Below are 54,559 nucleotides of genomic sequence, written 5' to 3'. Positions count from 1 at the left end.
GGTCAAGTTGGTTAGAGCAGTGTGCACCCCTGCACTCAAGTTCGAATTCTTCTAGTAATTTAAATGAATTTAGTGTAGAATAACACTTGTATTGGGAAAAAATAGCTTCAACAATACCAACTAAACAAAATAAAACAAAACAAAACAAATATTGTTTCCCTCTCCTAGTTAAAGAAGGTAAAATTACACATAGGACATGTGGGTGTATTGCAAAGGATAATGCTTGTGGCTCATATGAGGAGAACTTACTTGTCCCTCCACTTACAATTAATAAATTTTTATCGTTCAAACATCATAATCAGCACCATTCATTCTATTCACCATCATCTAAGATCATATATGCAAAAATGTCATTCCATTTGGAGATTGTTTAGTCATCTATACGTGTTAAACCAATCAACGGTTTTGATAACAAGTAACATCTTCATAATGAACAGTCCATTTGTTTTATGCATATGAATGGCAAAAAAGGTCTTCAAATTAAAACTTTCTTTTTGCATATATGATCTTTATATGATGATAAAGAGAATGAACGATTCCAATTATGAGGTTTGGACAGTGAAGGTTTGTTAATCGTAAGTGGGCCGGAGGACAAGTAAGTTCACCCATAAGAGAACACAAACATTATCCTATTGAAAATGTATATTAACTAAAAACAACAAAGCTTTACATTCCCTTTCCATATTTAGAATTTTAACAATACTCTTAATTGATTATAAGCAAGGAATAGAAACCACAAAGTACAATGTATTTGAAATAATTAGGTTCAATCAATCAATTAAGATCCTTACGTTTTTTCCATTTCTTTCAACACACAATTGTGAACATGATAATCAAGCATTTAATTGTACAATCCATATTGTAACCCCAAAGGGATGCATGGAGCCTCAGTCTATTCTAACCGCATTGCTGTCTCCTCATCCTAAAGCAGATAAAGTTACAAATTTGGTAAACGAGTAATGCTATTCATATCATGTTTTTGTACCACATTTTCATATCATTTTAGGTGGCATTTGATGTGAGCAACCATATTATTTGAATTAATCAGATTTTTAAATTTAGTTCATTATTTAATAAACTAATAATTAAGAAAAACTAGTTAATTAAATGATGATTGTGGTATATGAGGAGTTTTTCTCATTTCTTTCCTTGGGTTTTGCAAATTTTACAAATGATGTAGCTATCCACATCAGATGCCACCTAAGATGGTATAAAAATATGATATAAAACCATGGTATAAATAACAATACTCTTTGGTGAACATACTTTGGCCAATTAGTACAGTTTATTTACCCTTTGTCCAAAAAGAAAAAGAAAAATATGATCCGTGTAAAACATGACTGGCATGCAATGCATGCATGTTAACTTGGCCTTAACTATTTAGGTTTCTTGATGTTACGAGAAATGGAGGCAATCCAAGACAAATTAAACTCTTGTTGTCCCTTGATTGCGATTTGCAAAACCCTATTCGAAAATCTTCTAGCTATGTGTTTATTAGTATGAGTATGTATATATGTGTGTGTGTACACTAGCGGAGCCACACTAGGGTCACTGAGCTCACATGACCCCAATAACCCAATGTGTTCCCTCTTTCTTTTCTTTTTTTTCTTTTTTTTTTTTTTTTTTGTCTTGACCCCTATCAGTTTGGGAAATAAATGGTTTGTAGGTTAGCTTTTTGTTTCTCAACGGTCTCCTCTTTACTGTTGTTGCTTCAATTTTCTTCTTTCTTTCCTCTATCTTCTTCTTTGGTGGTGCATCTTCTTCTTAATTCAAATTTTCTCTGTCCCATACAATGTGCTTAACTCAAATTCTTATTAATTGACCAAAAAAAACTTGTGTTCTAATTTTCACTTATGTCATGTATTGACTTCTTGATTCATGGCTTATTGTCATGTGTGGTGTTTGATGTTTTCTTTTACTTTTTGTTAACGCTTTACATATAAACAAAAAATACAATATTACTACGTGGACAAACTATAAACAAAAATATGCTTAATTTTACACTTACTTATCATGATTCTATTGTTATATAATTTTGGCTCTGCAATTGTGCGCGCGCGCGCACACACACATAATTTTTTTGCAGAAAAGGTAATTAATATTCATGACATTCCACGGATAACCGTCCTCTTTAATTGCTCCCTACAGGAAGCCACTAGCATTAATTTTCCATGGACTTTGATAATGACTGGAATCTTAAAACAGTAGTTCCTTGTCATTGCTTCATGATGAAAGATAACAGATCGTATGTTAAATTTTTTTTTTTTTCAAGATAAATTACAGTTTGATACATACATAAATTTTTTGGTGTTTTTAATTAATAATATGGATGCAAATTTCTGTTTTCTCCTACTTGAACAAAATTATTCTTACAAAACAAATCACACCTTTGGTCAAGGCCAAAAAGCCTCACGCGCCCATGATGAATGGGGGGCTTTGGCCGAAAAACCTCTGATGCCAAAGTTAGAATTTTGAGATAAGAGTGTTTGGAGAATTTTGTAGAGTTTTGCAAGAGACTTGGAAGCAGTTTTTTGAGAGAATGAAGAGCTATTTATAGGGATATGGCCGGCCCTATTAGGAGAATAGGGACGGGCCATTTGTGGTATTTTTTGGGTGTAATTTGTAGTTAATTAGCCATTAATAGATTAATTAGGTAATAAATCTATTAATTGACTAATTAACATAATTTAAAAGAAATGTTTTGGGGGTTATGTAATGATTACCTTGTGGAGAATATAGGATGAGAGTGGATGAAATAGTTTTGAATTTGTTACATATTTTGGGCACTTTTGACTTGGTTGAGGGATGATTGCCCGCTGCTCACGCGTAGGAATCCCGGTATGCCTCAAGGGTATTTTTATCCTCTTCTATCCAAAAATCTATGTGTTGCCTTATAATTATTTTTGGCTCCACAAATAATTTATGTATGTGTATGTTAGACACTAATGTACAGATAGTGAATAGAAATTGCATTATACATCAGGAATCAAATAGTGTTATTATTAGAGTATGAAACATATAACAGTCCCTAGACACATTACCTGATTTACGATCATTTCCAAACTTACAGGGGTTAGAATATGCCTACAAGATTAGTTTCTTAACTTTGTGTTAATTGGTTTTAACCTTTTTGGTATTGAACTTGCATATGATTAACAAACTTACAAGCAGCTTTTCTCTCCTTCGTCAACGTTATTCTCTTTTCGTGAGAGTTCTTTTCACCTGGTGGGAACTTGTTATCAAATTCTTGATCCATCCCTTCTCCGCGCCGACTCTGGCTGAGGCCAGGGTCGGTGGCAGTCCCCTGCTTCTCCTTTTCTTCCTTTCTTTTCTATTTTCTACTTTTCCCTGCGTTTTTGTCACCTGCTATTCATCTCGATCTACCCCATCCTAATGTATGTGGCAAACCGTCTTTGTATAAACAGGCAAGTGATGAACATTTTCATTTTTTTTAGTGGGATGTTAATTAAACCTAGAGAGAGTCAGAAATGGGGAGGGAATAATCAATAGTCTTGGGGGCAGATGAACGGCAATAGCGGCATCCAGTTCATCGTTTCTAATATTCTCATGATCTCTAACCTTCCAGATCAGATCGTCTTCGAGGTCCTCCTTGATCTCTGTGGCTGGGGCTGACTGGAGACACATTTTGTTTGTATGTAACACTTTTACGTATTGAATTAAATTATGCATTATAATATGAGTGATCGAAAATTTGTACGCGGTTTAGGATATATAGCATTGGTAAAAACAAATTTGTTCTATCATCGACCGATTATTACCGGTCGGCGCAGAGATTGCATGGAGATCACATCCGGCTACGTACCTTTTTTTTATATATTTCAAAATGCATGGGGAAGAAAGAGGAATGTAACATCCCATATCGTCAAGGGAGTGAATCTTGTAAGCCTTATATGTATATTCTTATCTCTACCTAGCATGAGACCTTTTGGGAGCTCACTGACTTCAGGTTTCATCGGAACTCTAAAGTTAAGCGAGTAGTGCGCTAGAGCAATTTCATGGTGGGTGACCCATTGGGAAGTTCTCGTGTGAGTTTCCAGAAATAAAATCGTGAGGGCATGGTCGGGGCCCAAAACGAACAATATTGTGCTATGGTGGAGTCGAGCCCAGAATGTGGTGGGGGCCCGGGCAGGGATGTGACAATTTGGTATCAGAGCCAATCCCTGGCCGGATGTGTGCCGACGAGGATGTCGGGCTTCTAAGGGGGGTGGATTGTAACATCCCACATCGCCCGGGGGAGTGGATCATGTAAGCCTTATATGTATATTCTCATCTTTACCTAGTACGAGGTTTTTTAGAAGCTCCCTAGATGTGGTGGGGGGCCGGACCAGAATGTGACAAAGAACTCTTGATTTTTAAAACTTTATAAATTCACACGTACACGTTGTGAGTTTGAATTCAATCGTTGCCCTATTGACATATACAAACTGAAATTTACTTGGAATCTGGGCAAAAGAAATATTCACAAATTTTATTTTGGTCGGGTGCATGTGGAACTCTGAAGGAAATAAGGTGGATTTCCGAGTGAATCTCATTGAGACAATAATTATGCTGCAATGTACAATTACAAAGTACGAGCAAAAGTGGGAATATATAGTCTATAGACCTATCAAAATTTGGCACGATAAAGCACAGGACATGAGTAGGGCATATATGAGTGCAAGTTTTCAATCATTTTAAAAGGATACACGAAAGATTCTCTTTCGAAATGGGAATGAGGAAAGGACCTGTATGTCCTTTCAGTAGTATATGTGACTAGTGTAGAACTTCTTTCTTGTTCCAGGGGCGACCGTCCGTTGATCTAGCAAATAAAAAAAGGGTAAACCAATGCCATCATGACATTGTAGGAGTTTCTTGACATGTGAAATCAAACAATGAATAGCTTGACAAATAAATAAGCAATCAAACAATGGTGCAATCTGTCACCTCCGTTCTTTTAATATATGTAATGGGTTACAATTTTCACAGTTCGATTTTGTAGAGTTAATATTCACTGTTCATTCTCGGGCTACTCGGTACTCACAAATATTGAAGAAAAATTGTGTATAATATAATTCAAATATCATAGAAATAAAAGATTTTCATTTTTCTTGTAAGATGATTATTCTATTACCATCAAATGATAAATTGAAGGTCATAGGTAACCATTTCGTTTTTAATTTTTATTTTAAAAAAAAAAACCAAAAATCCGGTTTGGCAACGACTTCAATTTTTTGTTTTCAAAAAATTAAAAATTAAAAATGAAAATAAAAAAGTGAAAATTATTTTTCTTGAGTTTTCAAATTTGGCTTTTAGTTTTCAGCTTTTTGAAAACGAAAAGCAGCTACCAAATGGGTTTTCAGTTTTCAACTAAAAACAAAATGATAATCAAATGGTCCAACCAATTAGCAACATAAGAAGTATCACAGTTTCTTATATGCACATGAAATATTTCCTTAATTCTCCCGATTTGTTATTCACTCTCTTAACATTTTTCAGGGGCGTTTTCAGCATTTCAAAACCTTTAGCACTTGGATGTGAATTGCAATTATTAAAGCTCGTGAGCACAAAAGAACCAAATCAAGTTTGCACAAGTATGTTGTGCCAACGAGCTTTAGTGAGCACAAAATACCCTAAATCAAAGGGCCCACGTTTGCGACATGTAATCCTTTCCAAGGATAAAGCTAGTGTAGGCCTGGGGGGACAAATGACCCCACTCATTTAAAAAAAAAAAAAGTATGTTTGCGTTCCAATTCTCATTAACCAACCGTAATTAAACTACAATTAAAAAAATTGGTAGGCAACTAAACTAGTCTACCGTTTTGGATCCCCAATGCCCTACCTAATGACAATTTAATTAACAATTAATTTAATTGTGCCTCCTCGTTTTTCTAATCCTAGGTCGTTAATCCACACAAAACTTATCCTACCATGTACAGCAAAGCAATTCCAGTCCTCAACTTCTCCAAATTTTTCCTCCCCTTTCATTCAACGAAAACTCAATTGAATTTGGAGTGTTATAGACAGTTGGAGTTCAAGTAATCAATTATCAAAATTCAAAACAAGAATTTACTCCACAAGGTATTTTATACAACTTTACTTCATTAATTTATTTTTGGCATTTCAATTTAGAATTTAGTTTTCTAATTTAGAAATCAATGGATGAATGATAACATGATTATTTTTAGATAAAGAGATATTTAATGGTATTGATAATGATATTGTCATGCAACGCTTTCAAAACATGAAAACGATTTGAGGAATACTGTAATATGTTGCATGAAAAACTTTATGGATTAATATATTAGTGTTTTGTTCGATAAATTCTTAAGATTTTTAATTGTGACTTTGTTGTTTGAGGATGTCCCCATTCATACAAATCTCTAACTTCGTCCCTGATCCTTTCTGATGAAAACTAACGGATGTGACACATTCACGCTAGCTAAAAGTAGAATTCAAGTGGTAAATTGTTTCAAAGCTTTCTTCGATAGTATTGTATAAACCATATGTAGTGTTTGCACAACATTAGTTACCATCTAATTTACAATACACTAACTAGATATGTACAAACTACGAGGAGTGCCTTAACACAGAATGTAGTTCCCACGTTTTGTGAACTACACCTGCAACCCTGACCACATGTTATTCAGCTCTTAGGGCTGTAGACGGAGCTTAAGTTGTTAGTGCTGTCGACTTCTCCCGACAGAAGTCGAATATACGCACCTGAATGATGTCCAAATCAAAACGGCCGAGTGACTGGTGTATGCCTCTACAGATGCAATATATCTTGTGTTGGTCGTGGTCTCTCTCTCTGTTGGTCTCCGTCGCTTTCACATTTCCCATGCCCAACAATTGAAATACAAGGCTACGAACATTTGCTTGCTCCAAAGTCTCCCCGCACAATGTTACGGGTTTGTTTGGTTTTTTATGGCAGGTTTGGCAGCCTGTCTAAGTGGCAATCATGCATGGGACGAACGTCACTGAAAGGCACAAAGTGTACAACCTCCAGACGTGTCAAGTTCTTCGACTCCCTGTTTTTTTCAGAGTTGGGGAGGTGTTCGACACTGATTGGAGTTTTGAGACAGAGAAATCCTAGTGAATATATATACACTTAGGATGGTCAGTAATATAGGGGCAGGTGTCTGTTTCTGCTGCCCAAATTTACCATTAATCCCACCATGCATAACACCACAAATGTACGATTAAGCTTTAAAGCTTTCAAAGGCATTAATACTTGATTAGGCAGTGGTAGTAGTACTACTTATGTTCATGCTTTGAAGAAATTAGAAAAAAAAACAAACTTACTGTAAGCATTCTAAGAACAAGTTTGGTGGAGAAATGGTGGTGGTGCCAATCTAATCAACTTGGACGGGTGCTTTAATCTGGTATGGAATATTGTAGAGAGTACACTCCAAACAACAACAACCACCAAGTCTTATCCAATTAAGTGAGGTCGGTTATATGAATTCTAAAAAGTTATTGCGCACGATTTTGCGCCAAGTCTTCCATTTGCCATAGAGATTATACTTCACCTTAACTAATTGTAAGGTTAGTCATGATTTGATGCATTAGTGCGCTTTCTGGCTGAAAATTCAAAATCCAAATTTGAGCATCTCTTGGAGGTGCCGTAAAACAATCAAAATTCTATTTTAAAGAGTCAAATGAAAAAAAATACATCTCCACCGGACTGTATAAAAGATTCTTTAACATAGCAAGATGAACAGTTACTCTGATTTTACAAAGCAATAGTTCATCAGCTAAATATTAAAAATATAATAAAACTCAGAGGTGAACCCTTGAGCAAGAAGAAAGGAAAGAGAAAAGTTTGTTTTAGAAAATCAGTGGGTTGAGTTTAAATTGTTAATAATAAAATATTGAAAGTTTGTTACAATAGGGAGTGCAGTGTTGGAGATGAAAAGTTTATCTAAGTAACCAAAATAGTTTTTTCACAACATTATTTAAAGCTTTTCTTGGAGAGACTCTTAAAGGCTACGTATAGATATGTTTGGATAATGCTATCTTGTCTTCTTATGTTGTCAAACTATGAACAATACACATTTGAAACATAATTGATGAAAAAGTAAAAAATCAATCTTAGCATTTTATCAGATTCATATTCTAACAATTTAAACATCTTACACTATCAAACAATCTAACAAAATAACATCGTGGATGAGAAAGGAAATGTTGAGTACTTGTTAGATTGATGGACTAGCTAGCTAGCTACTGCCCCATTACCACGTACATGTGCAATTAGGAATCAACTTTTTGGAGAGTTATCTTCATGGTTGCCAAGACTGGTTTTAGTGGGGAACAATGTTTGTAACACTCAGCAATATCACGTATTAGATGGTGCTCGAAGAAGGTGCGACGCACACATATATGCAACACACCCATGGGGCGGATGGAAATAGCGACTAACTAGAATCACTCAAGTCTAAAAAATATACATACGAAGATCTTTCGAATATTTGGAACGGATTTCTTTTGTGTTTATTTGATGTAATGAATGATAGGCATATGTCAACATGTTGTGTCGATAACACTTGACAAATCTTTCTATATCATTTATCATATTGTTTTTGCATATGCCAATATCTATTAACATGTGCACAACAAGTCCACCAAGTGATTAAACAGATGTTTTTTTTACACACTTTGCATTTTGTTCCTACCTAAAAACTTGTATTTAACATTGGGATCCCCCAAGGTTCAGATCCTAGACACGCCACATAGGTATTTAGTTAGCTCACACACATGTAGGTATATATGCACACCACTACTTGACCTAAACTGTAAATCCTAAATGAACAAATTAAGTTGAGGTTTCACAATAAAATTAGTTGACAAATATATGAAAAGTAGTTCAACTCCTTATAGGCACATATAAGGTCTTTTTTTTCTTTTTTTTTCTTCCTATGATTCATATACCATGCACCGGCACGAAACACTAAATGTACTGTATAGAAGGAATTAAATAGGTATTTCAATTTTCATGCATAAAGATCGAGCGTAATATCTCGGCTTGGACTCATTTATTTAGAAGCATAATCATGAGGCTGGTCATGATATAGATTGTGTGAGATCTAGTCGAGTCCAAAGTAAATCCAGTAGAAAAATATACTGGGAGATATTAGGTCTGAAGTTCATAGGAGGTATTATATATATTATGATGTAAGATGAGCAAAGTTGCGGCTATAGATATCGACTATAGATTTGCCCTAATGCATGCAAAACTCCAGAAAACAGATCAAATAAAGAGGAAGATTTGTGCTCGGATTGTCATCATAATATATTTCTGTCACTCGGTCACTTCTTGGTTTGCGATATGCAATGCATGCCTGGAGAGAGAGAGAGAGAGAGAGAGAGAGATGAGTCAGGTTACTGGTGGTGTCGTTTGATAGCCGCCCCAAAGATTCACACACAAAATGCAGCTCCCTTTACAGATAACAAAAGAGACGAAGGCCATATGATATCTCACCTAGACCTAGCTAGCTATAATATGATATTCATATAACATATCCAAAGTTTGGGTATTATTATTTAAGAAATTCTGCAGTACTCTTCACAGAAAAATGCGATTTCTATTCATTTTAATAAAATAAAAAGAGTAATTTAGACCATTGATTAAATTGAATGAATTATCTTGTTCATTAGATACATTTGAATTAACTAAGATCATTGATTAAGGTTTAGTTATTTATCTTGAACGTTATAAAAGTATATTAAAATCATATATCATGACAGTCTTTTTATAGCATAGATGTAAGCTGTTATTAGTGTACATGTGAAATTACCAATCAACATTATTCAATTTTGGGCCCAAAACCTTCACATTTAACTGTCTTACAACATGATGTTTAAGTTTGAACGTGATTCAAGTTGAATAATATTTTATTTTTAATTAAAATTTCACGTTGGATAATGAGAAAATATGATATAAATGTATTTTTATTGCATAAAAACTTAAACTACCGTCTTACAAAAATATAAATAATATAAAAATCAAATAATATGTCATACTAATTAAGTCGGGTTGGATTATTATTATTTCGAATCAGCCTTGTTCCATAATCCATTTATAATCGGATTATTCGGATAATCGGTTTGGAAGTAACGATCCATATCCTATTAACTGCATAAATTTAGATCCAAATCCAATCCATTGACAAGTGTTATTTGTGTACTAGAGACAAGGAGAACAAGATATGCACTTTGTGCGTCATTTTAAATTAGGTCTCATACGCTTTTATGTATCTTAAAATTTTCATCAGTCCTCATATATTCTTGATTAGAAAAAAGAAAAAAAAAACTCTTATTCTCGTAAATCTAACTTGATGCACCTTAAATTCAAGTTATTGTGAAAAAATCATATTAATTAAAGTACTAAATTCGGAATGCCTCATTTCATTTTCAATGTAGGCATCAATTTGCATTGAGACAACTACCAAATCCGAAATCCCTAAAGCACATGTATGTTTTGACACAATGTTATAAATAGTACATGTGGTTTACCATGCACGTTAAATTTACTATGTGATTTTAAAGATGTTGAAATGAGTCAAGCTGAACGTCGACGTTAAATTAGTTAGAGAATATATTTTGTTTTTGTAACTAAGTTTAGATATTTCTTCCAACAATTCAAATTATTTAGTTAAAATATGAGGATTGTATATTCGGCTCGTAAAAACTACTGCATGAACCAGCCGTATATCTTTCGTTGCCTTTAGATTAATAAAGAAAAAGTCGACACCTACAAAATTTTGCCAAATGCAATTCTTCATATTCTCTACTAGTGTTTATTCAATTTAGAGGCCGTTTAGTCACTCATGTAGAATAAATAGATAGTTATAGTTATAGTAATAAGCATTATTCTTATAATGAACTTTTAATTTCTTTGATTTATACGAGCACCTTCCTCCTTCCCGGGAAGGAGGAACAATTCTACCCATAAGTATGTGTAATCTCGTTGTAATGATGTAGCAGATAACATGTTTCATCCTCCGTACTCAACTACAAGTGATCTTTAGACTTTAATTAAATCAAGTGATTAGACTAATTGAACGAACGAAACAATGATTATATCCAAAACTAAATGTATCCAATATCTCCATAACCCCTCTTTGGCAAGAACTGAGTTCTGCCGCCATCAATCAGTCGTTGATCGAGAAGATCAAAGATATTCCATATAGCCAGCTGTGGTCTTACTTCCATGTAATCCAATAAATTTGCCCTTTTGGGGTCGTTTGATGAAATATTTGTGATATAGCTATCCCCAATTAGTTATTAAAGAAATTTTTTGATCAAGCTGCTTGATTACGTGACATATTGACTATTTAATTTCAACAAGCTTATTGTTAAGTCACTGCTATCAATGGTTGATGTCTGAGTAAAAGATAAATGACAAATATATTGATGTGTGATTGAGTGATCAGACAATACAGGTGCTTAGGGCAACTGAAGCAAGATATTCTATATAGGCAGCTGTGTTCTTGAGGCTTCCTTGTTCAATGTTTGTTGTTATTTAAAGAATAGTAGGTTAATTAGTTTGTCTGACTACTTTAATGTTCTGCAACTCAATTGACAAGTTATTAACTATAAACAAGTCGTATACGATTAATATTTTTGATACTTCAAATACATAGTTATCGATAAGATATCTTACTATTGAAAGCCTAAATGAAAAGTAAATGATAATATTTTTGATACTTCAAATACATAGTTATCGATAAGATATCTTACTATTGAAAGCCTAAATGAAAAGTAAATGACGATTTGATAACATCTTATTGGTTGTTTGGATAAGATACAAGGTAGCTTTTGCCTAGAACAAGATTTTCCTTGGCGATTGTTCTTCAATCCAACTACAAGACGATCCTAGTAGGATCCAAATCAAAAGTTTTAACGTGCCACATCACAGTTCCTGCTGGCAATTCTCCAAAGATGTTTGAATTAAAGGGTTATTTTTTTGTGGTATCTAAGAATCTACAGTGCCCTCAAATGGGCTGCTAGACCGTCACAACTCTTTACAAATTATTCTCATGAAAATTGGTGGATCAAATTATTCTCGAACCTGACAAAACCAAATGTCGGTCACAAGAATGTCCAGATTTCTTAGGTCCCCAATTGCTTCAGATCATTAGGGTTAGTAGTTTTTCTTTGATCCTTTTCGAGAGTCAAGATCAAGGATGGCTTTGCTTACATTTCACCATAGCTTGCATTTGTATTTGATTGAATGAGTGCCGTGGAAACGTACTAAAGACGGCTACAAAAACCGTACCATATCCCATCTAAAACCAATTTTAGTGTAAAATCAATTTGGTACGGTTGGTAATCGGGACAAAAATATACAATCCTCTAAGCTATAGGTGAGCATCTGAACCGGAGAAAAAGAACCCGTAAACTTTTATGGCTTGAACCGATTTGGTTTCCGGTTTTAGTGTTAAAATACCGAACCGGACCGGTTATCAGTGTACATGTAAGAAATACTTTCACAAGAAAATCTTGGATGAATTTCATGATCAGATCTTCAAGCGAAAAGGAGAACATGAGACATGATTGAGATTTTACTGCCCAGGTTTCGATCAATATTGACCCATATACTTTCCTGACCTGCTTTTCAATAACCTATGTTTGAAATTTTGTGTTATGCATGGCTTCAGAGGTGAACCGATCTGAACCGAACCGTTCACCTCTGAAGCCATGCATAACACAAAATTTCAAACGAGTCAACATCCCATTCCTAACGCTTATGAGGGCCAACAACCCATTTTGATAGTCCTCTAAGTTTATCTTCATCTGTTCTGCCACCCTCCATTACTGCCATCGTCTCCTCAGTCGCATTTTAGTTCAATAATTGTTGGATCCGTGTTGGTTTTTTCGCAAATACGATTTCAATACACAATCATGAATCGATTCAAAGAAATGAACTATAGATTGAAGTCACCATTGGAGGTACATGACAGAAATTTATGACCAGATATGTTTAATCATGAACCAAGGAAACAATAACGTCGACGACGGAACCTATTTAAGAATGCAAATGTAGTCCTATTGAACTGAATACTAGTCTAGAGATGCTGCTGTGATGTTAAACTTCATTCTATTGAGCACATGTAAGGAACAAACATTAAAAAAAAATCCATTGAACGATTAAGTGTAAATTGGGTTATAACAGAAGAAATCCTCCGCCGCCCAGTGGCTTAGGGCACTGACGTATGATCAAAAGATCAATGAGCCTCTCGGCATGGGGGACTGTTAAACTGAATTCGATCATATTGCAGACTGCACTCCACAGAAGCTCGTCCAATGCCTTGTTTAATGGGGAAAAATGTCAAACCTCATGCCCCTTGTCCATACGAGTTTTCAAGAACTCGAACTCCTGGTCCATATATCAAACGGCATCGCTCATTAAATGAACCAACAAGCTTAGAGACGACCTCCTTAAAGAATACCGATGCCACCTGGGACAAAAATCATTGCCACATCACAATTCTTAATCTACAGTTCACCATGATTTAAATTCCAATCTTCAAACTTCAGACAATGAAGGATTCAGGATAAAACGGTTACTGAATAACTGCCGCGGGAGAAAGTTTAATACTGAATAAGGAACCTTACCTGTCGGTAAAGTGGCGACTGGAACTTAAAATCCACCAAGAAATAAAGGCTGCAAGATCCTGGAACTGGCCCCGGATTGAATTCCCAGATGTTTATGAGATGATCGAAAAGGGAACTATTTGACACAGTGGTCTAGAATTAAAAAACAGAAATAGAGACTATTAGAACAGAAATTCCAAAAATGAAACCAAAAGCAAAGAAACAATTTCAGGGTATATTCAGTAAGAACCACTTAAAACTCTAGATAGAAAAATATCATCAACTATCCAACGACTCATAAAAGTGACTGTGAGATTTTTCTTTTCAACCATCAGCAGCAATCTATTGTTGCTTTTATTTGTCAATGTTTAAATCAAAACTCACAAACATACTTAAGATTACTTCAAAACTCCAAATGTGTACAGTGGGTACATTACTCTTTGCTCACAAACTCACTAACACAAAAACCCACGTCTCCAAGCTCCTAAGTGCTACAGCAACATAATATATATAAATTAACTTCAAAACCAGTGTACTAAAACCCAAGCCGAACTCCTTCAACAGGAGAAGTGAAAACCAGAGAATATTACCAGGCAACTACTACAACAGCTTATTCAGATATTCTATGATAGTTAACTTATACGTCTCAGGTATTTTGTTTCACAAAGTTAACAAACCAGAGTATATTCCCATGGAACAACTACAATACTATTGATTATCTATCAGCAAGTGGAAAAGTAAACAAACCAATGGTAATGAAAAACTTAAAGAAAGAATCATAGCAAGCTTGAAGAAAACTGATTGCCTTTATACGCTTCGGTCTCTCTAATTCGACATGTGAGATGTAACTTTCAACAAGAAATTTAAACCCAATCTCGAGCTCAGCATCAAATGATCCATCAGGATAGTTTTTAATTATGGCAGACCGCTGACACCAGGGAACGAAACCATCATACAAGTCTACCGCAGCAACCACATCGTATAACTGCTCTGGAGAATACCTAGATTCCAAAAATGCATCAGCCCATGTCTATCTCACATTGTTATCAAATGAGGGAAACATCAAAACGATACAAAACTGAAATTCAGCATTCAAGTCTTTCATGGTTGACAATCAATTGGGTCATTAAGTAAGGCAATGTCAAACATTGTAACGCCACAGAACATATCAAGAACTCCGTTGCTATGGAATTCAACAGAAATTCTAAATACAGGTAAAATCGTACAAAGCAGCTGAAATTGGGGACGATCAGAAAATTGTGAAATTGATGAAGGATTACCCCAATACGCGCCTCTCCTCATAGACTTTGGATAATACGCCGCCTTCCTCGCCGTCACCACAGCCGAGAAATTGCCTCCGTGACCTGTAATTGAAATCCAGCTGGGAATCGGCGGTCCATTTGCGGACCGATGACGAAGGGGTTTCTATGCCTGCAATGCTACTAAAGCATCGAATTTGGTCAAATTTCCGGCCGGAGCGGACCAGATACCTGGCACCAATTTTCCGGGAGAGCAAGGACCTCACCGCCTTAGAGGTCGTGCTCGACCAGAACGGCGGCATTGTGAGTTTCGGTGATCAGGAAACCCTAATTACGATGGGATGGGATCGAATTGACAGGAGATTGAAAGCCCCAAATGTTTGGAAAGCTTGAGACGGAAAAGCTTGAGATTCGGAATCCGACTAAGGGCCAGGGATTTACGTGAGAGAAGGAGAATTATTTACCGCGTAAATCTCAGACGCCGAGGGATTAGATTTGACGGTGCACCAAAAATCGGATGATACGCATGCGTTTTTGGCTTTCCATTGGTGTGACGTGTCTATATTTTAAACTATTTTAATTTACAACGAGATGGTACAACTCGAGTAGAAAGAGACGGATATGATGTCATATCCAAACACGTAATCCACACGTTCTGAATTCAATTTTTGAAGCTAGTAAATGAAATATTTAATCCAATGAATCTAGCACTACATAATCATTACTCTCGAAAAAAGAACCTGCTTGTCTTTTCACCAAAAAATAAAAAGTAGGTCGTTGTTCATACTCCATCCCGGAAGTAGTTGGAACAGCCAACTTAGCAATAACAATCTGAAAGATCGCTAACAAGAAGGGTGACACTATCCCTCTATTATCCCTCTATTAGACAGTTATCATGCGATATCACCTGTTATGAGAGAGAATCTCTCCCACTAGCGATCAACAAGTCAAAAGATGGCGTTTACCTTGTTTTCGTAGAAATCCCCGACTTTCAAGCAATACATGAAGTTGGATTGTCTACTCTTCCATTTCTATACTCTTCCCATACTCTCATGTTTGTGTAATTACGGTTAGACCAAGTTAACATTTTATATTCCTATTACGATTTGTTTTATTATTTCTATAAAAAAATTAATATAAAATATTAGCGTAACTTAACCGTGACCACACATCACAGGAACGCATGAGGATAATATGAAAATTGGAGGACAGACAATCCCCCTCCGCAATACATACGTTGCCTAAAGAAATGCTTTTACTTTATTTCAGGCTTGGTACAACAGTCATTGCGCTGCAGAAGGCTCGGCCGCAGTAGACAATAAGCTGTCTAAACTGCCGGTTTCCGCCTCACCCGAAAAAATGAGATACTACATTCAATCAGTACAGTATTAGTAATTGGCAATGGTACTAACAACAAGATCAACAAAATCTGTACGGGCATAATAACGGCACATTCTGGCACCCGATTCCTTCTCCTGCCGCCGTTCTGATGCCACTTGTACTCGTGTTCAAAACATACGAACATATGCCTTGATTAAATTTTATCTACCTCCTCTCATTGAGATACACATTAAAGTGTGCGTGTACACAACAGCACCTTAAACTCGGTGTCTACAGTCTATCTGCAGTCTCCAATATCCATCCATTATTTCATAGGATAGAAAATAATCGTCCAATGCATCCGTTTTTCTCTTACCCGGGTTACGTCGTCAGGAATCAGCAGGCTTGCGGAGTGGAACAACCTAAAGTTGCAGAAAGCAAACAACAAATTTAGGATTCCATTGCTATATGACATGATAACATGGTCATAACATAATGCATTGAAGCCATAATTACCTGATCGTTACTTGAGGCATTAAGTATAAGCATTTTTATACTCTTACCGTCACATGAACGGACTTCCTTTTCTTCTTTAATATCTTCATCGACAAAGTTCTGATCTGTGACCTCTGCAAGAATTAACAAAGTATGAGTCAACACTTTCTGGCAGGTAGATGATAGAAATAGAAGTCTTGTTTCAGGCAATTGTAGAGAGAGAGTACAGATTATGATCTATTCGACCTTGATGGAGTAACATCCATCCTTACTTTGCAACACTGAAAATGAACATTGTCTAAAAACAGTGCATGAAAGAAGTCCAACCATATTACGAAATTCCATTATTCTTATTTCTATGTCCGGGCCATCTAAATCGCAACTACTTCACAGTGACTATAACTGAGTTCAAGTGAGACATGGTTTTTGAGATCTGTTTGCCACTGTTGTGAGGTCACTTTAAGCACGCCCTAAGCTACTTGGGTTGGTAGGGCGCCCCACTCACTGTGAGCGAGTAGCAAACAAACAAACTATAACTGAGGTCAAACCCAAAAAGGTAAAAAATCCAAGACTGAATTAATGAGGCACAATAATTGACTAATCAATTTAAGATTTTGAATCTCCCATTCAGTCAAAAACTATGGCAGGTGGGACTGTTTGTTTCTTCTGTGGAGTGATCATCGAGTAAACAGATGGCACAAAATGAAGACATGAACAGCAAAACACATAAAATCAATACCAGCACAGCAAATAAACAATGCGAGACACAGTTAGGCAAATATCTTCCAGCAAACACACCAAAATTTAGCTGAGAGCACCTGTATTCCCTCCAACCAATTCCTGATGGCGCAACTGAGAGTGAGATGCATGAAACTGCTTTGAGCATGTCGCTGGTGAACCCGTCATTTCCTTCTTCCTACTTGAATCGACTTCTTCACATTGTGATGCAGCCAGTTCTTGAACATCGGGATATTCAAACTCTTTGGGCTTGCCGGCAGATCTAAAGTGCACGACCCACGGATTTGCCAGGAGATCTTCATCTGCCTTATTTGCTTCAGCTTCAGCTCTTACAAAATTGATCTTCTGCCAACAGCCACCTCGAAGTACCTTAAACTGCAATAAACAATAAACTCCAAATGAATTAACCATAATCATACAATACAACATGAAAATCCATTTAAAGTAACAGATTGAATTCAGACCTGGCCGGAAGAGGCACGAGAGTTAAACTGCGGTTGCTTTGACAATTTATGGTGCAATGAATTCCCCTTTTGCGAGCTCCGACCACGCGAATCCATGGAATTATACAACTGGTTGACAAATGATGCTTCCATGGATTTGAGGTACATGCTGTGCTTCTCATCCGTCCATTCTGTAGACATGGTTTCCGTCAGAACCGGAGTACCCTAACATAAGTTACGCACAATGATCAGAAATCTTCAGGAAACATTCAAACAATTTCATACATCCTGACAATATATTACGCAAATAAAAAGTTCAAAACGATCATTTGAATTTTCTTTTTTGACATTCTTAAATTTCAATTAATATTTACCCAGATGAGCAGTTACAGCAGTAGCATGACAAATATCAGACATTATAAAAAGAAAAAGAAAAATTAAATAAAAACCGATATTTCTAATCAACATAAAAAGGAATTTATATTCTAATTATTTACAAAAATATATTGAATAAGTCAACCCCATCTGGGTGCAATTTCCATAGATCCCAGCTCAAAGATGAAAAATTTCTCATACAAAGTTAAGTTTAATTGGGTTTTTTTACTGCAAAATATGTAATTCTCAAGACTAAGAACTGGGAAACACAGAAAAAGATCAAAGTAACAATTTTGCAGCAGATAGAAAAAAGAGGAAGTACCAAGTTGTCGGAAGGAGGGTCCTCCGCCGCCGCAGCAACCCCGCCCCGCCGCTCACCGTTCTGCATAGAAGCCTTCAACTCTCTCCCCATGAAATTATTCATAATTACCCAAAAAAAACCCACTTCTCAGAATCTATGAATTTTTTTTTTTTTTTTTGAGTTCTGAAAATTTTCAGATGATTCGAGAAGAAGAAGAAATGGTTGGAGGAATGGGAATGTGAGGAAATGTGGAGGGGGGGGGGGGTTTGGGGGAGGTGATGGGAACAAAAAGATCGGTACAGTTGTCACGCTTTTTACACGTGTCGTGGGGCCATAGCGTTGCCACGTCACTCTGGGTTCGAGGGGGCAGCCCAGATATTTATTGGGGGAGCGCCCAAAATATCTTTTGTTGATTGATTTTCGATCTTTCTAGATTTCGTGGCGCCCACGCTTTTAACTGTCAACCCGCAAAAGCTTCTACGCGCGCGCTCTCTTTTGCTTTCGGGTCGGGTCGTTGGTCCAACCGTTTTCGTCTTGATATTTGTTTGGTTTCTTCCTTTCAACTTCTAGGTAAAAGATATTTGACATAGCACTTCCTGAATATATTTGACCAAAATTTAAACTATTAATAAAATTATTTTTGTCAATCAAAAGAAAATTTTATCATAAAATAAAATTATAGACAGTAACATAATTTTTCATAAACTAAATGTGTTGTTGTTTTTCAAACCTTGCATATGTTATCATAGCATATCTAAATTGTAAAAATTAAGAAAAACTTAGATTGTTTTTCGCTTTCTCTTTTCCTCTCTTACATATACACACGCACACACAAGTAGTCTGCGGGCTTCATCTAATATATTTTAATCAAATATTATTTTTTTAAAGGAAACAATTTGGCAATGACATTTAAGCTCATAAGTCGTAACCTTCTCTCAAATTTTTCAAGGATAAAGATATTTTTCAAATGTCAATTATTGAAATAATTCATTTTTCAATATGTTGTTAACATCTCATTTTTTACTACCAATATATATATGATTAATATGTCATCGATATTTAAGCAGTATGTTGTCAATTGTTTTTTTTTTTTTAACAATTTGTTTTAAAAAAAAATAATGAAAAGAGATTTTAAAAAAATTTTACCAATAAGATGGATAATAAAATATTAAAAAAAACAAGCAAGTGCAGGTCCCCATCCTCAATAAGTTATTTTTATTTATGAGAAGGATAATGTGCGGGTCCTTGGTCAGCTATTTTTATTTTATTTTTTTATCAAATGATATTATTTACACTAAAGAGTTGGGGGTGGGGTCTACGCTAAGTTTAGGGCAAGCAATAATGTGGTTCAAGTTTGTCTTTGGCAAGAATCAAACTTAAAACCTCACACTTACCATTGAAGATGAATATCATTCAACTGTAGTACTAAGTAGCCTAAATCAACTATATCTTTCTTTTTCACACGTTATTTCTCACTCTTCTTTCCTTTTCCCCTTCTCTTTCTATCTTCTCTCTCTTTAAGAGCACTTCCAACGTGATAATATCCCTTGCCCCACCAAAATCTCCTCCAACCCTCTTAAGTCCACTGGGCTATGAGGAGCTTAGTTAGTCCATCTCCAGCCGACCCCGTCAAATGGCTATAGTGCTAAAAATAGATCGGAATGACACGAAAACCATCTGTAAGGCCATCTCCAACCGAAGGTTCCAGAGGGCCAAAGGGCCGAAAATAGCCCGAAAACCATCTCTAATCAAGGGCTAGGCTAGAGGGCTCGTGGAATCTGAGAAGGCCCTACAGAATTTGAAAGGGCTGGCCTGAAAACTGATTAATCATGTCGGTTATAACCGACAAGAATTCTTAAAAAGAATTTTGAATCCAACGGCTAGCTGGCGCCAGTTACCGTTGGATTCTTTTTTCTTTTTTTTTTTTTTAATTCTATTTTTTTTTTCTATAAATACCTAAATCATTCCTCACAAAAATTTCACCATTTCAATTCTCATATTTTCCTTCCTCTTTCAAAAATCCATCCTTCAATTTTTTTAATAATTTTGAAATGGCCTTGTCTGCAATGAAAGGTAGGGCTTGTACCCAAAAAGAAGATGAAGCTTTTTGCAAGGCTTATAGATGGGTATCGGAAGATAGTGTCAGGGGGAACTGTCAAACAAATGACGGTGTTTGGACTCGTGTGTCCAAAAAATACTTAAGAGTTCTATGAAAGCACCACTCCAGTGAATATCAAAACTACAAGAGTTGTTCTTCAAGATGGAAGAAACATCTTCAGCCAAATTTGAACAAATGGCATCAAGCATTGTTAGCAGCCGCAAGTAGACATGAAAGCGGCACTAATTACTTACGACGAAGTAAGTCTTTTCACAATTTATTTTAAATATTTAATTATATTACATTTAATTTCATAAATTAATTTCCTTTAATTTTTTTCGAGGTACGCTAAGCAGAGGAATTGTATATGGACAGCAACTCGAAACCCTTTCAGTTTCACAGTTGTTGGGGAATTTGTAAAGGGTGGGTGTTATTTGAAGATCCACCACAGAGAGCTCATACGCCGGTGTTCAGAACTGCATCCTCAGCTGCAGATATGGATGAAGATGGATCTCCAACCATTCAACAAACAAGGGTAAAAAATCCGTCTTCGGTTAAAGGTTTCATACCTAGGGTTATGGGACAAAACAAGGCGTGAAGGTTGAAGGAAAAGGGTAAGGCAAATGATGATTACACTGCTCAACATGAAGTGGCGGCCTCATTGCGATTATTGGCGGAGCAAAATGCCCTTGAGGTGGAAGAAAAAAGTGTAGGCATGAAGAACAGGCCAAACAAATACAAGAAGAGATTGATGATAAGAATATGGAAAAGAACACTTCGAATTACACTCCTATAAGTAAGGCCTATTTTGATAGAAAAAAAGAAAAAGAAATTATGAGCCGACGACAGTTGTTTACCTTTGACTATACTCCTACGATGGCGGATGATAAAGATGATGTTGATTATGGATATTAAATTTAAGTTGTTGTAGTTTTTAAGCTTAAGTTAATGTTGTTTTCAAATTTAATTTGTAGTTTTTAAATTTAATTTGTCGTTTTTAAATTTTAGTTGTAGTTTTTAAATATAAATTGTAGTTTTTAAATTTAAGTTGTTGTTGTTTTTAAATTTAAGTTGTTGTAGTTTTTAAATTTAAATAATAAATTATGTTTAACCCTATGGCCCTTGGTTGGAGACGATTTTTTGTGACAGGGCTAAAACGAGCCCTCTGGCCCTTTGGCCCTCGGTTGGAGACGGAGGCAAATATGGCACTGTACTGTTTATTAAAATATTAATATCTTGGAGGGCCAAAGGGCTAAAACGAGCCCTCTGGCCATCCCTCGATTGGAGATGGCCTAATCGAGGGCTAGGACAAAGGTCTGTGGGCCCCATTGGGCCGAAACTGTCACATCCCGGCCCGGGCCCCCACCAAAACCCGGGCCCAATCCACCACCGTAGCACGATATTGTCCGCTTTGGGCCCCGACCACGCCCTCACGGTTTTGTTTTTGGGAACTCACACGAGAACTTCCCGATGGGTCACCCATCCTGGGAGTGCTCTCGCGCGCTACTCGCTTAACTTCGGAGTTCCCATGGAACCCGAAGCCAGTGAGCTCCCAAAAGGCCTCGTGCTAGGTAGGGATGGGAATATACATTTAAGGATCGCTCCCCTGGGCGATGTGGGATGTCACAGAAACCTCTAAATCAAGACGAACTACAATGGAAGATCAAAACAAGAGAGATGAAGGAGAAAGAGAAGTAATTTGGAAAGTTATTTTAATATAAAGATAAGATATTCGAAGGCTTACTCATTTAACGACAAATGATATTCAAAATATGTCCGAAAATTTTATTTTAATATGGTAGTTTAATTTAATTAACTATATTAATTTAGTTAAAATAATAAATTATTGAGGGGGTTATGTTTGACCTATGGCCGTTTGGCCCCGTCGATTGGAAATGAGTTTTTTGTCAAAGGGCTATGTTTAGCCTATGACCCCTTGAACCCCTAGGTTGGAGAGGGTATAAAATATGGCCTGACATTGTTTATTAAAATATAATTTTTTGCAGGGCTATAGGGCTAAACATGGCTCTTTGGCCTTCTCCAGCCAGCCAACCCTCGGTTGAAGACGGTTTTCGTATTATTCGGAGCTATTTTTAGCCCTATGACCCTTTGGCCGGATCGGTTGGAGTTAGAGATGACCTTAGTGCCCCACGCAATAATTGCCTAGCCTAGCCCCTAAGTTATGTGATGTCATGTGACGTTAGTGACACACCCCGACCGAAATCAAGGCGTGATGGCCGTCACGTGAAGGTAACGCAGCCATGTGCACAGTGCGGAAGCAATATTAATATAAGAAATGCAAATAAATAAAAACCCAACTAACTAGAGCACTAGATAAGATAAGGTGCAAGACAAAATAAGTGTGAATTCACAACCAGAGTATAAGTAGCCTAAGTGCAGTCCAGCATGACAAATACTAATTATACAACACCTAAAGATGACCATACAATGGTGATAATCTGTCAAAGCTACCATGGATTCCTAGCAAGCCACCAAAAAGCACTCCTAACTAGAACCTGGAGGGGCGCAAAACAGAAAGTGTGAGTGGGCAAAAACAAAGTTTTTCAAAACCATTTCAATTATCAAAGATAGTAACCCCTCGCCGTAAAACTTGTATAATTTCCCAGAAAATAGAATACATATCTATACCACAACCATGCTCATAATAGCAAAATCCACATATATGCCATATCAAATATCTCAGCATAAAAAAATATGTAAGCTAGGCGATATAAATCAATGCAAATAATATGTCAGCCGGAGTCACCTAACGTGACCTGTACAGCTCAAATCCACATCTCAACAAATATACCTGCACACGAGTTGGAACCACCTAAAGTGGTCTGTATGATAGGACTGGATGTAAATAAATACGCTCAAGTGCTATGATCACGTGAAGACTGTGCGAATGATTGTGGGTCACCTACGAGTCGGAACCATCTATAGTGGTCTGTACGACAGGACTATGCACCTAACTTGGATCCAAGGTGAGCGTATGGTGCATGAGGTGAACATCACGTGAAAGACTGTGCCCCTAATCACAGGTGGGAGCACTAACACTGAGGTGCAGGTTTATGAGCTCTCAACACATCATCAATTCACATAAACAATCTACAACTCACCTGAGCATCCACCGCGTCAAATCACAATATGCACATATCATACAAATTCATAGTCGAAGCATAGATCAATAGGCATAGCATTTCAAACATAATTTCATTTAAACACATTTTATGGGAACATAGCAAGTATAGTATATACTGAAAACCAAAAGCTCATTCACTGGTATGTGGAAGGGTTGCAGCCCCCAAGCCTCGATTGACTGCGCTTGTCCTGAGGATAGGTCTCACCTATATGCGAAACAACCATATAAACGTTTACTTAAAGCACATAAATGAAACTAACTAATAACTTCTCATACATTGCTCAAATGGGGTGTTTGAATATACCAACGTAATCTACTCAACACCACGAACATCCCCATATTTTTAGAAAAATTTTCCGACCACCCACACACCGGCCAAGGCACAGACACATGAGCCGGCCACGCGCAGGCACGTGCTTGGCAAACGTACGGAAACCCTAACAGCGTTAGGGAATATTCCGTCCAAAAATGGAATATACCGTTAAATATACCTGCTGTCATTAGTAACGCCGTTAGTATATTCCGTCAAAGTTGACGGAATATTCTTTGTCTTCTCCGGTGATCATCGCCGGAGCCGCTGCCGTCTGTATCGTCGAAAACTGGAAAAACTTCTAATCGTCATATCTTCTTCATTTTTCAACCAAACTTCACGAAATTTAAACCAAAATGAAGCTTAGGATGAGAGGAACAAAACCTTACCACTTTTAGGTCCTAAAACTCATGGGATCTCGCCGGAAAAATCACGATAATCCGGCCACCTCTGCAACTTATCAAACCTGAGCTTCCTAACGTCCAAAACCTTCCAAAATTCCTCCCTAAGCTTCGTGAAGAAGTTCTAAGGCTCTCTAACACTTCCAAACTCGAGGAAAAGTCCACGATCACAACTGCATGAACAGTAACCCAAAGCTGGGTTCTCTGGTTTTCGGGTTTTACGAGCTCTCACGTCAAACTAAGGGTATGGATGAGCTCCTGAGCTCACAAAGAACATAAAAGCAACCTCCTTAACGTCGATCCGTGTAAAATGAAGCTAGTTTGAAGAATGACCGTACAAATTGTACAAACAACGGATGAAATCTGAGAAAATGAGAGAGAGAGAGGGTCAACGGAGAGGTTTGGGTGTGCGTGTGGTCCTAGTGGGTCACCAACCAAAAACAAAAGAAAATAAAACCTAAGTCCTAAGTAGTTCCAAAAGTATAGGAAAGTTAGGAATTGGACCACAACCAAAAACATATCACACACAACACATCTCAACGTCCAAGGGTAATTAAGTCATTTCCTTACTCTCGAGGATAAAATAATATACACCTTTGGGACGGGCTGTGACAGTTAGTCAGTATTAAAAAATTATAAAAATTAATTAAATTATAAAAAATAATAATTAAAATACAAAAAATTATAAAAAATTAATTTAAAATAAAAAAAAATTATGATTTTTTTATAAATACTTAACCATATTACATTTCAATATTTTCAAATACTTTCAACCGATCTTTTTTCATTATCCAAATTTAAAAATAAAATTATTTATTATTATTATTAAAGACAATTACTATTTACTTAGGAGATTAAATTGCCTATTGTCTAGGAGGCCTAGCAACACTAGAACTGCTTTAACTCTCTCTATCTCATGTCACTCCTACAGTCTTACCTCCCAAACAACCAAATGTATTTTTATAGAAATAATTAGGTGTTTTTTAACACGAAAATATTTATATTTATATCAATATTTTAAAAATAGTGATTGTTAGAAATTAGTGAAAATTTTGCAATAAATATTTAATAATAGGGAATATTTATCATGAAATATGAATATTTTAAAAATAATGAAATTTCTCAATTAATGTTTCAAGAAATAGTGACTTCTTTCAATAATTTGTTAAAAAAAAAAGATAATGATTGCTTCTTGATTAATGTCTTATTTGCAATTTGAACAACATGGGTCCAAATCTATTATGTTCATACACTAATTTTTAAATTTTATACAAAATAAAAAACAAATAAAAAAGTTGGTTGTTTATGGAAGAAAGAGCTACAAGAGAGAGAAAACACGAAGCAAGGAGAAGGAGTGACGTGAACGAGAAAAAAAAGAACGGAGAGGGAGAGGGAAAGAGAAAGGAGAGAGAGATATGCGGCAAGAAAGCTGCCATGCGTTATTATTTCCAACCGGCTTTCTTCCTAGCCTTGTGGTTGAATTCTCCTGCATGAACGCCAATGATTATGGTTATCACAAATGGTTGCTATTTATTTCTAGAGTAAAGCGTACATTAAATTTTCCAAATAAATAAGGTGTTAAATAAAAAATAAATAGGTTAATTAATATTTAAATATTAATTTAGTTATCAATTTTTATGTGATTTAGTTTACAAAATTTTGTCTATAAATTTATTTTTTCTAGTATTACACTTCTTTCTAGCTGGCATGTAGGTCTGTGTGCGCTAGTTGATAGGACCACGAGCGGTTAATGTTTACAGGTTTTTTTTTGTTGTTTTTTAATATTCAATTACTTTTGTGGCTTTGTTGTTAATAAATGTTGAGTAAGTTTATAATTTGTATCTTTTCCATTAAATAAAGGTTCAGTGATTTTTGTGAAGAAAAAGTTTCTTTTATGGACATTTTTTTAGATGTTTGCTCTCTTAAGGTCCCTTTTTTAGTACATGTGCTGACCAAACGTATATTAAGCTATAAGACTATGCTAATTTATATTTAAAAACTTATAATAGATGACAACTTAATAAATCAAAACAAGAAAATGAGTCTCTTAATGATTCATAGATTTTAAGTTGGTTTTTATTAAGTTGTCAAATATTTGTTAGTTAATACTACAGTTTAATGATATTTCTCTTTACTTATAAATGAAAGGTCGTAGATTCAATTATTGTTAAAGATGTATTTAAACCATATTATTACTAGTCTATTGTGAAACTTAACAGATTTTTGCACTATATTAATATAAATAATATCAGCGTAAATTTGAGCTAAGAATATATGAGTGGGACCACATATTTGAGCCGCTACCTTGATCGTAGAAAATTACAAGGAGATAATTGGGATGGTCAGAGTCAGATCACTTTAGGTCAGGTACATTGAATATCTATTCTCATTTTTTCTGGCACTTTTTCGATCACAAGTAATGGATTGCATCATTACAATTAAAGGCAACTTTCATCTCCATCAACTGGAATAAAATGATGATTGAAAACCAATTCTAAAACCTTTTTTGAAAAACAATTAGATTATTATACCTAATATGACTTTTTAGTCAAAATAGTAAACGATAAAATTATTATACTAGATTAGATTTTTTTAGCCAAAATGATTATTGATCTGAGATTGTCATAACTTCTCACTTTGATTACAGAAATTCAAAATCACTCGATAGAACTGGTCTCTGAGACTAGTCACCGTCAATCATTTTGGTCATTCAGTGACAAATCTCCGTTAAATTGAAGAAACTATCAGTCCAAGGGGAGAGGTTGATTTGACAACAATACCCTCAATTTAAGGGAGATTTCTCGTAGAAAGACCAAAATGATTGACGGTCGACAATCTCACATACCCTTCTATAGATTTTAAATCTTAAGAACCAAAGTGAGAAAGTTATGTCAATTTCAATATCATTTTGAATTAAAAAAAAACTACTAAATTATTTAAACTACGAAAAAAAAATTCGAATTTGAGTGTAGAGTACGTATGCATTATCCTTTAGTATTGATTGAGAATGCTAGCTAAATTACCTTTGCACACATTTCTTTGCAAAAATTTACATCATCCTGCAATGTAATCTTAGAATCGGAACCGTCTATCTTGTGAAACATCTTTGCAAAAATTGATCAATCATCGTGTAATCATCGAGTTGTTAACTAAACAAAGTTACAAACTTATTGTTTTGGATAAATCTTATATAACTACTTAGTCAATTAATGAGTAGATAACATAGAAGATTAGAAGGGAAAGGTGCCAAGAGAAAGAAGATAAGATAACCTACTGCTAAATTGCAAGCTAATGGATTGCTCTTACCACTCTGTAAACAACATATGCAGGCACATGTGGGTAAGGCGAATTGGTCATAGTAAAGTTCGAATCTTCTTTCCCGCAAGTAATGGTTTAGAATATCGCATCGTCAAAATAATGCCTAGAGTATCGAATTGCCAAAGCATCATAGTCCATACAACTTAATGCAATATTAATTTCAAACGCGTATCCGCTCTGATAACCGAAACTGAACAACCTGTTAATGTACGTACAACGAAAATTTGTCCCAAAAATAAACTAATCTTGGTTTCTTGATGGGGATCTCTGTATGTTAAAACAACAAAGCTCCCACGGGGGGTGGGGCGTGCGTAAATGTTTACTTAAGAATGATGGTTTTTACAATAGTAGATTAGTAGGTATACATCAAGGCATACTTGGGGTGGTGTAATAAAAAAATAGCACCCAAGAACATATCAACTTTGAGCTGACCTTTTTATTCATGTCTTCGTGTAAACAGCACATCTTGCCGAATCTGATCTTGCATAGTAACAACTGCTTCTGTTGTAGATTACGTGCGTGAAGAAAGTAAGAATATACTCCATTAAATACGAAACTTATATTTCCTGCTTCTGATCACCCTCCGGTATCATGGTGTCTTGCAAGTCAATTCTACCTGCATTACCAGGAAGCAGAAAAAGCAAGTTCAAATTACGCCAGCTGCTGTTTTCTAGGAACAACTAAAATAATTATAATTTTGGGATGATCCTGAAGTATTGAAGAACAGGATTTGCACGAACAAGGCAATCTGTCATGGTGCCCTAAACATAATGACATTATAACTTTAAGTCTATACACCGAGACTTTGAGATAAAAGATGTAACTGCAAGAAGACTGTACCTAACAAGGAAATCAGAGAAGGGGACTTTGAAGATCCATCTGATCGCATGTCTGTACCTACACAATGCATGTTCCGATTATAAGTCTAGGCATAATATTTGAAAGAGGCATAAAAAATAATGTGAAATCCACATTAAAAATGATCCATTTTCTCATGCCAGAAGCAGACCTGAACTTTCAAGCGATTTAAGGACATCGGATTTCTTAAAAGTGTATCCAATGAAGTTGGTATCTTTTGATGTTAACATCTGCAACGCCAAACAAGCAAATCATATAAGCTTTCGTACTGATGCAACACAGATTAGCAAAGAGTACTAAACCAATTCCCTTCACAGAATGCTTTTACACGTGCTGGCAAAGGGACCGGGGGACGCCAATTGGACATGTGACAAAAATGCTTTATTTAAAGGAAAACAAAATTGAAAGAGCATAAAAGAGATTTTAGCAACTTGGTTTCCAAAACAAAGCTTTACTCACAACTAGAAAATATAGGAGAAAATATGAAGTTTACCTTCCGCCAAGGTCCCACTGTTGGCATTGTTGATGGCTGTCCCTCTACCTATAATAGAGAAAAAAAGAGGGAAACAAGTTAACCATAGGGTGGCAACTACTATCAATATTTCGCTTTGATTGAACAAAAATATGCTTAAAATGGAAGCCTGGACACAAAAAGATAGTGCCAGGCCTATTAAGGAAATACAAATCTGCAAAGAAAGGCATTATCTTCATCCTAAAAAAATTTAAAATTTTGTCCCACTAAAGGATAACAGATTCCAATACATTGATTTTCAGTGAACTCACTTCAGGAAACTTTTCGAAATTCTGAGTGTCCAAGTCTCCAACGACTGTGGGTTTATATGCAGCTTCGCCTTCATACAGCCTGTCCCACTGAGTAGACCTGAACCATGGATGGGCCTGAGAAAACATTTAGCTTATAAGCGAACAAATATCAAACAAGAACATCATACACAACGTCATTAGTTCTTTTAAACCTGGCTACCTTAATTTCTTCTGCTCCATGTGTCCCAAGCCTTGACTCAACATCACATAACAAGTGACAGATCAGATCCTTCGCTTCTTCTGAGATTTTGGGTTCGTCAGGGAATTTCAGGCATGTCCTCCAATTGATTATCTACAGAAAACAGTAATGTTGTCGAACTCTGCAATTATCGAGGATCGTGTCAAATTTCAAAGAAAGGGGAGCATGATATTACCTTGCGGCATGTAATCCTTGGGTCATCAGAGCAGAAGGGAGCATAGCCTACAAGCATCTCATACATGATTGCCCCTAGGGACCACCAATCACACTCTATCCCATATCCTTTCTTGAGCAACACCTCAGGTGCCATATAGTCAAGAGTTCCCACGGTTGAATAAGCCTAAACAATTCGGATATTTTTGGTAACTCAGAATATGTACACATTAATTACCCAATAAGTGAAATTAGAAATTGAAATATTCTAGGTAAAAAAGTGCATCACTGCTTGATATGTCAGCATACTTAATTTAATATTTTGGATGAGTATTTCAAGAAGAATTGAAAAGACAATGGGATAAAATTACCAAGGCACGGCGATTTCGTTTCCATTGTTGTAACTGTTCTTTTGGCATCAACCAAGGAACCTTGTCACAACCAGATTGTTCATCAGTTTCAGATATGGATTCCTGGGAGGTCAAATCATCATTTTCCAGTAACAATGTGGAATACTTGTCATCCAGAGGTTTACACAAGCCAAAATCTGAAAGCTTCAAATGGCCAGTTTTATCCAGTATCAGATTATCTGGTTTTATGTCCCTATAAGAAGAACAAGGTCACGTAAGTTTACATGTTTTTACTCCGAAACAAGTACATTCTTTTTAAATAACATGTGGTTTCGCGTGCTTATGTGTTCCTTTTGTGTCTGTGTATGTTAACGGAAAGAACCGGCTAGAAAACTCAAATGTGTACACATCTAAATCATACTTATATTAACTAAAAGATACTACAGAAAAAAAAAAAGAATCAAAAGGAGAAAAAATTTGTTACTATCGACTAAAACTGAAATGTTACACAACTGTCACACCTATGAATGTAGTTGTGTTGATGGATTGAGTGAATAGCCAGAATACTCTCTGCTATGTAAAAACGAGCAACGTCTTCAGAAAGAGTATCTTCTCTCATCAGTAATGTCATAATATCGCCACCAGGTAAGTACTCCATGATAAGGTATAAAAAATCGGAATCTTGAAACGAATAATGAAGTTGTACAATGAACCGACTATCAACCTCCGCAAGCAAGTTCCTCTCAGAACGCACATGCTCAACCTAAAATGCGAAAAGACAATATATCATGATGCAAATTGATAATGTATGTCATGCAGTATCAGGACACATATCGTGTTAGAGTAACTTGATTGTAGTAGGTATATTGGTACAAATCAAATTCTAGGATACTCAGTTTTCTGATTAAAACCAATACTTCATACAACTGCTTACTATACAATGAGCTAATGGATACAGCAGCAAAGAAAGTCTTCTTATATACCGCAAGGAATAAATTTTAGAAGTAGACCGTTCTTAAAGTTTCAAACATAGCTACCTGTCCGCGACTAAGCATCTCCGATTTCTTCAATTTCTTCATGGCATAAATCTCTCCTGTACCTTTAGCACGACATAACCTTACCTGCATTTGTTAATTACAAAAGAATGGTACCATATTTTAGTGACAGGGTATATCTCATTTCTATATAGGTAGGTCAAAACATCCAATTAAAAATCTCAGAATATATGTAACCACTTTTTTCATCAGAATACGCCCACTATTGTCAAATCTATGTCAAGGGACTTACATACTCATAAAGCAATCTATTTGAACTGGAGAGATTCTCATTGTCGATAAGGGAAAACCGAAATAGTTCCGTGAAATATGATAATTCTACCCTTTTACATACCTCACCAAATGCGCCTTTGCCAATCACAGTTAATTGCTCAAAATCATCAATGCCGATTTTACGTCTTTGCAGCCTCATATATTCTGTTTCCCGGCGTTCCAAAGTCCTCATCATCTCCTCTTGTTCCTCACTCGGTATCTGATCTTCTTGTGCCTTCCTTTGAAGCGCTCGACGTCTAAAACAGATAAATATATAATCTCAGTATCAACACATTTTCAATACCTTCTTTTTTCAGCACTCAATCAATGCGAACAAAACGGAATCTAAAGTTTACAGCTAATCGAGTAATCGTATCAGAATTAGTTCTTCCACTTGCTCGAGTTTTCGAAATGACAAACAGAAAACATAAACAGCAAAAGAAAAACTGAAACTGTGATTAATTTGCAAAGAGTGACTGCAAAAAAGGGAAAAATGAAGCATTTTTGATCGAGGTTAAACGCACAAATGCAGCCTTAGCAGAACTGTGTGCACGAAATCGAAGACAAAGTTCGAGAATTCCAATTAGAACTATTGCTCTGACACTATCACAATCAATACAAATTTTGAAAATTTTGACGAATTAAAAGCTAAAGCAATCACAAAGTACCTCTCTTTGCGTTCCTGCAGACCTTGAAGGTAGTTCTTGTAGTGATTCTCAATGAACTGCTTTGCCGCCACCGCCTTCTGCCGTGTGACCGGCGACGAAACCGACACGTCGGGACCCGACTCGAAGCCGCCGACCCGATCCGGCTTCAAGTTGAGAGCGCCAAGCCTCATCGTCCCATCGCCGCCGTCCATTTCCACCGACGAACGCGATCAAATCAAGCTCGAATCCACAGCAAAACGGATCAAAAGCTCAGCATTTCAGCGGCGGAGAAGAGAAGCTTCCGGTGGCAGTAATTCGATGAGAGATCTGGCCCCCCAAGTGTTTGCGTAAATGACAGAGTAAGAGGATGCTAGGGAGTATGCACTGGCGGAAAGGGATCCTCTCTCCGCATCCCTTCCAATCAGTCATCAATCCGGACCATTGAAATTTAATCCAACGGTTAAAATTATTATAATTTTTAAAGAAATCCTATATTTTTAACAAATTTCAAAGAATCAAATTGATGGATTTGATTAAAGGAATCTGAATATCCTTTTCCTGCACTGGCATATACTTGAGAGTATAATATTATAAATATATTCAGTATTTATATGCTGACTGGATAAATAAATAAATTAATTAAATAATAATCATTTTTGTTTTTACATTTTCTGGATTTTCTTGGGAATGGAGGACAATCGACGGCAGCGTTTTACTTGCATGAACTGGAATCTTGGTGGCCGGATTTTTTATTATCATTTTATTAATTTTATTCAGACTTGTTATTGAGAGAAGAAGGAGAGAGAGAGAGAGAGAGAAGAAAAGGCGGAGATCTGAATATGGTCTAGAATGTACGAGTTTCGATCGAGTGCGTGAGACTTACGGTTTCGGGGGTGGACCTGGAGAGGACATTCATAACCTACTTTGTACCTGGAAATTTGGAATGATGTGTCGGCGTTGGTATCTTGAGTTACTGCATTGACCGGTACTTCAAACAAATTATGTGTAAATGATTTGCGGAGCGTGAATATAATTATAAATAGACAAAAGTTAAAAAGAGGATTTTTGTTAGAAATTGAAGTGGAATGGGATCAATGTATTAAACTGATTATTTTCGTAACTATATCAGATAATAAGTGCAAGTACAAAGAGAAAGGAGCTTGGTATTCACTTTCTACTTTTGATCTTGTGTGCCAGGAAAAATAAAGATTAGCATAAATTGTTTGCTAGGAGCAAATGGTTCTTTACTACAGTGATGAAAAAATGTTGAGTCATTGCATGACGGCATGGGTTCAAACCTCGTCGGTGGGTAATCTAACATGTAATCAAACAAAATCTATCGTTTGATAAAAAAAAAAAAAAATAAATAAAAAATTGTTTGCTAAGATAGGTAGGTAGAAAGATGGGATAATTTTTACATTACAACCGTCCCTTTATATGGGAAAGTCTTACACCCATGGGAAAAAATTGCATGATAAAAATGTCATCCAAGTTTACTATGTCACCTAAATTTTTTAATTATTGTCACCAAAGTCCATTTTCATTTGCTTTTTCATACATTCATGTACATAACATTCAAACTATATTCACAACACAACTAAATCATTTTCTGTCAAGAATACAACTACAAGAGTTTCTATTTATATGATGTTATATTGTAGGTAGAAAGATGGGATAATTTTTACACTACAACCGTCCCTTTATATGGGAAAGTCTTACACCCATGGGAAAAAATTGCATGATAAAAATGTCATCATCCAAGTTTACTATTTCACCTAAATTTTTTTATTATTGTCACCAAAGTCCATTTTGATTTGCTTCTTCTTACATTCATATACGTAACATTCAAACTATATTCACAACACAACTAAATCATTTTCTATCAAGAATACAACGACAAGAGTTTCTGTTTATATGATGTTATATTATTAGCAGAGGACACTACAGTGATGGTAAATCTAAATTTATGTCATAAATATAGAGAACAAAGCGAAAAAGAAGAGGAGGAGAGAGAAGTGCAAAGAACAAGAAGTATGCGAGAGATAGAAAAGAAGTATGAGAGAAATTAGGAAGAAGAAGGGAAGAGAGGAAAAATAGGAAGAATGAAATGAAAGAGAGAAAAAGAATTGTATGATAGATACCTCAATTGTAAATGCAAAAACAATTAAAAAATAAATCATAACATCATTTGCTAGATGGATAAGTTTTGTGCCTCTATAAAATAAACCAAAAACATGTCCCTCTAAACTTGAACCACGTTATTGTTAGTTCATTATGAGGTTAAGTTCACATCTTTTCCTTAGTGCAGATAGTATCATTTGTTATAAAAAAAAAAAATATATATATATATATATATATATATATAGATAGTGTTATAATTTGGCTCTATGTCCTAAATTCCTAATTAAGGTAGCAATGTTTTATTGGAACGGTGCGTTTTACGCCTCAGACGATTTGGGGTTGCTCCTAATTTACGGAAATTTTTAGGGTTTCTGTTCCTTTTCATGCAAGGAATTTGGTTCGCTTTTCCTAGTTGCCTAGGAATTTGGATGTAACCATATGACATGCAGCGCGCCTTGTGGATTCGAATTTTGCTGGACGTGCCTCGAATGGTGGAACTGGCATGGTCTTAATTATTCTGGTAATGGTTTCCTGGAGGGGTGGAGAGTGAGCATAGTAGGAGAACGAAAGAAATGACAAACATATCTTTGAAGGAGATGTCGAGGTGTCTTCTAACAGATTTGTTCGTTATTATGAACTTTGGGTATATAACCGCGTGTACAAGAAAATAGTCGTTGAAGATTTTCATCGCCTTGTGCAAGATGTTCATTTGAAGAAGCTCAGTGTGAAATACCTACAAACGAATCCGGTTCTTGATTTTGTCGTGGAGGCCTGGCAAGAGATTATCGAATGCAGACGGGTGCTGCAGTGGATCTATGTGTATGGTTACTTTATCACCATGCATGAGCGCGTTAAGAGACAGTTGTTTGAGTACTTGCTAGACGAGGCGGAGAGTGGCTTGGAAAAGCTATGTCATTGTGCAGAAGTGGAACTGGAAGAGCAGATTATCAATGCTGATCGATCTATTGAAGAGTTCTTCGAATTTCGAGGAAAGCTGATACAGCTGACCGTTACGATTGGAAACTACTTCAGAAACTTTGTAAGAGCGATGGAGAATGATTTTCCGGAGGTAGTGGATTATTCGGAGAATGATTTTCCGGAGGTAAGTGTGGATTGTTGGCCTTGCGATCGCTGCACCTATGTCAATGACTGTTCTGCCTCCGTGTGCTTGATGTGCACAGGAGGGGGGGATTCTCCGGTGCTCGCCAAGTGCGAATCTAAGAAGAGACAGAAATCTCCGGTGCATGATGCCATGTCGGAATCCAAATCCAAGAAGCGGAGGAGGAAGTTTAATCGTAAAAAGTGTGAATTTAAATTCTAAGAAAGAGAAGAAAAAAAAAGGATTAAATCCCTTGACTTTGTTTAGTTCCTCACCAAAACAATTGGCTTAGATTGTTTCGATGTTTTAGCAACAAGAACCAAAAGAAATATTGTATAACTGCTTTTACTGCACAGAACAAGTAGAATCGACCGCTTGATTTTGGTCTTTTTTTGTTTGATTTATTTAATATGATGGTAAAAAAAAATGAAAAGAGGAGTGTGTGTAAGAGAAATATGTTATGTGTTTATTAACTTCCGCCATCATGCACAATTATAGAACTTTGACATTAAATGGTGTTTGACAATCATTTTGTTTACAACTTTTTGTCTAGTTTTTTTTTTTAAATTGAAAATTTGTTTGATAACTAAGTTTTCGTTTTTAAAACAATAAGACCTAAAAATTTTTAAAATGAAAAGTCGACAAGTAAGCCTATTCGAGGTAGAGGATAAGGATCCTTGGGGCATGCTTGTTCGAATTTGTGAAATCTACAGAGACTCTCCACTTGCCATTCTTCTTCTGCATAAGGACTGTGTTGGCCAGCCAATTGGATGATGGACTTCAACAATAAAGCTGGCGTACCTAAGTTTGTCAATCTCAACCTCAATGAGTTTACTCTGCTCCGTTACATGATTGCACTTTCGCTGGATAACCAGTTTTATGGTTGGGTCCAGATGAAGATGCTAACAGATTACCAAATGATCAAGGCCAGATATGTCTTCGGTGGGCCAAGCGAATATGTCCTTGATATTGAAAACCAAATTTGAAAACTTAAAAACTAGTTTTTTAATTTTTGATTTTCAATTTTCATGCTTTTTGAAAAATGAAACTAGTTATCAGACACGTTTTAGTTTTTATTATTTAAAGAAAAGTGAAAGATGAAAACGAATACTTGTGCTAGGAATACAGTATGTCAAATTCCTAACCGCGTTAAGAGGCAGTTGTGACTACTTGCTTTTAGTCTTCAGATCAGCTGGTGCTCCAGGGTGATGAGGAAGGGGGGTGTCGGTCACCAAGTCGGGTGGCTGACGTGGTCGCTTAGTACTGTTAGGTTAGATGGTTAACTACTTGGAAATGGATGGATAACAACTTGGACATGGATGGTTAATTACTTGGACATGGATGGATAACAACTTGGACGTGGATGGATAACAACTTGGACATGGATGGTTAACTACTTGGACATGTGTCTGAATCTGAAAGGAGGGCATTTTTTTGGTACAAATAATTGGCAAAGGAGATTTGAAGCCCTGCTTTCACAGAACAATTAGGAGTAATAATTCTTCTTCTTCTTCTTCTTTCTTTTTTAATCAAACTGAGAATCAAACCTAAGATTATTTACTTACCACAAGACCGTAGTACTAAGTAACTATAAGTAATCATTCTTAATTACAGAGATTTTGTTTTGTTTCCATATCTCTGTTGCTTTATTTGTTTGTTTAAACTTAGTACAGAACAAGAGTTAAAAAAGATCCATTAATGGATGTCTTTCAAGTTGTTGAACAATTAAGCGCGGATAGCTCACCTCTACCCTACAAATTTAATATTTGTCGGTTCTGTCATCCCAACTAACATCATTAAGTCCAGTGGTGGGAAGAACAGATGTGAGACCACAACCATCCATCCTGCACTTTCTCAGTTCCGATCTCTTGGTTCTCTGTTTCCACTGCTAACCGAAAGATGGCCGAGGCACTCATTTCCGTGCTTCTCGAACAACTGGCTTCGATAACTTACCAGCACGTCGAGAAAGAGGTGAGCCTGGTTTTGAATGCGGAGGAAGATGTTGCAAAATTCGCTCGCAACCTTGAAGTGATTCGTGCTGTGCTTGAGGATGCGGAGCAGAGGCAGGTAAAGGATGCCGGCGTGAGAAATTGGCTGGAGAAGCTGGAAGATGTGTCGTACAAGATGGACAATGTGCTGGATGAGTGGAACACTGAAATACTGAAACAACAAGTTGAGAAGCAAGAAGAGCACGGTGGAAGTACTTCTCTTGTTACTAAGAAGAAGATGAAGGCGGTATGTTTCTCTATTCCCTCCTCTTGCTTTTGTTTTCGTCAAGTCAGACGGGTAATTCGTGGTCGTGAGATTGCTCTTAAGATCAAACGTCTGAATGAAAATTTAGATGAGATTGCTGAGGAAAGACAGAGATATAACTTTCAATCCATGGAGAGAACGACCATTGAACAACCCGAGCGAGAGAAAACTTCTTCTTTTGTTGATGCATCTGTGACATTTGGTAGAGAACAGGAAAAGGAAGTTTTGGTCAGCAAGTTGTTGAATGAGAATAGTCAAGAAGAGAGGGGCCTCCTTGTCATCCCTATTGTCGGGATGGGAGGAATGGGGAAGACAACTCTGGCCCAACAGGTTTTTAACGATGAAAATGTTAAAGCCTGTTTTGATATCAAAATTTGGGTTTGTGTTTCGGACCCTTTTGATGAGATCAAAACTGCCAAAGCCATCATTGAGGGTGTCGAAAAAGATACCAGCCCAAATTCAAATGAATTGGAAACTGTCTTGCAATGTATGTCTAAATCTTTTGAGGGAAAAAAGTTCCTCCTTGTCCTGGACGATGTGTGGACTGAAGACCAGAGAAAATGGGAGAAATTGAAGTTGCCATTAAACCGAAGTGGCGCCCGTGGCAGTACAATATTGGTGACCACTCGAAAACAGGATGTTGTTCATATGATAGGAGCTCTCACACAACAGATCGATTTGGAGAGGTTGAGCGAACCAGATTGTTTGTCAATATTCAACTGCATGGCATTTTTTAGTAGAGATAAGGATAGTGAGTTGGAAGCCATTGGTAAAGAAATTGCAAAAAAGTGCAAGGGTTTGCCTCTTGCTGCAAAGACTCTGGGCAGTCTCATGCGTTACAAGAAAACGAGGAAAGAATGGCAGGAAGTTTTGGACAGTAATATATGGGAGCTAGAAAAGTTTGAGCAACAAGTTTTCCAACCACTATTACTGAGTTATTTTGATTTGGCACCTGCGGTCAAACGATGCCTTTTATATTGTGTTATTTTTCCAAAAGATCATTTGATCTATAAAGATTATTTGATTGAGTTGTGGATGTCACAAAATTATCTCTATTCGAAGGAAAAAATAGAGAAGAAAATAATTGGCCAAAGGTGTTTCGATAATTTAGTAATGCGATCTTTCTTCCAAGACTTTGAAGAAGATGTTCTAGGAAATATCTGGAGGTGTAAAATGCATGATATTGTGCATGACTTTCTGCAGTTTCTTACTCAAAATGAATGCTTTACAATGGAGGTTAAGGGTGGTAACGATACAATAGAGGCCTTGGGTGACAAGATCCGCCATTTGACCTTAATGTTTGCACCCGAGGGTCAACTCTCAAGTGTTTCGTTTTCCAGCTGCGATCTACGTACTCTCGCAACTTTTGATTCAAAATTTAATGTTGTGGACTCAACTTTGGTCTCGCAATTGAAACATCTTAGGACATTAAATTTGAGTGGTGGTTGTATTGAAGTGCTTCCGGAAGAGATAGGTGAATTGGTGCATCTGAGGTTCATTGATTTGTCTGAAAATTATGATTTGAAAAAGCTACCGAGTGGGGTGTGTAATTTATACAATTTGCAGACATTGCGCCTTCGCGGGTGTTGGAAACTTGAAAGTCTACCTCAGAGCATGGGAAAGTTGATTAACTTAAAGCATCTTTATGTTGGTGGTTGCAGTGAGCTGAAGTACTTGCCGAAAGGGATTGGGAGATTAACAAATCTAAGAAGACTAGATCGGTGCCCTGTTGGCGGTGGTAAAGACGACGATGAAGCGTTCAAATTGGGAGATTTGAGAAACTTAGACCAACTTCAGGGGGGAGTCAAAATAGATATTGATGGGGATGTGGAAGTTGCTGTGGGTGAGGGTGAGAAAGCATCACCCCTGGGGAACAAACAACAACTCTCAGAATTGGATATAATTTTTGACGAGGGAAGAAGAAGCAGCAGTAGTGCAGAAACACTGAATTTTTTACGACCGCATCCAAATTTGGAATTGTTAAGAATTGAAAGGCATAATGGAAGCACTGCCCCCAACTGGATCATGTCATTAAACAATTTGAGATATCTCTCTCTCTATGAATGGAATGAATGTGAAGTTTTACCTCCTTTGGGAAAATTGCCGTCCCTCGAAACACTCTGGCTTTGGGGCATGAAAGGAAAAAAGGTTGGAGTTGAGTTTCTGGGAATAGAAAAGGAAACGTCATCAGCATCATCATGCATTACTCTATTCCCAAAATTGAAAACACTCACATTTTCCCTAATGGAGGCGTGGGAAGAGTGGAAAGGAGTGGAAGAGTGGAAGGAAGAGGATTCTCATATTACCATAATGCCATGCCTTTCTTCTTTACAGATTTCTCGGTGCCCTCAGCTAAAAACAATATAAGATTCAAAAATATACGATAAGAAATGGTTACACTATAAGAGACCAAACTCTAATGCCTCCATCCTCCAACCCTGAAATCGGCAGGGAGCCATCATCCAAAAATACCAAGCAACTAACACCTCTGTCGTGAGCATGCCATTTCTTAAGCAGTCTACCGGTATTAACCTTAATAAATACAAAAAAAATATGTTCATTAGCATTTCAGAGCTCAAAAAAAGATAAATTCAAAGAGGTGAAAAAAATTGAATAGGAAAGTTAACCTTCCACAAGTAGATATTCCCCGACGTGCCTTCGCTGTTCGCAGCGAGCGAATTGATCAGTTCTTCTGGGAACTCTTGACATCAACTTGCGGCTGCACATCAAAAATCCCAAAATTCAATAAAAATGCAAGCTTTATCAGTTGAGGCAGTTCATCAAACAGGTTGTGTGCATAAGAAAGGAGGTGATCTTACCTTGGACCACGGCCGTGAGGCGGAGGGGCGCAGAGCTTGTAGCAGAGCTGCTCGGCACCGGTGCGGAGGTCCCAGCAGCCAATGCCGGCTTCGACGGATGACGAGGGTTTTTATTGAGCGTTTTGAAATCTCGGACAGAGTAATGGATACGTAAAACGTTAATGGTGCTGCTCTGAGTGCTCTCTGAGATTTTTGCCAGGGTTTATGAAAGGCGCGTGGCTAGACACAAAAGGCGGGAAGGTTCTCAAAACCGGGCCGCTGGCAATTGTTTGAAAGTTTCTAATTGTTGTCCCAATTCTGGATCAATTTTTTGTATATCTTTTCATTGTTCAAGTTTTCTTATATGATAAAACAAAACAAAACAAAGTTTTTAGTTGTTGTCCACTGTTGATTGATTTGGACATCTTTCACTGCCATCTCTTGAGGTTTTTCATTTTTAATTCAACCAGTCGATTTGAATTTCAAAATTTTAATTGGCATTTTCTGAACGGAACAAAATTAAAGGTCGTTGTAGTGCTGGATGTCATATTTATTCTCATTCCCGTTAAAAGATGACACAAACTTATCATCTCTACCTTATTTGATAAAGTTAGCAATTATGTTATTTTTAATTTTTTATTAATGTTTAATCCACGAGGCGTTCATGCAATTTTAATTAAGCAAAAACAGAACCTCAAGTGAGCCACGCCATGATTTAATAATACTAAAATAAACATCATAATTTGCTAAGATTGACATGATGGCTAAGAAGATTGAAGGCTTGGGCATAGTCAAATTGGGTAAATAAATGTGTTCTTCATGTACATTCAAGTTTAAACTTCTATTTTCGTTGTTCGAATTAATTTAATGTGAAATATCGCTGATATAAATTAGAAATTTAAAACATGAGGATGCAAAGCGTTATATGAAACACACTTCAAGGTGGTAAAATGTAATTACCTCATAATGTATTGCATTTTTAGGCAATGGGAGATAAGTTTCACACACTTTTTTTTATCAAATTGAATAAATTAAACGAAAACAATGATCATAATTAAATGAGATGTTAAAAATTTGTGTGTTTATCAGGGCAATTCGTAGAGTCATTGTGCTCAAATACTGAGATTCGAGTCCTTTAGAATCACGGTTTATGTTTGTCCCTTGTGACTGATGCGTATCAGGCTTCTTTTAGGCCCAAACGGATTTCTCTTTTCGGTTGAACAAAATGGACTTCCTGTTTCAGCAAGGCATCTCCCATTCGCAATTGATGGTCTTCGGACCAGAAGAGAAAAATATTGGTTAAAAAAGTTCATGCATTACTTGCCTATATAAGAGCAACTCCACCCCTAAAGACTTTGCGCCAGCAACCAGCGCATTTATCCACTCAGTAAATAGTGATAGACTCCAATGAACAGTAATAAGTCAAGAGCATTTCCACCCCTAAAAAAAAATAGCCTACTCAATTTTATTAAAATATTATTATTATTTATTATAAAATAATAAAATAATAATTGTATTATAAAAAATAAAAAAAGGGTAAGTCATCTTTCTACTAACCCTCTGCACTCTTCCTATAATCCCCAACCGGTTCTCTCTCTCTTTCTCTATTTTCTCTCCCTCTCTCTCTTTTCCAGCTCACTCCCGTGAGCTCTCCTTCTCATTCCTCTTCAAAACCTTCAACAAATCAACACACAAAATATTATTTTTGTAATCCATGGAGCTCAAGGAACCCAACCATGGCCTTGCATGCGGCATCGGTGCATGGTGGGAGATCCTACCATTGAAGCCGAGAGCTTGAGCTCTCAATCTCTAACCCAAGTGATGTTTCTATCACTGTATTGTGTTCTTAAGCTTTAAATCCTGTTGTGTTGCAATTTTTGTGGTTAATTTGAGGGCTTAATTCCCTGCATGTGATTTCGGCAAAGGAAAACGGACAACTCCGACGAGTTCAAGATCCAATCTCGGTGAAATCTCTTGCATTTCACCTGGGTAAGTTCTCAATCCTATTCTTATGGTTTCTAACATATAAATCGTGTTGGAAACCCTTGTGTTGATGCAAATTTGCTGTCAGTGCATTTTTTTTCAGATTTTCCGTCGAACTCGAGCCATCATTTTCAGGCCATTTACCTTCTCCCTCCGTCGCTCCATCCATCCCTGACATCACCACAGCGTCATACGGGCCAGTCCCAAGGTCTGTCAATTTTGGGTTGGCCTGGAGATCAGCTTGGGCTGGGTGCCAGGCAATCCCGTGGGCTGGAGAGACTTCCCTAGGTGCCGGGCCATTTTTTTGGCTGTGTGCCGGCCTATCCCACCACCGGTGGAAGTGCGCTGTTGAATTTCTTTTCTCTAGCCATAATTATTTAGATAATTTTTATATTCGCCCTTAATAAAAATGGTTTATCCCGATGGAAAAAAATGGAAAATGACTGATTCTCCATTTTGCTCCGCCGTCAACTGACTTCTTCACCGACCTCTCTTTTCGCCTTGGTACACTTGGGGGAGGCTGGCAAACCTTAAAAGTCAAATGGCTGGATTTGCCAAGACCCTCCAGTGGTCTAATTTAGCTGCTAGCAGGTACAAAGTTTACAAATAAGGGAGTTTTAACAAAACACTTATGATATTGTTTATTTTTAACGAAAAATCACATTTTTAACTTTTTTGATACTATTTACTACACTTTGATATTCTCAGACAGAGTAACGGATACATAAACGTTGATGGTGCTGCTCTCTGCGATTTTTGCTAGGGTTTTTGAATGGCGCGTGGCCAGACACAGAAGGCGGGGAAGGCTCTCAAAACGGGGCCGTTGGCAATTGTTTGAAAGTTTCTAATTTCTGTCCCAATTGTGGATTAATTTTGTATATATTTTCATTGTTCACATTTTCACATATGATATAACAGAAAAATGGTTTTAATTGTTGTTCATTGTTGATTGACTTCCGACATTTTTCACTGAGATCTCTTGTGGTTTTTTGTTTTTAATTCGACCAGGGTGATTTGAATTTTACAAATTTAATCAGCATTCTCCTTTGTAATGGACGGGGCAGAATAAGGGGTTATTGCGAGGTGGATGTCATCTTTATTCTTTTTTTTTCTTTTCTTTTTTTGTCAAAGGATGTCACCTATATTCTCATTCCTGCTAAAAAAAGGGCACAAACTTATCATCTCTACCTTATTGGATAACAGTTAGCAATTATGTCATTTTTAAATTTTTTTTTATTAATATTTGATCCACGTAGCGTTCATGCGATTTTAATTATGCAAAAACAGAATCTCAAGTGAGCCACGGCATTATTAAACAATACCACGAAAAGACACGTCATAATTTGCTAAGATTAACATGATGGCTAAAAAGATTGAAGGCTTGGGCATAGTCAAATTGGATAAATAAATGTGTTCTCCCTATACATCCAAGTTTAAACTTTGATTTTCGTTGTTCGAATTAATTTAATGTGAAATATCGCTTATATAAGATAGACATTAAACAAGAGGAGTTATATGAAGCAAACTTCAAGGTGGTAAATTGTAATTGCCCCATAATGTATTTGCATTTTTAAGCAATGAGAGATAATTTCACACTAGGTCTCATACACACTATCAAACTGAATAACAATTTGAAACAACGGCCATGATTAAGTGAGATGTTAAAAGGTGCGTTTTTATCATTTCCATTTTTCAGGGCAATTCGTAGAGGCATTGTGCTCAAATACTGAGATTCGAATCTTTTCGAATCAAAGCATATGTTTGTCCTTGATGGCTGATGCGTATCGAGTTTCATTTAGGCCCGAACGGACTTCTCTTTTCAGTTGAACGAAATGGGCTTCATGTTTCAGTAAGCATCGCAAAGTGTTCCAATATCAAGCACAGATGCAAAGAGCTCCAGACTTGTTTGAGGTCTTCAGTTGAAGTCAGAACCAAGAATTCAACACAAATGGTGACCTTAATTCAACTTCCTGTATCCCTGAAGTAGATATGCACGTGAGCAGATCTATATGTGACAGAGCCATGCTAACAGATAATTAAGAAATAAATTCGCAACCAGTCGTGTACCATTGGCTGAGCTACAATTTTGCTTAATTGGAGCGATGATGCTTAGAATTTCGGTTGCTCTAGGCTAAGTATCTCCACATTTTTTGTGTAGATTAACACTGCTCGTCGTCGCGTGTAGCTCAAATCTCGCAGATGCTTACCCACCACTATACGTGCATTTACAACCAAATATGCCGATGAACAAGCAAGACCAGAAAGTAGAAATAGGCCAGAGAAAGGACCAGGACCTATTCCTATTGGATCAGCATTCAAGTTGTTTAAAGTAGTACAGTTAGTTGAAGCAGATATCTTCTATTTTCGTTGTTCGAATTAATTTAATGTAAAGATATCAAAAACATAAACTCGATAATCTAGCAGACAACGAGAAAAGCATGACTTGCTCAGTTACCTCTAGCATTACTATCCCTTCAAAAGGATTTTTACACAACATGATCTGTAAATATGGTTCATGTAACAATATGTATAAACAAATTAAACATGACTATACGATGTTTAAGGAAGGGAGGGAAGAAACCAGCGAAACTACCGAAACAATGCTGGTTCGTAAGTGTAAGCAAATTGCGCATGATCATGAATTTCTCATGGAATATTTCTTTGTTTGCATTGTAGAACAGCTTTAAATTTTGTAGTCTGCTTTGCCAGTGAAATGATTCTCAGAGAAAACAGCGAAACTAAGCACGGAGGAGAGAACTAAACAGTACGGGATTGGAGGAAAATAGACTTACAGAGTCAAGCCAGTGTTCTAGTTAGACAGCCTACACACAAAAAGTTTGACATAAAATTTCAAGTTTTGCATAAAAGTTTGGAGTTTTAATCAGAAAGTGGAACTGTAAGAGCGATGGAGAATGATTTTTCGGAGATGAGTGGGGATTATTGGCCTTGTGATCGCTGTACTTATGTCAGTGACTCTTCTGCCACCGCGTGCATGATCTGTGCAAAGTAGAAGTCTCCGTCTCCAATGCCAGCCGAGTGCGAATCCAACAAAACAAGAGACAGAACTCTCCGGTCCATGATGCCACGTCTGAATCCAAATCCAATAAGCAGAGGAAGTTGTAGGTACAAAGCTTTGTTGGATTGTTCCAAGGGACTTAACGGAATCAAAAAATTTACAATTTTTCAGGGAAGAATTAAGTTTTGCAACATATATACCAATTCAGTGATGAGAATCTGTACTATATTGTTGTAGTGTTGAGAATCAGAGGTTTGTATTCGTACTGTCAATCGCTTATTAATTCATGATTTTAGGTTTCTAGCCTCAAAAAAGAAAAAGAACAGTAGTTGCAGAATGCCATCTTCTTCTTGGTAGCTTCAGGCTCTCCGTCGCACACACTCCCTAGGGCTGGTTTGGTATTGCTGTGCTTTGAAAAAAAGCTGCTTCTGCTGTGCTGTGAGAATAAGCAGCTGTGAAATAAAGCAGCAGGGTGTTTGGTAAACTTTTTTGTAAAAGTGCTTTTGAAAAAAAAAAGCAGTATTAGAGTGTTTGGTAAACTTTTATGTAAAACAGATGTGAAAAAAAGCCAGTTTTTCAAAGCTAGGTTTTGCAGCTTCTTGTTTTTGGCTTTTTTTCATCCAAAACTGTGAAAAAAAGCTGAAGCTGAGTGTTTACCAAACACAAAAATAGCTCCCAGCTTTTTTTGATAGCAGCTTTTTTCAGAATCACCTCAGTACCAAACCAGGTCTTAGACTACTCGTGGCAGGTAAATCTATTTACTATGAGGAAATTAGGCTCCCACTAGATGACATTACTTTAATTGAAACCTTGTATATTTCAACTTTTGATCGAAGTTTGACTTTTTCCGCATCAGTATTTTAGTTGCCAACTTAACACTTTATATTATTTTTTTGTAAAATGTAATAGACTGTTAAACTCCTTTTTTTCTAACAACTAATTAATTCTCATCCTTTTTAATCAATTAAATTCTTAAATGCATTGGTTATATTTTCTAAGGAAATTTAGTAAAAAATCAATAAACTTTTTACTATTTAGTCATATATCAATAATATTTTTTGTTTTGAACTTAATCAATTGATATATTTTAATTAATTAGGCATTGTCAATGATGAATTCCAATTGTGCTTCAATCATTATACAAAGTGAGAATTTGACTCTTATATTCTTCTCTTTTTCTCTCTGATGCCACATGGGCTTTAAGCTAGTGTAAATAATTAGAACTTGACTCTTATATCATTCTCTCTCATGCCCTTGGATAACATAGAATGAAATTAAGAAAAAGTCTTCTTCTGGTTTTTAAAACACCTTGATTCGATGAATAAACATGTTACAGAAGATTAATTTCCATTCAAGCCATCTCTGAGAGGAGAGCTGGTACAGTTAAGTATATGAGTTTGCCAAGAGAAAGACAGTGAGATGAGAAAGCACATAGTTCAATGGTTTGCAATTCAGCAGTGTTTAAATGCAAATGTAAAATAGAGAACTAGGAAACGAACATTTCATTGCAGTGTCTGAATTTAAATATAAAAATCAGAAGTCGCATGAGGTGTGAAGCGTAAGAGGCATGTGAGTGATGGGAAAAAAAAAAAAAACTGAACTAGAAAATGGAAACTTCAACACTGTGTCTAAATCCAAATGTAAAAAATAGAACCATGAAATGGACATTGCATTGCAGTGTCTGAACCCAAATATAAAAACGGACACATAAGACTAAGAGGCGTGTGAGTAATGTAAAAAACGAAACATAAAATGGACATTGCAATGTAGCATCTGAATCCAAATGTAAACTACATACTCAGAAAATAGACACATAGGTAACATATTATTAAAAAAATATATGAGAAATGGGGTGCTAGTTAAAGTGGGTGCCAACTGTAGCGGCATATTATGTAACTTTTGTTTGTTTTAATTGTATTTAAGTATTACAATACATGATTGACTTATTTATAATTAACATAAGTATTGTTGATATGTTATCCTTTTATTGATTTTATACCAAGTCACCCTATGCTTTCTAATCAAGCAGCCCATGTGCTTGCATCTCTGACCGACTCGATGGTGAGCAATCTTTCTCGGACAGCCATGCCACCGCGTGCATGATGTGTATAGAGGAGGAGTCTCCGTCTCCAGTGCCGGCCAAGTGCGAATCTAAGAAGAAACAGAAATCTCCGATGCATGATGCCATGACGGAATTCAAATCCAAGAAGCAGAGGAGGAAGCTTTATGGTAAAAAGTTTGAATTTAAATTTTAAAAGAACAAAAAAAACTCAATAACTTGACTTTGTTTAGCTGTTCATCACCAAAACAATTGGTTTAGATTGTTTCGATGTTTTAGCAACAAGAACCAAAAGAACTATTGTATAACTGATTTTACTGCAAATGAAATCATGTTCTTATGTCTTGAAATAAAAATGTGATAATACACCAAATGAAGTACTTGGTAGAATGAAAAACTAATAATAAAAAGGTGAGTCCAAATGATAAGTTTCAGTTATTTTTTTCCTTATTTAAATATACTATGACTTTGCTACTTACTACTACAGTTCAGTTGTATTCATCTTTAGTGTAGATAATATCGTTTGTTGAAAAAAAAATTATATATATATATATTATGGCCTTATGGGGGGTTTTTGCCTGGGGAGTAAGGGTTAGGTTTGTGGTTGTGGTGCTTCTGAAAAAAAAGCTTATTTAAAAATCTGGAACACCAAATGTATTTGGTAAAACAAAAAAAAAAAAAAGGTTATTTAAACGAAAAAGCTGATGTCAATAATAATAGAAAAGCATTACCATGCTTTTTGTTTTTTGTTTTTTTTAAAGCATAGTGAGCAGTACTTATTTAATAGAATTTTCAAATTACAAAGTATACCCTCACATATTATTATTTTTATCTATTTGATGGTTCAGTTTGTGATCTTCGTTTGTTATGGGTTTCAAAAGGATATAGAATCTCTGAGCACTTCCTCTTCTTTATTCGTCTTTCTCTGGGTTTCTTTTGTTTTGGTTTTTTTATTTTGTGAATTTTTATTTTGTTGATTTTTTTTAATTTGAATAATCATTTCCAAAAATATGTGTGGTTTTCAATAGGTATAAATATGAGAAAAGTTCAACAAACAAACAAAGATTTGTCAAATTTGTTTTTTGTTCCCTTTTCTTATCTGGTTCTGTACCAAATACAATATAAATAATACGGTCATTAGTCCGATACTGCATCAAACGTCCGACTAATTTAGTCAATACTATTCGGTGACTGTTTATCATATTCGATAGAAATAGTCAGTACAGTCCGAGCTGTCAAACGAGGCCGTGTTTTTTTTTTTTTAAAGAAAAAGTTTGGGGAAGTATTTTTCATTAAAGCTTCCCATTATGTGACAACCCGTTCCAAATTTTACGTTTTTATTTTATTTTTAAAAGCGTGAATTTACGAAATTGCCTTAGAGGCAAGGACTTTGACTTCCGTTGACCATCGACTTGAGAGATGTGGGACTTATTCTTTAAGCATATCCTCGTAGTATCCATTGGTACGAACGTATAGGCGAAAGCCGTTTGCGAGTCCGGATTATAACGGTATAGTTACAGACGTTCGAAATTGGTTATTCAAGGTTTAGTGTTAATTAAATTAAATCCCCAATCAGAAATTGATTATTCAAGGTGAAGCCCAATCAGAAATGGAGGAAAGAAAGGAAAAAAAAAAAAGATTGGGCGAGTTGCCCAATCGGGAAAGATGAGAGGAGAGAGTTCTGGCGAATCAAGAGAAGAGAGATGAGGACACTAACCAACCAGAGGAGAGAACAGGAGGGAAAGGAGGGAGAAGGAGAAGGAGGGGAAGTCAGTTTCCCTTGACCCGCAACCCGTTTTCAACCCGGTCGGCAAACACTTCCCTTTTCGACGATTTTCATCCATTTTTCCGACGAATTGCTTTCATAAACCTCTTGAGAACTCCTCCATAACCTTCCCTCTATCCATTCCATCTCAAATTTGGAGAGATTTGGCCTTGAAAATAGAGAAATTCGCAAGGAGGGGTGCGGCGGCTTTGGCTTTGAATCACCCAATCCTGAAGCAATTTCTTTCAATTTCCCCCACCCATAGCATCCTATTGAGGCCTAGAACAAAGCCCAAGCAATGGTTTGGACGACGGAATTGTTTTGGAGTCGGATTGAACACACCTGCAACCTAGGGTTCCGCACGATTTTGGTGAAATTGAGGTACTTCCAAGCCAATTTGGCCTTGGCCACAGGTATAAAGTTTACTCTACTCACTGAGATCTTTATTTCTGTAAATTTTGAGAATTTTTGGAAATAGTTGGATTTTCCAGCGAGTCGGGGTGGCCGACCGCCACCCGCGGTGGCGCGTGCGGCGGCGCGTGGCCAGCGGGCCGCCAATGCTATTGTTAGGCTATTTCGAATGTCTCGAATTCACTTTTGTCATTTGAATGACGTAGGTTGATCGTTGGAACCTAAATTCGTTACGATACGTTACTTGATAAAAATGGGAATCGATGATCCGACCGTTGGATCGTCACCAAAATTGGATACATTATAATACGTAATATTTAAAGATCATAGGAATTTATGGATCGGGAATCCGACTTATGGATCTTCCTGAATTGGAATTTGTAAGTTAGTAAAATAAATGTTCACGGCCACTTGTTTTAGGCAATTGGCGGAGATCTGACCGTTGGATCGTAATGAAATTTTAATATGTTATTCTAGAAACATATTTTGGATCGCTGGGAGTTGTAGATTGGAAATCCGATATGCGGATCTTCCAGATCAAGTTATACAAGGTTGTAGACCCTACCGTCGATCTTTGATCGACTGTTGACTTGTGGTCAATGGGTCTCAAACTATTTTAGAATGTCGTTGAGGTTGTGTTTTATGTGAATTACATATTCTACGGATAAGAGTTCTGAGATGTGATTTGATAATTGGTCACAGGGACCGATCATTCAGGACGCCTTGATGAGTGCGCTAGAGAATCATAGCGTGGACTCCAGGTTTTAACTGCTGAGTTCGTATCAACGAAGATATATAGCTAATCTTAGTATTGGTGGCTACTTTTAAGGGTATGATTCTTACCCACATTACTGTACCTTACTTGTGCTCTGACATCTTGTGTGAAATGGGTTCGCTCCCACTCGTAGCGCACTCTGGTATTTAGACACTTTTAAATTCAAATTTATTCACTTTTTATACACTATCACATTTTATGGTTTCGTCACCTTCCAAGTGTCGGTCAGCACAGCTCGATTCAGGGTCCAAGTGGATTTTCTGGGTCGGGGTGTGTCAATTACTTATAGTTTTTAGTTTTTTATTTTTATCTTTTTTAAATGGAATATTTGTTTAAAAATAAAAATAAAAATAAAAATAAAATTCAAACTTTATCAAACACGTTTTAAATATTATTATTTAAAAAGAAGGTGAAAAATTATGCTAGAAACACAATTTGTCAAATTCTTAACTGCGTTAAGAGCCAATTGTTTGAGTACTTGCTTTTAGGCTTCAAATGAGCTGGTGCTCCACGACGAGGAGGAAGGGGCTGCCGGAGACCAAGTCGGGCGGTTGACGTGGTCGGGGTGGGTGGAGAGGTACTTCAACTTAGCATTGTTAGATTAGATGGTTAACCTAATCAATAATGTGGTTCAAATTCGCCTTTAGAGAGAATTGAACTTAAAACATCTCACTTAGAAGTGAAGAAGAATATAAATAGACCATAGTACTAAGTGACTAACCGATGGAATAATTAGCTAAGCCATAACATATGGTAAAATTCAATTTGGGTGCACTCTTGTTGACTCATACCCAAAAGACTGTTTTTTGTTTTTCCTTTCCTTCTACCAACTGTGAGAGATAGGAATTACGAGCTCCACAAGGACTATGAATAATGTCCGACACCAGAGACAGCACGGGCGAACCCTCCCAGGAATTTTTGAAGAGGGTGGGCGAGTGGCACTGGCTTTGCACCCACTGTGAGACCGAAAAGTTCCAGGTAACATTTGTATTTTTAATTTTATATTGATTTTTTTTTTTGGTTGTATATTTATTTTTATCTTCTTTTAAACTAGTATATTTAAAAAAATCGGTGACCAATAAGGGAAACAGGGAGTAGAAGTTGTACGAGCACCACTCAGGTTCTCGACCCCCATCTTACCAGGTCTAGGAACAGCGTGAGGTTGGGGAGAATTTCCCGAAGGTGGTGATCTGAGGGGAGACCCATGCCAACTATGGCAATGAGGTCGTAGATGGGATTTAAGTAAGTATTCTTACATAAATGTGTATCTTATTTTTAAAAGCTTTAATTATGGTTTAAATTCCAATTGATCTAACTTTGTATTCTTTGTTTTTTAGGCTTCAATGGTACAAAAGAAGGACGAGTACCTCGCCACTCTCTCCTAGCAGCATCCTGACGTGCCTATGGAGGAGCTGACACCAACTCAAAGTTGTCTTTCCAGGTGCTGATGGACGGGGTTGGACGAAGAATGGCAAGGAAATAAGTGGCCTCGAGGCGGGTTGGGTCCGGGAAGTCGGCTTATGTTCTTCATCGAGCTCCACTGTAGCGACCCAGACCGACTCTCGACTTCAGCATGTGGAGGAGAAGTTGGCATATCAAATAATTAGTTCGCCAATACTTCATGATCGTATCCTAGAGCTTATCAACTTCTGACATCACGATTCCACCACCGCCGCTCAAGCTTGTACAGCCATCCCAGGACCTTCCCCAACATTGGTCCCACGAGCCCTCTGTGCAGTCGTTCGATGAGCTGCTCCAATAGTGATCAAGACCTCCCCTAGGTTACAATTTTTTTTTTTTTTTAATTTTAATTTTGTTTTCTATTTGAACAAATAATTTTTTTGGGTTGTATATATTTAATTTCAATTTGACCATGGCCACTTAATACTATGGTATAGTGGTATTCTTCTTCATTCCTAAGTGATAGGTCTTAGGTTTGATTCTCGCCAAAGGCGAATTTAAACCAAATTATTGCTAGTCCATAGTGAGGCTAAACGCACGTCCCTCCCTTTAGTGTAGATAATGTTCAAAAATAATTTGACAATATAATTTTTTTAAATCTTGGTATTTAATATTTTTAATTAATTAATGCATTTATAAATTTTAAGTTTTTTAATATCATATAAATTTACCGAACAGAATAGTCATCTCTTAGATCATTTATTTCTGATGGACAATCTCGTCGGATTATCCCACAATTTTAATCTAATATAAAATGACAACCAAACAGAGTCCGTCGGTTGAGATCATCTCTATCGCGTAAATTTATTTCTATGTGACGAACCTGCTCGTCGAGTTAAATAGTAGTTAACCGACGGAATCTCATGTCCGTTGCATAAAACTCTATGCGACGAGCTTGGCCTATGAACTTTGACCGACGACCTTCGGTTAGGTGATGGCAATGCAGACAAAGGGTGGACTATAAAAAATGAAAGGAAAAACAACGGTTGACAACTCTGCAAAGCACTACTGAGGATGGGAGCCTAGGCAGTGGCACTAGAGCCAAGAAACTCCCACCTCATCCAAGGTTCGAATCCCTCCGCCCCCAAGTTTAACTAATGACCAAAAAAAAAAAAAAGCACCAGTTGGTTGAACGGTGGACTATTCATACAAAGTTTTTTTTTTTTTTGAACGCCAGACAAAGTTTTTTATGGCTGTCATAACAAGTTGTTGAAGAAATAAGTGAGGGATGACTCACTTCGATCCTGCTACTATTATTTGTATACCATATTCTTATCTCAAAAGCATAAATAATTACATTTAAATAATTTTCAGATTAAAGTTTAAGATGAAGAATTTCACTTGATTCAGATTCCGACACTTGTTTCTTCCATGACACCCAACTTTAAACGTCTTTGTGTGAATTATCTATCTAACTTTTGACTTTGAGATAAGATTCCGGCTTAAAAAGATCATAATTGTTCAACAAGTGAGTGTGAGATGACTCTCCTCAACCCTACCATTATTATTAGTCTAGCCATCCCATATTGGAGGAGGATTCTCTACCTTCATATTTTCATTCTCTTTCATCCCATCTTTTCACACATTATTTTTTGTCTTATTATTTCTATAAAATAATTAATATAAGATGTTGACGTGACTTAACCGTTACCGTTCAAATAGAAGAACATGAAAGGATAGAAAGATTATGAGAGTAAAGAATCCTCCTTCCTTCCCCCATATTTTCATCTCAAAATCTTGCCAGAAGAAAGGTGAGGCATCTCTGGACCTAAAGAGACTATAAGAGAATTTTACTCTGTTAGTGATCATAATTAAGCAACTTCATCAGCTCGAAACTTTTTATATTTTTTTTATTTATTTGGAGGCGCAGTCAGCAATTTTCCTTTGGGGGTAGATCGGCTTTTGTGCCGAATGCACTGTTCCAAAAATAAGTAAAAATGTAAAACTGGAATGTGTAGCCGGTCATGCAATAGTAGTGTTTATTTTTTTTAGCAATAGTAGTCTTTTGTTATTATTATTTTTTAACTTATTTGTCTCAAAACGATGTTGTTTAACATGAAAAAAATCTTCTTTGCTAAATACCTTGCCATTGCACATCCATGGAGGCATAAACTACCTCTCCACCGTCACAATCGATGAAAATGGCAATTATGCAATTAGTGCAATTTAACAAAAACACTTAGGAACAGAAATTCACAAAAAATTTATCCCATGTTTCAGTATAAACTATAAATTGTGCCCGCGCGTTGCTGCGGAATTGAAAATTGTATGAAGAATTATGCAACTGTATTCTCTTTGTAAAACAAACACATGTATGCAAAGGGTAAAATTGTACATCCACGATGACCAACACGTGTATAAACAGGTTTCTTTTCCACGATGACCAACACGTGTATGCAAAGGGTAAAATTGTAAATCCACTGTACAAAAGGAAAAAATAGCTGTGAATAGGCAGCAGCTCAAGGGTAGTTCCGCCAAAACACTGCTCGTGAACAGTGCTTTCCACCGGGTTTTAGTATATATAGAATTTTGTTGTAAAATTGACGATGTGTGTACAGTGGAATAAATAAAACAAGACACAAAATTTACGAGGTTCCTCTACAGTCAGTGTGACTGGAGTACGTCCTCGGGTAGCAATGATGCTTTCATTATAATTTGAAATAATAGAAGTACAAAGATAACT

The 54,559-nt window shown here is 36.5% G+C and overlaps 4 protein-coding genes across 5 annotated transcripts; 1 reads left to right on the top strand and 3 right to left on the bottom strand.

Moving 5' to 3' along the window:
* Positions 1–12,906: 12,906 nt before the first annotated feature.
* LOC103950124 (coenzyme Q-binding protein COQ10 homolog, mitochondrial) lies at positions 12,907–15,399 on the bottom strand. The gene is made up of 4 exons (XM_009361276.3): positions 14,877–15,399; positions 14,402–14,597; positions 13,618–13,749; positions 12,907–13,460 (listed from the first exon to the last, which is right to left on the bottom strand). The coding sequence occupies exons 1-4, from the start codon at positions 15,155–15,157 to the stop codon at positions 13,338–13,340; spliced, it is 732 nt and encodes a 243-aa protein (XP_009359551.2). The 5' UTR covers positions 15,158–15,399; the 3' UTR covers positions 12,907–13,337.
* A 693-nt stretch (positions 15,400–16,092) lies between these two features.
* On the bottom strand, positions 16,093–18,770 carry LOC125475499 (cold-regulated protein 27-like). 2 transcript variants are annotated; one of them, XM_048580265.1, is made up of 5 exons: positions 18,549–18,769; positions 17,873–18,076; positions 17,489–17,783; positions 16,692–16,804; positions 16,093–16,597 (listed from the first exon to the last, which is right to left on the bottom strand). In XM_048580265.1, exons 1-5 carry the CDS (start codon positions 18,648–18,650, stop codon positions 16,565–16,567), a joined length of 747 nt encoding a protein of 248 aa, XP_048436222.1. In that variant the 5' UTR covers positions 18,651–18,769; the 3' UTR covers positions 16,093–16,564. The 2 variants fall into 2 exon arrangements, with proteins under 2 accessions (XP_048436222.1, XP_048436223.1); XM_048580266.1 differs by lacking the exon at positions 16,093–16,597 and having other exon boundaries at positions 17,469–17,783; positions 18,549–18,770.
* Positions 18,771–28,071: 9,301 nt separating this feature from the next.
* Positions 28,072–32,547, bottom strand: LOC125475498 (serine/threonine-protein kinase tricornered-like). Its single transcript, XM_048580264.1, has 12 exons — positions 32,157–32,547; positions 31,571–31,745; positions 31,219–31,302; positions 30,703–30,944; positions 30,203–30,434; positions 29,854–30,018; positions 29,640–29,771; positions 29,441–29,554; positions 29,151–29,198; positions 28,809–28,887; positions 28,640–28,696; positions 28,072–28,415 (listed from the first exon to the last, which is right to left on the bottom strand). Exons 1-12 carry the CDS (start codon positions 32,345–32,347, stop codon positions 28,357–28,359), a joined length of 1,578 nt encoding a protein of 525 aa, XP_048436221.1. The 5' UTR covers positions 32,348–32,547; the 3' UTR covers positions 28,072–28,356.
* A 4,317-nt stretch (positions 32,548–36,864) lies between these two features.
* Positions 36,865–39,990, top strand: LOC125475497 (putative disease resistance protein RGA3). Its single transcript, XM_048580263.1, has one exon. It carries the CDS (start codon positions 37,255–37,257, stop codon positions 39,973–39,975), a length of 2,721 nt encoding a protein of 906 aa, XP_048436220.1. The 5' UTR covers positions 36,865–37,254; the 3' UTR covers positions 39,976–39,990.
* The last annotated feature ends 14,569 nt before the right edge of the window (positions 39,991–54,559 follow it).

The sequence above is a fragment of a genome, unplaced genomic scaffold, assembly GCF_019419815.1.
Source record: "Pyrus x bretschneideri cultivar Hongxiangsu unplaced genomic scaffold, Pyrus_bretschneideri_v1 Contig15, whole genome shotgun sequence".
Lineage (NCBI taxonomy): Eukaryota > Viridiplantae > Streptophyta > Magnoliopsida > Rosales > Rosaceae > Pyrus > Pyrus x bretschneideri.
The sequence above is the reverse complement of the archived record's forward strand: the minus strand, read 5'-3'. Positions and strand labels throughout refer to the sequence as shown.

What these genes read in the sequence shown, in the direction of transcription:
- LOC103950124 (XM_009361276.3), bottom strand. Translation starts at nt 15,157, where the DNA reads ATGCCGCCGTTCTGGTCGAGCACGACCTCTAAGGCGGTGAGGTCCTTG. An exon ending in GAGGAGAGGCGCGTATTGGG is followed by an intron (nt 14,598 to 14,876) that starts GTAATCCTTCAT and finishes TTTGGAATCTAG; the next exon opens with GTATTCTCCAGAGCAGTTAT. An exon ending in AGTCGCCACTTTACCGACAG is followed by an intron (nt 13,461 to 13,617) that starts GTAAGGTTCCTT and finishes TTTTTGTCCCAG; the next exon opens with GTGGCATCGGTATTCTTTAA.
- LOC125475499 (XM_048580265.1), bottom strand. Translation starts at nt 18,650, where the DNA reads ATGAATAATTTCATGGGGAGAGAGTTGAAGGCTTCTATGCAGAACGGT. An exon ending in ATTGGTTGGAGGGAATACAG is followed by an intron (nt 16,805 to 17,488) that starts GTGCTCTCAGCT and finishes TAATTCTTGCAG; the next exon opens with AGGTCACAGATCAGAACTTT. An exon ending in ATGCCTCAAGTAACGATCAG is followed by an intron (nt 16,598 to 16,691) that starts GTAATTATGGCT and finishes CTGCAACTTTAG; the next exon opens with GTTGTTCCACTCCGCAAGCC.
- LOC125475498 (XM_048580264.1), bottom strand. Translation starts at nt 32,347, where the DNA reads ATGGACGGCGGCGATGGGACGATGAGGCTTGGCGCTCTCAACTTGAAG. An exon ending in GCAAAGGCGCATTTGGTGAG is followed by an intron (nt 31,303 to 31,570) that starts GTATGTAAAAGG and finishes TAACAAATGCAG; the next exon opens with GTAAGGTTATGTCGTGCTAA. An exon ending in ATTTCGAAAAGTTTCCTGAA is followed by an intron (nt 29,199 to 29,440) that starts GTGAGTTCACTG and finishes TCTCTATTATAG; the next exon opens with GTAGAGGGACAGCCATCAAC.
- LOC125475497 (XM_048580263.1), top strand. Translation starts at nt 37,255, where the DNA reads ATGGCCGAGGCACTCATTTCCGTGCTTCTCGAACAACTGGCTTCGATA.